Here is a 72089-nt window from a genome sequence, read left to right as displayed (position 1 = left end):
ACTAAATGACTTTGTTATAATGGATTTGTGAAACTGGTTTCCCATCAGCTTTAGTCAATGATCAATCACCAGTCAGGGATATAATCTTCTGCTGTAGCCAGAGCCCATCCTCTAACATTTACCTGCTGCCATTGCAGAGTTCATCAAAGGGATAGGAGGCAGCACTGAAGTTCCCCTCTGTCGTGCCTACATACCAGCTGCCATTGCCGAGGCTGACAGAGGGAGAAGAAGCGACTCCTCCCTTGTGCTCACTCACATCCATGTCTTGCTAAATTCACTGCCTGTCATGCAGATATGAAGGGCTTTGGACAACAGGAAGTCACGGTAGTCTAATCACAGCTAAAAGGGTCCAATTTTCAAAATCTTTCCCACCAGCAGAAAAAAAAAACATTTCCATGGACTGAGGGCTTAGACTATCAAAGGCAGGAGTTGGATTTGAGGTGGCATGGAGGAAGGCATAAGGCCCAAGGATAATTTTGGTGGATAGGCAAAGAATGGATCACAGGTGGATGGGTAAACATGACGATCACTGTGGATCTGGAAACACTGCAAGAACTGGAAATCATTTGAAAGCACAGTGTTCCTGGAAAATGTTTGTGTGTTTCTTCTGTATATGCAGCTAATTGTCTTTTATAAGCCACTTGGGAGAGCTTAGCCCTGAAAGTCAGCACAAAACTATGTCACATAAATAAATAAATTTTCTAACCTTGGTTAGAATTGAACTGACAGTTTTAAGAAGAGATGAGCCCACATTAATGCAATTAATGATCAAAGTTCTGTTTTAAGACTTCCACAATGACTTTATTTGGGAGATTTATACCTTTTCATCAAAAGCAAAAGATCATAGTCTATGGCAACTGGATGCCTGCCAATAAATACAAGCCTGTTCTAATATGTTACCCTATTCCTTTGTGGCATTGCAGGAATCTTGATCCAGTTTGGAACCGCACATACAGCCATCAACCTTCAACTCAACTGCGCAGTTTTGTACAACGATGCAGCATCTTGAGAAGAAGATTCTTCATCATAGAATCTCCCGCAGAGCTTTTAAAGGCAACTTGGCTTAGCTTGACTATTGTGTGCTAAGTGTTTTTCATTAATTTTATTACTACCCTGCTAATGAAGACAGATGTCAGATGGCAACCAGTTTATCCAGATAGTATAAGATGTTATTTGACTACCCAATTTATTAGTGATGGTGATTCATTGCCATGACAATAGAGAAAAACAGATGACTTGGAATTTATGATGAGGCAATTCTGCATCTCAGCCTTTTAATGAATCACTATTTTCCCACCCTCCCATGACCTAATTTTCAAAATGGTGTACATATATTAAATGATTTGATGAGGATGATGTCTATTAATCTTCTAATTTCCCTCCCAGTTTCTTCTAGGAAAGCATCAGTTGCTGAAGGAAGAATATCAGACGCATGTGGGACCTTGAAGTCCAGAAGGACATTCAATGAGAAGGTTGTTTATGCATGTCTAAATTTGAATTTACTTTGATGGGTTTTTTTAAAAAGGAAATAGAACTGTGGCAATCATATATTCACACTAATACTTTCTCTTAGTATATGTATAGCTCATGTTTAGGTATGGTTAGGTGCAGGGCAATCCTATACATATCTCCCACTCTGTAAGCCCAATACTTTGTTGGGCATAGCAGGGCAATGTGCCATCTGGGCTCAATTTGAGGAAGATAAATCCATTGTACTGGCACTGGGTGCTGGCTCTTGTGATCAATAACAGAAGAAAAAGGAGCAGCAGGAACAGGAAAGGGAGGAAGGAAGTTGTATGCACCAGAGCTGGAGAAGATAAAGGGGGCGGGAAATTCAGTGCTCTTCTAGTTGTTCTGCCTGTGCAAGCATTTGAGCTTTCCAGATAGACTGATCGCCCCTCTGCTTCTCCCATGTGCTGTTCTGGGGTTTTTCTTGGTCCCTCAAGAGCCATTGGGGGAGGTGTAGGGTGCACATGGCAGCAGCGGAGGGAAGAAAGCCCTATTTTGCAAGCAGAGATCTTTGTGCAGTGCTTCTACTGGTTGGAATTCACACCCTGTGTTCCTTAAAAAATTGAGATATCCTATTTCTTTGCCAGTGCCTAACTACCCACCCCAAGTTCAGCATACATTGAGTCCAGAAACCTGAATGTAAACACCACCTCTCCCAAGGTGGCCTTGAATGTCTTTCTCATCATCTCCCCCTCTGTAAAATGGGCATACAGTCAGGGCTTTTTTTTCAGCCGGAACTCACTGGAACCTCTCAGATGGGCTCCATCGCCATTATAAGAGAACAAGGGAGGTATTCCTGGTGAGTTCAGGAACCTATTTTTCTAGAAAAATAACACTGTATTTTTTTCTAGAAAAATAGCACTGTTTACAGTTATTGTGATGAAGAATCCAACCAAGTACAAACAGCCAAATTAAAACAGGCAGTGTTTACTTTACACATCATGACAATAACAAAAATACTGTAAGCCCTTCGTTTCCACAATGATACAATACTAACATACTGCTCCATTTTTTAAAAGACAAAGTTTCTGTTGCATAGATACAGGTCCCTCCTGCTTCTAAAGACCACACATATTTTTGGCATTTCTGCAGCGACCTTTTCCCTTTTAGATTAGGTGAACAAATTAAATGCTGCTTTCAAAAAAGGAGCTTGCCCCATTGATTTGTATAATAGAATCATATTTTCTGCACTATATCCATTCCCCTCTTCATGTAGCCTAACATCTAATTTAGACTCTTGACTGCCTTTCTCTATTGAATTTGAAGAGATGTCTTCATTGAACTGCCCATCCACAATGACACTAAGATCAGAGAAGTTTACAACTAATTCACATCTCATCAGAGTGCAAGAACAGTTTAATGTGCACATTCCCAAGCAAATTACATCACAGGACAGAGAACTCCATCTGCCAATATTCTGGCTGGTGTTCTAGTTTTGCTATGTATTTCATAAAGCTGCAGCTGCTTTTCACTAATTTTTATGCTCTACAAATTGATTAATAACACCAGCTATAACGTTTGTCCCATTGGGTACTCCATTATATTGCTGTTTCATACAGCAAAGTGGTCATTTGTTCTTTTCTCGCTCTTTTTTTTGTCCTTATCTCTTCATTTTAATCCATGACAGAACTTTTAGCTCTTAATTAACCATTTAACAATTTTCTTTAATAGATATTTTTGTGCAATATTATCAAGCCTTAGGGGAGTCTAAATAAATTATATTCACCAGCTCTCAGCAACCCACAAGGGGGGGATACCCCTTGCACAGTAGCCATGCTGTTTTCTTTCTGATAATATTAACCTTTTCAGGACTTTTTGCATCGTGTAATTAAACCGAGCCCAAATAATAATAATAATAATAATAATAAGTTCAATAATTCCATGCCAATTAAAAACAGCATAAGAGAGAGAACTTGAACAATCTCCCAGGATGCTGAAATTCCAGGAGTAGCCGTCTCAGCAATGTAAACATCTTGGAGCAAAACCTACAAGCCACAGTTTGGGAGGTGATGTGCAGCACAGAGACAGCTTAGCAACTTTTCAGTCAGGTTATCAAGAGCTCTGCTGGTTGGCCAGACACAGGCAGAGTTTTAAAAGAGAAGGAAGTACTGTAACTGCAATGTGATCTATGTGGGGCTACCTTTGAAGGTGACCCAGAAACTACCATTAATCCAGAATGTGGCAGCTAGACTCGTGATTGGGAGTGGCCATAAAGACCGTATCTCACCAGTCCTGAAAGATCTACATTGGCTCCCAGTATGTTTCTGAGCACAATTCAAAGTGTTGGTGCTGACTTTTAAAGTCCTAAATGTCCTCATATACCTGAAGGTATACCCCCATCTTTCAACCCTGACACTGAGGTCCAGTGCTGAGGGCCTTCTGGCGGTTCCCTCACTGTGAAAAGTGAAACTACAGGGAACCAGGCAGAGGGCCTTCTTGGTTGTCAAGGAAATAAACAACTATCTGACTTTTAGAAGACAGAAGACAGCCCTGTTTAGGGAAGTTTTTAATGTTTGATGTTTTATCGTCTTTATAATATTCTGTTGGGAGCTGCCCAGAGTGACTGGGGAAACCCAGTCAGATGGGTGGGGTATGAATGAATGAATGAATGAATAAATAAATATTTAGAAGCAACAAATGAGAAAATGGTACCATTGCCAACCCTTGGCCATTTAATACGTTATTTTGATGGTGCGCATTTTAGGGAGGGGAGGAGTGACAGCTTTCAGAAGATCTGAATGTGCTGATCACCACCAACCTTTGGTTGTCTGACAGAGCTGTTATGTTATAACTGTAACCCTGTACATATACTTATGATATGAAAATTGTGTGTGTGTGTGTGTGTATACACACACACACATGCACACCACTCTGGAAGCCTGATTGAGCTGTTAAGCTATAACAGTATCCCTGTAAATATAGTTATGAAATGAGAACTGGATACACATTTTTAAAATAATTAATTCTAACATTTAAACAACTGCCTTTATCTCCTTATCAGAAATATGTTGCCTTCATCCTAGAGCCTCTGAAGTGGCCTTTACTCAAAGCAACACTCTATAATCCCTGAGCCATGGCCTTACACTGCACCCCCACCCCCATTGCACTGAGAACACATAGGATGGCCTTTCCATTGTCACTGATAGCTGCCTGATATTATCCTGGCTCTTTTGTCCACATCACTGGTGTTCTGAACAGCCTTGGCACTCCGTATGCAGGGAATCCCCTGCAGCCTGCCTCTATCTGAAAGAAGCACATTTGCCATTCTTTGTTGCTGCAGTTCCTCCTCCAAGGATCTCACTTATCCCTCTCAGGCACATTTGCCACTTCAAATCTCTCCCCCTCTGGGACGCTGGCTTTATATTCTAACAACCTGTTTGCTTGGGCTAGAGAGGGGAGATGGGTAGAAAGGCTTCCAGACCACTTTTAAGGTGCCGTAAAAACAAAACAAAAAACTGCTGTGTGTTTGAAAATGATCTGCATGGAAGGGTTTAAAAATTGCTCCTCCACAGGGCTGTGATGAATGCTGAAATGGCCATAGCTCAGTGGCAGAGAGCACATGCTCTGTATGAAAAGGGTCTCAAATTTAGCCCGGTAGGGCTGGGAAAGGCCTTGAAGCCTGTGGAGACCCACTGCTCATCATTGTGGTCAATGCTGAGCTAGAAGGATCAATGATCTGACTTTGCAGAACAAATATTCCTTCTTCAATATTTGCTTTGTAATTACTTCGCCCAGCAGAGCCAAATTGCCAAAGCAAAGCAACACTCACCTTATTGAACATGTACAGCAGATGAATCTCTTCATGTATCGGTGAGCCACCATAAATTTATGGAAGATAAAGCTGTCAGTGACAATTAGTCACCATGATGGCTATAGTCTACTTCCCGGATCATAGACATAAAACCCTCTGAATGGTGCTTGCCAGGGAATAACAGTGGTAGAGGGCTATTGTGCTCAGGTCCTGAGTGTGGTATTTCTGTAGGCATCTGCTTGGCCTGGACTAGATTGGTTTGGCCCAGTAGAGATCTTAATTCCACTGAAAGCGTTAGAAGCTATTTCTACTTAATACCCTTAAACCCAGCAGCAGTTTGCCGTGGCAGAAGATACGATGGGTACTTTGGCACAAAAATGAGAGAAAGCTACGTTTTCCAAAAAGTCCTCTAATCTTTAGGAACATAACACGGAACCTGTTGGATTGGGTCACAGGTGCATTTACACATTGTGGCCAATCCAATGCATCATACATGAGTGCCATAGCCCTCTCCTGCTTCACATCCCCAGCAATTCTACTCATGAGACACACCATCTCTGATGCCATTGTGAGCAGGGATGCGCTTCCTCACTGGTCTTCACAGAGCTCTTATCAGATGCTGCTTCTGTGTCATTTAAAACAACAACAAGACTCCTGCTCTTAGAAACAGAGAAGTTGCCACATAACCAGCAAATTTTAGGAGGGTGATAACATAAAATACAGTGGTACCTTGGTTTACGAACTTAATCCATTCTGGAAGTCCGCTCTTAAACTGAATCCATTCTTAAACTGAGGCGCGCTTTCCCTAATGAGGCCTCCTGCTGCCGGTGCCCTTCCACCATTCGGATTCTGTTCTTAGACCGAGGTAAAGTTCTCAAACTGAGACACTATTTCCGGTTCTGCAGAGTTTGTAAACCGAATCGTTCTTAAACCGGACTGTTCTTAAACTGAGGTACCACTGTAAGGTGTCTAGAATTAGGATATTGCTTAAGCACTAACCTCATTTACTGAGACAGATCTTTTTTTTTAAAAAAATGTATTTTTATTAAAGATTTTCTTGGTCTATAAAAGTATGTGCAATCTCTCTCTCTTTTTTTGCATGTAACTTTTTTTACAGATCAATTTTGTTTGTTGCGACATTAGGAAGAAAAGGGGGGGAGAGGTGGTGGGGGAGAGGTGAGTGGGGGTGGCATCAGGTGGCAATGTTTCCATTTTACTTAATATATGTGGGGTTTTGTGTCAACGTCGCTTGTATAGGTTCTCTGCTGTTCACTTGTGTTCCTTTGGTGGTGAGAGAGGTTGGGGTTGGCCTAGGCTGTGGTTGTTCATTTGTGATTGGCTGTGGTGATCTTTGTTTTCATGTGTGAGTGGGGTGGGTGGGTGTTTTGGGTCAGGTTAGCCATATTGATTTGTATGCTGTTGGTGGATTTTTGTCATTGTCTTGTTGGGCTGTGTATGTGATGAAGGGGAGTCATACCGGGGTGAAGGCGTCTTCTTCTATTTGTCCCTGTATCAGTTTTAGTTTATTGGTTAATTTTTTTAGTAAGGCTGTTTCCCATACTATTTGATACCATTGGTCCATGCTTACTCCTGACAAGTCTCTCTATTATCTGCCTATGATGCTTCTGGCTGTTGAGAGTAGGTTTCTGGTTTCTCTTCAGATCGTATAAATCTTTCGCCTTTTTACTGAGACAGATCTGATTGGCTGGGCAGGGGTGAGAGGAGCATGATCACTCCTGTCTAGGGCTGCCAGGATGTCTAAGGCGGAATTGACGTCTGGGGGGAATTTCCAAAAGGCGGCACTTTGTCCTGGATTTTAGGCAAGCCAATCGCTCTCTGTTTTTCCTTTAAAAAAAGCTCAGTAACTTTTGAGGTGTCCTGGTTTTTATTTTTTGAAATATGGCAACCCTACTTTTACCTCACCTGAAAAATCAGCTACATGAGGCGATGTTTCTTTGTGGGGCAAAACTTTTCACAACGTGCACACCCACATTTCAGCTTAATGTGACCACACATGGAGCTCCTGTGTACACAGAAACTTATCCATTGCCTTTATTGGAATAACTGTTCCCTACATATGGCTACTTATTCACATGCAATCTCGGTGTGCACATCAGGACGCTTGCAGGTCTCTGGGTCCAGGCAAACCATCTAATATCTCTGTGTTAGTCACTGAATTCCACTAATTTATTCTCTATTCACAGAAACAGTTGCTTGTACTGATGCTATTGTTGCTGGAGATACCACCATATAAAAGAAGCTTGGTTCTGTGGACAGTTAGCTGGATTTATGACAGAGGGGGCAGACCTCTGTTCAAATCCCAGTTTCTGCGTAGCTGGCCTCAGTAAGCCTCAGTTTCCCAGAAGACATAGAAAAATAATTGGGAGCTATTTCATGTAGCGATGGTTAAAATAAGGCCACAGTGCAAGGATGTTCATAGGTGACAATACACAGTTATACATGAGTGATATTAACTGTCCACCTTAGCCTGAGAGAGCAGAGGAGTAAGGAGGAGCCCAAATGACACAGTTCAATGTGGTGAATTGAGTAGTCTGGCTTGGATGCTCACCTGTATCCCATCAGCTCTGACCGTTTGTTGGGTGCTATGTGAGCAGTTCCAGATCCAAGTGTCAGGAAGTGTGTGTGCATCTTCCCGGCAAGCAGCCAGGGTATCTGTCACACAGCACTTTCATTCATGGGAGTGAAAAGAAAATGGAAATGGTATTCTGTATAGAAAGCAATTATGGACGCAATGCAGCCATCTTTGGACACAACAACTGTAGATGGAAAAGGAACAAATTGTAACTTTTTCTCTCTCCCATCCCATCCTCACATGATGGGCCATCACTTCTCATGATGGCTGGACTAAAACTTGACCTTTATTTTCCTGAAAATAACCTCTCTCCAGTCACTTCATCGCAGCCACATGAAAATAGGGTGAATTTTCTGCTGCTTTTTGTGGAATGGGGAGAAACATGTCTGAAACATTCAAGGGGTGTGGGTTACTGCTTACCTTACTGAGGTAGTAATGAGGAATGGAGCTCTAAGGTGGCTGTGGGGTTTCCATTTCCCCCTTGCTATGGGAAGAACAACATGCCACTATAAGTGGCACTGGGCTTTTTTAAAAGTTAAAAAATGAGGGGGAGGGGATAGAAAAATGTCCAGCCACTCTATAAGAGCAGTTGAGGTAAGCAGCAACTTCCACCCCCCAAACTGGAGTGGAGGGGAGAGATTTGTCCTCTCTCAGAGTGTGGTGATGGTCGTGGTTGTGATCCTTACTTCAATGAAGGATTGAAAAATACAACTTCCAAATTTGCACTCAACTCTCCTTATAACAGAGGACACCTGCCTGTGCTTTCCACATACCCTCAGAGTTGTTCCCCTTTCCCCCAGAGCTCTAGACCACAAACTTACTTTTCAGCACTACCGTGAATGTCAGAATCTTTAAAGCAGGGTTTGAAATTTCCAGAACTGCAACATTTGACCCAAACTCCAGTTTTTCTGAATGTTGGCAGGAAGTTCAAAGCAAATGTCTACTGTCTCTTTCCAACAAAAAAGCACAAAGAAGTATAATTTCTGTTTTGATTGATATAACTTGCTGAGAGACAGGCTGCCTGCTACTGTCTGTCTGTCTCTTTTACACACACTTACATGCAGGGGGAGGGGGGGGGTTAATCCAGCATCAGATTTAACTGGAAACCCTCTCTTGCTCAATATTTTCAGATCATTTGCCAAAGGCACACACAGTCAGCTGGCTGGTCCCTGCTTAGTACTCAAATGCCAGGCCCTCTTTGTTCTGCCAGAGTTCCCCCATCTTTATATAACCTTCTTTTTACTTCCACTTTTACAAACCCTTCTTTCCGAAGTTCTTATTTTTGAAAAAGAAAGTTTGTACAGGCCAAAGTCTAATCTAGCTTCCTTTAACTACTTCTGTTCCTTTCTCCTATGAAATATTCTTTTGCCATGGTTTTGCTCTGAAGTCTGGGATACAAAGTGTGGCGAGCCAAGTATTTGTGTGGAGCAAGATTAGACTTTTGGGTGCATTCGAAAGATCAACCAAAACACTGTTGCAGCAAGAAGAAAATGTTTAGAACAACTAAATACGGCTTAATCTCAGGGCATTAAGTTTAATGAATTTGATATTGCATTGCTATGCCACACTTTATCTACTTTTAAAATGTGCAAGTTTTATATCCTCTGTATGAGGGCCAAACTGCAGCTTATGTTAAATGCAACCTTGCACCTTATGTGCAGGTTTTTAAAATGCAAAATGATGCCCCACATTGGGCAAAAGATTCCTGCATTGCAGGAGGTTGGACTAGATGACCCTCGTGTTACCTTCCAATTCTGTGATTTAACTTAATGTCTAGTCTTGCCCACCGAGTGTGAAAAGCTTCTCAGCAAGTTAGGCCTTAAAAATAAAAGTCAAATACTTTTTGTAGAGATGGTTGAATGAAGTAGGAGCCATAGTTCATACAGTTTAAGTGGTTTGAGGATCTCTGAGCAGCAACAATCTTGGAGCCACACAGAAAGGAAAACACCACTACTGACTCCTGGTTCATTGGTGATTTCAGACTGCCACTTCAGAAATGGATAGAGAATTTACCTAAAACCTTGGACATTAAGAGACAGTCTATCTTTCCCTTATAAAACAAAGGTTTGTGGTTGTTTTTTTTTGGGGGGGGGAGGACTTGTCTCTGAGAGAAGCCAATGTATTTTGATTGCTGGATAGCATGATTATTAGATATCTAATCAGCTAATATTTGAAGACCACAATATCAAGAGACCATTGTTAGGAACAAGATTTAAGTTCACCCCGAGGGTGTGGGGTGCAGCTTCACAAAAGTCTTCCTTGTGGGGAAAGCTCTTGAAAAACACCCTCCTGGCAACTCCTAGGATTGGAACCACTGCTCAACAGCTGGAGAGCAAATAATTCAATTCTGCTGGGTTCTTCTTCCTTAGCACATTCACTCTGAGGAACACACTGCTGAAGCAGACCCCTGCCGCTTTCCTGCCAAATGCCCCTGACAACCTTGGATTGCTCCAAGCCTTCAATGAAACTAAATACCTATGGAGCACCTGGTTGATTATTTTAAAAAAAGTTAAAAGTAAGTCTTTCTAGACTTTTGAAAAAGGCCCTTTAAACTTCAACAAGAACATTGCACTGGTCCCAAGTGCCCCTAGGCTTCCTGCAATTTTAAGTCATTCAAAATGTTACAGGATGCTGGCTATGACATGAGACAAATTAACTTGAGCTGGATTTTTTTCTGTATAACCAGGTTGACTGAGGCAAAGCTATCTATATCATCTCTCTCTCTCTCCATCTATCTATTAAACTTATATCTCACCCTTCCTCTCAAAGGATCCAGGGCAGCAAGGCCTTACATAGCCCTCACTAAAATCTCAACCCCTGCAAAACCACAAAAGCAAAATTCTTTTATATTTTCCTTTTCTCCACACCCTTTCTCTGTCTGTGTATGCAAATTATTTCAAGTAGTTGATGGAGTGCCATAATAACACATTTATTAGTCTTTAAGGTTCCCCAAGTCTCTGTTATTTTAACAATAGTGATGTATCATTGAGCAATCGTTTTGCACAAGCATCTGCTCACCTGCTACAGGGCCTCTTCAGCCTCGAGTGCAAGGCAAAACTGTTGTAAATTTCACTGGAGGCACACACTCTGGAAAGCATTTTCAATAGGTCAAGTGTGGCCTTTCTTCAAGCCTTTTCCCTCTCGCACCTGGTACCCATATTATACTAAGAGAATCAGCTTGAGAAAGGCTTTGTCGTAGGGATAAAGAAAGGGAGAGGAAGTCAAAAGCTCTAGATTTATGCCCCATTAAGTTTCACAAGCAACAGTGAGGTAGAGTAATACAACCTACAGCTAAAACTGATCACTTACAAATCCACTCCAATAGTTCCTGCCATGAATTCAAAAGCCTGATGCTTATCACATAAGCCTCCTCCAGACTGTCAGTATATATTTTGCCGGAGATTTAGGTTTGCGCAGTTATAGAGAGGATTAAAGTGCCCTGGTACAAGAAATCCACTTAACCCTCCCTCCCCCTTATCATTTTGCAGTTAGGAAAGTGGTGGAGAAATAGTGTGCATTTGTAGGAAATATTTGGGAGAAGAAAAGGCTCAGGGGTAAACTCTACACAAATCTGGAGTGGAGGCCCTAAGATGCTTTATATGCCTCCTTCTGGCAAGTCCTGCAGCCAAGCTGGTGACAAACGTATTGCTCTGCTTTCCTTTGGACCACATCAGGGAGGTCAGGTGGGCTGTCTTGTTGTCTGGGTAGCCCAAGCGTTCTCTTATCTCTTACTCACTCACACCTACACCTATATACCCTGCAATTGCCTATATCACACAAACAGCACAGTTAAGGCAGTAAATCTGTTTCTGGTGGCTTAGAATACATCAGGGGTGTGACATGTATGCCAGTGGGATCAGTCTGTTTCTGGTTCATATCAGTTTTGTATGTGTTCATTCATAAGTCCCTTCCACCCAATTTCCACATTTATCTGTGTGGGGTTTTTTTGTTTAAGTGCACACAAATCTACCAATTTTCTCATTACTTCAGCACATTTTCCCTCAAAGCAGGCATTCTCAAATGCATTTTCTATTACAATGTGCATTGCTAAATGCATTTATCCCAGTATGCAAATTTTCCTATGCATTTTGGTACATCTTTGGAGCCCAGAACTGCAATGCTGACATTCAGAGAGCTGCATGCTGATCCGCTCATTAGTCCAGGAGGTGAGAATCAGATCAGTTCACACTGGAATTCATGAAGGTTAAATTCCTCCAGCATCCCTGGGGGCATGTAAGCATCACATGTAGCATCTCCTAGTGCCAGTTGCATCTTATCACACTGACCAGAGTTAGCAAGGCCTATAGAAGCTTGCTCCACCCTGGCCAGAGCCTCTGCCAGCAGGCTTTGCACCCACATGTTGTGTCACAGTGTAGGAACAGCTAGGAAAGATGCAATGCAATATTTCCCCCGCCCCGATAAAACATATTAACACTGGAAATGAGGGTTTGGGGTTGGGTTTTTTTGCCTACCCTACACAGTTTACTTTGGCCACAGATGACACTGATTGCCAGTGAGTGTTTAATAAGCTAGTAGGTTAGTTTAGTCACGGCAGCCGAGCTGTGCAGGAAAATAACAGCTATAAGGAGGAATGTGGGTGAGAAGTGAAGATTTGCCAAGATGGCTGTGGGGCCCATGAGCTAATAGGACAGGCACACCTAGGGCTGTGGGGTGTGGGAGGCGCAGTGACTCAGGAAGATCTCCTGCCTGTTCTGCTGCTGCTGGGCGGTGATGATTCTAGGCAAGATTGTGCCAATTTTGTGTGAGATCTCACCCAAAAATAGATACGATCTTGTCCGAAATTGGCGCTGATGGCAGTGCTGGTTCTCTGGCACTGGTGGAGATGGCAAGGGAGGTGGGCCCGCAGGAGTGCTGCTTAGGGGGGCCTCTGTTGCTTGAAGCAGCGGCCTCACTTTGATTAGTGTCTGGGCTGGCTCTGGATCAGGCTGACCCCAAAGTTCATCGGGGGCAGTTGCATAAACAGAACCTGCCCTGTTGCTACAGTGCCAGAAGTTACAGATCTCTGTTATGTTGAACGTTAATTAAGTTGTGGCCCTGGTTAACTCGATGACAAGTTGTTTGTCTCTTTGTTCAGGGGTGTGGGTGAAAATACCCTCATGTCACCAGAAGTAAACATTAAAAGAAAAAGTAGATCAGGGTGAAATAAAAAAAAAATGAAAACAATTCTCTGCTAGGTAACTGTATTCCACGAGGCCCCAAATATCCCAAACCAGCTGTAAGCAGACTTGTTAAATCGGCTTCTATTACAGGGCAGAAACATCTGTTGGAAACCTGGTGTCACTCATAATTCACAACTTTCATACTATATTCACCAGCACTCACAATCTATTTGTGATTCCCCCCTACCCCCAAATCAAAGGGCCACAATCAATGAATGCCATTTGAGTTGCATGCCTGTCAGAACAGTCATGTCTGAAGGCCAAAAACATGACCATTAACAGACATGTTGTCTAAGCAGCTTAATGTGGTAGACACAAATGCAGGGGAAAGTGGAGAAGACGCAGGAATTGACTTCTGGCTAACTAATCCTTGAGTGAAACACAGGGCGAGCTCAAACACACTGGCATGGCATGCGCAGCACAACGTGCTTATAGCAGGAGCATAGCAACAGAAAAGGGGACTTCTTTCCTAACATGAGGTCCACACAGATGAATGGATGCAGACGGGAACAGCATCAGGAATATCTGTGAACCAAATTAAGAAGATGGTGCAACAGTTTCCAAACCATAGGTGGGCAGATAATAGAGAACAAAGTTAGCTGTGATCCTATGATTTATTATTAATATTATTCTGCAAATGGCTACCAACCTGGATGGCTTTAAAAGGAGATTAGACAAATCCATGCAACATAAGACTGTTGGTGACTAGCCATGATGGCTGTGCACTTCTTTGGCAATCACTTGTAGCCGAGTAAGATTGTCTTCCATAAACACGGTTTTAACAATGTGTCCATAAGTGACTGCGGAGGCCAATTCTGGATCCACACATCCTTCCACAGTGGGGACATAGGTTTCCTGGCGGGAGTTGATCACAGTGAGGGTTTGCCAAGCATGCTTTCTTCTTAGCACATTTCTCCCTTTTGTCCTGAGTTTGAGCTACCTCCACCTCAGAGGCAGCTTGCCTCTAAATACCAGTTGCTCGAGAGCACATGCGGGGAGTGTTGTTGTGCTCTTGTCCCACATGTGGGCTTCCCATAAGCATCTGGTGTTCCACTGTGAGAACAGGATGCTGAACTGGATAGGTCTTTGGGATGAACCAGCTGGGCTCTTCTTGTGTTCTTATGCATTGAATGCGTAGCCCTTGTGGGATTATTTAGAACCAATCCAATCTGGGTTCAAGCCTAGCCATGGGACTGAGTTGATGTTGGTCACCCTGATGGATAACCTTTGGAGAGAGCAGGACAGGGGGGAGTATCATCTTGTTCTGGATTTCTCCTTGACTTTTGATACCATTGACTGTGGTCTCCTCCTGGACTGGTTCCAGAGAATTGTGGGTATTGTATTGTCATTGTTCTAATCCTTCCTGGAGGTGCTTCTGTATCCAGCTTTGTCCCTGGAGGTCTGGGTAGCATCAGTTACTAGAAATGCCTTTTACCACTTGTGACTAGTATGAAAACTGTGACCGTTCCTACACTGGGAGAACTTGCCCATGGTAGCTCATGCACTGATTATTTCAAGGTGGCTTACTGCAGTGGGACTTCCCTTCTGCTTGATCTGGAAACTGCAGTTAGTGCAGAATGCTGCAGCATGATTGCTGGCTGACACAAGACCCTTTCAGCATCTAACCCCTCTGCTCAGAGAATGGCACTAGTTGCCAATCTGCTACTTGGCCAAGTACAAGGTGTTACTATTAGCATACCGTATAAAGCCCTTGACAGCTTTGGACCAGTGTTCTTGTGAAATCACCACTCAACCACTTCACTCTACTGAACTGGCACTGTTACATGTGCCACATAGTACTCATTCTGCACTCTTTTAGTGTAACAACACATGCGCTTTGGAACTCACTGCCTATTGGTATCAGGCAAGAAAACCACAATTGCTGTACTTTTTTTTCATTCTTTCTTCGGTGCCTGCTAAAAACACTTTTGTTCAGCCAAGCCTACCCAGACACAGAGAAGCTATCAGGTGTTTTAACCTGGTTTAACTTATGGATCATAGCCTTTATGCATCAGCAGAGGAGATAGCACACTCAGAATGCCTCCTCTTTCTCACAAAACGCCATCCTATACTACCGGCAACATAGAATATTTTTTATGTATTTATCATACTTCTATCCAGCCTCTCTATCGGCTTGTAGTGGCTCACCACTGTAATATAAAGCAGCATGGCCTTTATCTAAATAGTTCCATGTGCAGGTGTAAGTGCTTCAGTTGCATTCGGTCCAAACACAATGGTGCACATCACTTAGAATACAACTGTCCACTTACAACGCAGTTCGCATAGGATAAAATAAGGTAAGAATGTTTCATGAATGGCAATGGCTAACAACGCAATTGAACCATAGGATGCAGAACAAAATGAGTCCACGTACCCTGAGTATAGATTCAGGCTAATACAGCCATATATCCATGCTCGGATCAAACTGAAAGCAGCTATTTCAAAAATCCAATTCTCTTTCGCTCTGTTTTCTTAATATTGCACAGGGCTATTAAGCATATATTGGAAAACAGAGATAAGAGAGCCACAGAGTAATTCATGGACAGCTGAAGAAGTATATAAAACAAAATAGAGCACAAAAGTACCTGGTGCCGTTGAGACAAAGTTTCGAACACGGTGAGACATGGAGGAAAACTGCCAGGGTGGCAGTTTTTTTGTTTGGTTTCTGTTTTTAAAAACCTATTTCAATGATGATTCCCAGCAGGTTGTGATACTCTGCTGGTGTTCTCTGCAAATCATCTGGACAGCTGAGACCATGAAATTGATCCAGAGCCCAAAGAGGGTGACCCTCCGGCAAACCTTGCTGCCCTTTCAGGCCATATGTGCAGACCACGTCAAATCCTGCACTTGTTTTGCTACCGTGGAATGACAAAAATGCCCTTGTCAGATGGGTGGACATGAGGTTTTCAGGTGCTGCTGAACACATAAAAGCAAGGCGAGTTGGCTTGCACTTTTGACTGCCCGGCGAAGTCTTTTCTTTTTCAGATTTTTCATTTCATCAAATGCTTTGCGGCATGGGAAAGCAAATGAAAAAGACTGAGTTTTGCCAGGTTTGCATATTTGGCTTCTTGTTTTGTTTTTACGAAGCACACACACACACCACCACACCAGAGCATTCTGTTAGTAATCTGTAATCTAACCCATAATCCACCTCTTTCTTTCCATCATTTGGGTGTCCAAATTGTTTTGCTAATATAATACAGGTGTCTCTGGGTGCCAACATTAGATCTTCCAGTGGAAAAGTGGGTGCAAAGTTAAACCACATGTACCACTTAAAAAATAAGTGAGGTGTGATTTAGCAAGTCTTTTGTTTTCCCCCACCCCAACAGTTTGAAGGGAAAGTGTATTGAGTCAGACTCTATTGTGCGGCAGTGTGATCTGCATTAAACCCTTGGCCAGATAGATTCCTTTGTAGAAAACCTGTGGGGCAAAAGGTTATATTGAGCTCATTACTGCAGACAGCTTTTAAATCAAAATGATAATATGGCCATTCCATACGGCAATGTGTTCTGCTAATGTCTCCCAGTCTGTAAGATGTGCTAACAAGCCTAGTTAAGACAAATAACTTCTGTCTTTAAAAATGCTAAATGCACGATCAATTAGTGAAAGCTTCATCAGTCAAGCTAAATACAGGAGGCCTTACTATGAACACATTTGATCACTCTACATGTTCAGGATGAACTCTTTTTCAGCAGGCACTATGTATGTGGTGGTTATTATATTCATAGCCAACCTTCCCTCTAAGGAGCTCAAGGTGAGAAACATAGGAACCAACTCCTAGGGGCTGAGATCCCTTCAGTCCTCCCAATAAAATATTTGAGGGGGCTGCCCCCCCAAGTTGATGGTCAGTGCCATTCAAATGGTGTTTGTGTGTGCCATGTCTTTTAATTGATTTTGTGGGGTGGGGCGTACCTGCTCCCCCATATTTTATTCAAGTTGGCACCCCTGGTAGGAAACATGATACTCCTTTCCCATTCTTATCCTACAATAACCCTGTGAGGTAAGAGAGAGAGAGATCTGAGGTCACCCAGTAAACTTCATGGCAAACTGGGATTCAAAATCTGGTCTCCTGCATCCTAACCCAACACTCCAACCACCCTAGTTCTATGTGCAGGTCAGGAGCTAGGGCAATGGCATGGTAGAGGAAGACTACAAGGGGGGACAACACATTGAGTGGTTGGGCTTCCCTTTAACTACAAAAAAAATACCCTTTGGCTAAAATACAGCCTCAGCCAGAAACTCTTTCAACTTTCATACATAATAAAAGAAAAGGTCATCAGGGATGCCGTTCTCTGCAGATTTCCTTGGAAGTAACCTCTATTTAAATCAGTGGGACTTGCCACCATGTAATTGTGCATGGATCTGCAATATGAATTCCAGAATATTTTTTGCTAAGACTGACCAACACTCACTCACTCACTCACCACATAAAAAAGCAATTTCATAAAGAAGCGTATAAATAAGATTTAGCAAGGGTTGAATGTTGTGTCACTGCTTCTGACAGAGGCAATAGATATATTAGTTCTTGGTTCAACTGTGCCTCAAGGTCTCGTTCAATGTGATGCTGATCACCTAAAGCCCCCTTAAAGAGTCTGAGCCAGTGGGTTCCTCTCCCCCACCCCATATAGGTTCCTTGCCCACCCTGGTCATCTGGTGAAGTTCTATTCCATGTTCCTCCACTTGAAAGGTTAAAGGTTAAATGTCACTAGACAGGACCTTTTCTAGTATGAGGCCACTAGTAAGCTACGGTATATCTGCTCGGTTGTCAAAACACTGAAAGGCAAAGGGGGAACATTCTGGCTTACAGTGTTGCAATTCTTGTATTGTGGTAAATTCCACCAAGATTGATTATTTAACCACTGTAAAGACATGTAACATTTGTCCCTAATTTGCCATAACTGCTTCGTTTCATGTAGTTATACATATATTTGCTTATGTTTCAAAACAATGAATCACAATTTAATATTGTTCCTAGGAAACCTTGTACTACATAAGTTTATGACAAATGAATTTATGGTTTAAATTATTACAGAACCTCAGGGAACTTTCTTTCACAATCAGTGGCATTTGGGAGAGAAAGAGAGGGAGAGAGAGAAAGAGAACAAGAGATAAAGTAATGTGATCTTTATGCAAGAGCAACATGAAAAGCATATATTTCCTGGTTCTGGGCTTCTACCAGCTGAGCTTCTTGGAATCATAGAGTTGGGAGGGACCGTGAGGGTCTAGTCCAGAGGTCCCCAAACTTATTGGTCTACCACCTTCTTTTCAGAAAAAAAATAATACTTTGTGCCCTCTGGTGCTATAGTCTGCCTGCCATTGGCCAAATAGGCAGGCAAGCTGTGATCCACATCCTGGGTCAGGGTGAAGTCAGAAAGCCTAGGGAAACCCCTCACCTGCAGCATGACAACCAGATCCAGGTGAGGCATTGTCGCCATCCTGCAACAGCGCCTGACCTGCCGGTAAGCTTCATTACACAACAGATGAAACATATACAAATGGTTTTTCAAATTTTTCTCTTTTCTTTTCTTTTCTTTTCTTTTCTTTTCTTTATGATTCCATCTCCCCTTATTTTTATTCCCCAACTGCACCCAAGGCTACTACCGTTCCCCTAGATTGCTCCAGCACCCCCTAGGGGACAGCATCACCCACTGGTCTAGTCCAACCCCATGCACTGAACAAATCTTTTGCCCGATGTGGGGCTTGAACCCACAAGCCTGAGATTAAGAATCTCATGCCCTACTGACTGAGCTAGGTGACTGATTACAGCAGGCAGAGGCAAACTCGGCCCTCCAGACATTTTGGGACTACAACTCCCATCATCCCTAGCTAACAGGACCAGTGGTCAGGGATGATGGGAACTGTAGTCCCAAAACATCTGGAGGGCCGAGTTTGCCTATGCCTGGATTACAGTCTGTATTACTGCAGGTTAGTCTCAGAATACCCAGTGAAAATAGACTTAAGAAAGGTCTCAAATGGCTTGCTGACAACATTCATACACTCCTTCCCCCTTTCTTAAGGGAGAGATGAGGGGGTGCTCACTAACAAGCACGTGGCGCTGTGTGCGCTTCTGCAGCAATTTAGCTGCACCCACATTTGGTGCAAAAACTGGATGTCTTCCCTGGGATGTCTTCCCCACCCCCCCACCCCCCAATGAATGGGGTTTTGTTTCTGATCAACGTTTTTAAATGAACTGGAGTGCAGGTTGGAGTCATTCACTTTGAATCCAACAGGGCTGTTCTATGCGGTGGAATGTAGATAGCCTTTTCAAGTGACTTCAAAGAACAATCTCGCCTTTAAATTCTCCAGCTACACCCCCCTCCCCACAAGACAGAATTAGCTTATTAACTGCTTAGCAGTTCTGAATCAAAGGATCACCGCATACCCGATATCACGTTATAGAGATGTTTATGTAAATCACTGTTGAGATCAGCATGTCAGTCATGAGTGGGAGTGTGCTTGGACGATGCCATCACACAAGTGGAATATTTCTATGACTAGCTTGCGTTGGCATTGCAGCAGTTCTATAAAGCCAGTTGCTGCGTGTGACTCTGTGATCTTCCCTTTGCCCTCTTTTTGCCAGCTGGTGTGTTTCATCTGTCGCAATGACACCAATTTTGATACGGGAATATCGGTGTAGTCAACAGAGTGCTGGCATAGTGCTTTGGCCAGAAGACTGAACCATAAAGTAGAGGGATTCCTGCTGCTAGAGCGGACTTGTGGAAAAACATCACTTGAAAATGGATGAGCACTGTACCCTCCCCCACAAATCACTCATCTATCAATTGTCCAATCAAATGCTCCCTAATTTTACTGATTGGTCAAGATGTCTGCCGTGGTGCAGTTAGGTAATTTTAGAATCTGAAGGTAAATGTTTTACCGCTCCACTCCCTTTAAATTGAGGTGGGGTTCAAATTTGGCCCCAAAGATCATTTACCTCAAACCCTGCCTACTGGCCCCACCCCCGACATCATAGACGAAGTTGTAGAGCAGGCAGAGATGCAGCTACCAATGCAGAACCAGGAGGCTTAAACTGCAGCAAGGGCAAGCAGGCATCCGTGCCGTGGGCCTTGCTGGGGCATGGAGGGTGTCCCACAATGTGGTCCTTGAAATATTGCGGTCCTGAGCCATTGAAGTCTTTATAGGTCAAAACCAGAATTGGGCCCAGAAACGAACTGACAGCCAGTGCAGTCAATTATGTTGTGAATTTCTGTGTTTATTTTAGCATTGGTTAGAGCTCGGTCTCCCTGGACTTAGGATGAATTATTTTATCTCGCTCTTGCTTTTAATGTATGGAGATGATTTTAGCAGTTTGAACAGTTTTTCTCTGAACTGCTTTTGGTGGAGGCTGGTGACCATTGGGACGGATAGAGAAGAATCAGGTAGGTGAACAGCAGGTGGAGCCAGAAGCAGTAATAGTGGAGCCAGTTCATTCTAGTTTTGTCCCCATCCTACTCTCTGCCGGGTTCTCCAAAGGCAACCCTGAGGCTAAGGAAGCTGAGAGCCAGAGCCACTCCCTGGCCTGGAAGCAGGTATAAGGAAGCAGGTGTGCCCTGGCTAAGGGCAAACTGAGCTTGGTGGGACATTACCCCATTTGCCCGAATGGAGCAGCTTCTAGCAACTATTCTTATTGTAACGTGAACTGTGTTTATTCTGTTTTATGTATGTTATGGGTTTTTTTTGCAAGCTGCTTTGAATTTATTTTATAAAGAAAAGTGAGCTGTGCATTTTTAAATAAACACAAACATTTTCACCATGGTGTAATGTATGGGAAATATACAGCTAGCAGCATATTACTTACTATTTAAGTGAATTTAAGACATTACTTACTATTTAAGTGAATTTAAGACATTACTTACTATTTAAGTGAATTACTCGGGTACAGAAATAAACAAGAGATGCTGTACACTTTGGCTGCCGACACTGGCACAAATCCAGAAACTGGCTTCTGTTTCAAAAACAAACATTCAGTTTTAGTATCTATCAACAGTTCTCTGCTTAGTTTCTATAGAGAAAGTGAAGAACGGGAGGGAAATGGCTGCATTTTATGCCGCCAAACTATTGTATCAAGTTCTGCTTTATTAAAATGCTCCTCTGTTTTGCTTTCTGGATCTCCCTTTCAGAAATTTCTCACTGTAGAGGTTTAATCCATGAAGCAGAAAAATACAGACCATCTTAGGGCGAGGGAGCTGAACTCTAAACAGCTGTAGCAGTTTTAGCATATTCCGAAACATATTCATCTGGTTGCGGTATAGGCAATTCAATGTTCTTTGACAATTTAAGTCATTTTCAGTGCAACTATGCATTCCTTTTTCTGGGTCATTTGGGGTGCAGCTAATCAAGGGTTCACTGCAGAGAAAAATAGTCACTAGCAGCCTGATCTGTAAAGTGCTTTGCCAGCGCAAGTCTCTTTGAAGTGAATGAACCTTTCTGACAGCAGAGTGGTAGGGCTCGAGCTTTCAATTTGATGGCAATTGAAGAGAAAGAGGGGATGTTGGAGGGTTTCTTCACCCCCCAATCACGTCAGACCTTCCAGTTTTGACAACTATCTCCTCAGTAGCTCCAACCTATGCTTCTGTATGGCATGGGTTGCAAACCGCTGGCCCTCTTTTTAAATCCAACAAATGTTTAAGCCCTTATGTATGTAGAGTCAAAGGTCGCAGATAAGTTGACAACCATGCATGTTGACTCTCCGCCTTCTTGCCAAATCAGGAATTGTTCAGTGGCTCATAAACAACTTTGTAATGCACGCATCAGCTTTAAGTAATTTAAATAATACTAGTAATGCTGCCACACAGCTCTGGCCTGTGCATCTGCAAGCCTTATGTCTGTGTTAAAAGTGGATGGCAGAATGGCAGATGAGCATGAAAGGAAATAATTATCAGCTATCTGCATAAAATCTGCAACAAATTACCTGTAAAACTCTAACTATCCAAACAGGATGACACTTACTTTTATAGGTTCATGGCTTCCTTTCTTTAAAGTTTGCTAAGGCAAGAGTAAAGTAATTACAGCTCTCTTTTGATTGATTAAACATGACATATATGCTAATATGAAAGCAACTTCTGTCCTTTGTTATCCAAGCTTCTGGCTTAAAGCAATTTTAAAGATAACAGATACAATTTTATCAATGCCATTATTCCTAACTTAGACGCCAAGGAGGTAATTTCTTTTTCCCCCAGCAAAGAAGGTACATTTTGCCCTTTGCTTTTAAAGTTTTGGGTACAGAAGTCAGATGATATTACAGCCACAAATCCCCTAATTCTTGATACTGTTATGTATCTGGAAACATATGTAACAGCAGTGGGTTGATGTTTTCTCCTACCTAGTTCTTTGGATTGCACAAGGGCAACTGGAATGTGTAATGGTAAACAGAATTCCGGACCAAGGGGTAGGAAGGGAATATCACTTCTAAGCATAATTTCAGCAATGCCTTCCAGAGAAGATCCGTAGCTATGGGCTTCAGAAGGAAGAGATTAGGATTCGCATTAGGTATGGATCACAAAAAGGCTTATGTGCTGAACCTATATGTCACTTAGCTGAAGCTGTGAACTGATCCAGACATTGCTCAGAAAGATCAGGGTGCTAGCATTTTGGACTGCACCACTTCCAATTACAAGTGTAGGAAAAGCTCAGCCTTTTTGATTGCTTGATTCATAGCTCTATGCATGAAGAAAACTAGCAAACAAAAAACAAAAGGTTTAGAGTAACTTCTCTCTGACGTCACAGCTTGATAAAAGCAAGTAGCATTTTACCAGCAATGCTGCGTGGGTCTACTCAGAAGTAAGCCCTGTGTATTTGAATGGAGCTTACTTCCAGGTAAGAAAGCACAGTGAACTTTTAACATGTTTAAAACAAATTCAGATTTCCTTTTAAACCACTTTTATTTTTAAAAGTGAAACTTATTATATTAACTTAACCAAAAAGAGAGAGAGCACAATTTAAATCCCAAAAGTCTGATCTGTGTATTTATTTTTAAAGAATAACTGTGGAAAAGACTCCTGAGAGAGGTGGTGAACTCTCCTTCCTTGGAGGTTTTTAAGCAGAGGTTGGATGGCCATCTGTCATGGATGCTTTAGCTGAGATTCCTGCATTGGAGGGGGTTGGACTAGATGACCCTTGGGTCCCTTCCAACTCTAAGATTCTATGAGGCGGATGTAGACTGCACTTGCCAAGGGAGTTCTACTCATTGGGGAATGATACTGGGAGCTGCAAACTCTTTGGATTCCAGACTTTCAGCCTCTTTTCTTTTCTTTTCTTTTCTTCTGTTCTTCACTAACATATTGTAAAGTTTGTATCCCATCCATTAAATACCCCTTAACATTTTCAAGTGTCTCAGATCTTCCCCAAAATTAATAAATCTTCACTCTATTTTATTCTCAACATTACCTATCTTTTCATTTAATCTCAATTTCAAATGACTTACTCTCTTCAAATCTTTTAAACTCACTCAGTGCTGTAACTTTTAACTCTTTTAACGAGTCTTCTTCTTTTTTATCAACTCCTTAACCTGATCTATCTTAAAATTCCCTTCCAATCTTTTAAATCCACTCAGTATTGCATCTTTTAACCCACCTAAAAAGCTGGTTGTATATTCTCCACTGTAGCTGATGTTTCTCTCTTAATATGCCTTCAATAAAAACACTTTAAGAACAGCATCTTTCAGCCCTAAAGTCATTATAAAACTATAACCGTAAGCCACTCTTCTTTTAAGGTGCAAGTGTACATTAAGATGCTTAAAACAAAAAGTGCAAAATACAGCCGACTTATGGCACAAAATCATGCATTTTTATCAGATGGTCTTAATTGGTTTTAACGTAAGTCACTTTGGGTCGCTCTGTGTGAAAAGCACTTGACAAATATAATAAATAAATAACACATTGTGTTCAAGTTCAGTATTTAACTGAATGCATATCTGGAGCAGGCTCTGAGGCATGTTTGGCTAGTGATTCTGGATTTTGTTGGATGCGTAGGACTCTAGCTGAGTAAGACTGGTGCATGGTGGACAGTGCTGCTGGTCAGGCAGAACTAGGAAGGCAAGCATACCAGAGAGCAGGCAGAAAATCAGGAAGCACAGATGCTTGGGAAGTGCCCAGGGTGGGCGGAGCTACATTGGAACTGAATACATAGCTTCTTCTGTCTACAGCCCTGATGAGTTTGTTCCACATTACACCTGACAGCACTCCTTTACCAAGAAGAAATGAACTAATCTACAAGGCAAATAATACATGCTTTAGGTGCAATGTGATTGACTGTACGGAAGGTCCTAGTTTATGCCAGCGGGATAGTCTAACTCAGGCATGTCCAACTCCCAAGAGACTGCAATCTACTCCCACTATATATATATATATATATATATATATATATATATATATATAAAACTGGCAGTGATCTACCCATTGGATTGACTGAAGTTGTTGAGCTTTTTGGGGTGACAATCAGGATCACGCAAACAACAAGGATCAGCTAGAGACGCCCTGCGATTGACAGGTAGATCGCGATCGACTGGTTGGACATGCCTGATCTAACTGATCATCCTGTTTCTTCTGGTCCAGTGCTTTTACACTTCTCACTGCATATACGAAAACTAATAGATTAAGGAACATTTTTGCACAAATAAAAGAAAAGGAACACCTGAGCCTCTCTCACACTGTTTGCTCTACAGGTGAAGAAGGCATAACACCTACTATGTGGAATGCTCTCCCCACTGAGATCAGGAGGGCACTGTGTTGTTTTTTCACCATGAGCCTAAGACAGGGTCAGTAAACTTTTTCAGCAGGGGGCCGGTCCACTGTCCCTCAGACTTTGTGGGGGGCCGGACTATATTTTGAAAAAAAAAATGAACAAATTCCTATGCCCCACAGATTACCCAAAGATGCATTTTAAATAAAAGAACACATTCTACTCATGTAAAAACATGCTGACTGTCCGTGGGCCAGATTGATAAGGCAATTGGACCGGATCCGGCCCCCAGGTCTTAGTTTGCCTACCCATGGCCTAAGACATACCCATTCACTGTGGCTTTCTCTGATCTTTAAGACCATTACTGGTCACTGTATTGAGTTTACTGATTGTATTGGTGATGATTATTTTCATTGGATTTGTGATGCTTTTGTGTGAGCTGTTTGGGTATTTCTTTCTGTAAATGAAAAAATATATAGACATCTTTTTAAAAAGTAGGTAGAAACAGAGAAGATAAGTCGGATGTATGGGTTGTATGCAACTAAGTTTTACTCAGAGTAGACTCATTGAATTCAATAAGCAAAATGAAGGTCAATTCATTTCAATAGGTTTACTCTGAGTAAAGTTTCATTGACCACCACCCTATATGTGTAGTCAGACCAATGCAAAGCAGTTTAAACCTTATGCATAAAAATATTTTTAGGTTTCAGGACAATCTGAGCAGAAAGAACCATAGCTAGTACCTTGCCGTGACCTTTTCAACCCCTCTAAACAATTCTCCAATTTTATTGTTATTACACTGAGATTTATAGGCTGTAGTCAAGAACTGTCGTCCTTAATTCTTGTGTAAGTGATAGCTATTCAGTTCCGTAAGTTCTTTGTGTTTCTTCTTATAGGGAATTTCCTCCAAGTCTTGAACCAACATTTCATGTCTTTGCTTTAGAATCTCCCAGCTTTACTAAAGATTTAGCCTGGGCTGTTGTGACCAAAATGGAGTATGTCATTCAAGCTCTGACCTTATGGGAGCTGAATAAAGATGTATTGCGACCTCCATGGATCCGTTGAGACAGCCTTCTAAATACTTCTCAAAATAGAAACCTTCTCCCACACTCCTACTATGCAGCCGCATCATAGCTCATGCTTTCTAAATTCTTTTCAGCCAAATTTATCCTGGGAAAAATACCTCTGAGGTTTAGTGTATCCCACTAGACATATATTTGTCACCTTAGTTGTGAACATCTCTGTTTCAGTATGCAATTTACTACTGATGACATTTATTTCCTTATAGGATTTGTACTTCGGTTCTGAATCCAGTCCTACTTTTTCTTCTATTATTTCCTTACAAAGGATTTCTAAAATTCCATTATTTTTTTTACTCCAACTAAGTTTTGACTTTATTCAATCAAAAGTTTGATATGAAAATGCCTTACTTTTGTAAAATATGGATATTTGCCAAAGACCTTCCAATTGTCCAGTAGTGATAGGCTCTTAGCCAATGAGAGAGACAAAGAATCTATTACAAATGGCAGCATATTATAGTTTGACTCTACCATTTGAAACTTACACTTAGCCCTTTAGGAGTGGCAATGCGACCAATTCCTGTGTGTGTCTACAATGCTCAACTATTTCCCAAATTGAACATCATTCCCTGCTCCACCAATTATTTCCTTTTAGTCACTGATGAATACATTGAACTTCAGTCTCATCACTAGGCTAATCTGAAGCACATGATTTACCTTTTAAAATCCCCATTAATTATTCCAGAGACCCTCATCATGTTCTCTAGTATGCAACACCTCTGTACTCAAAACAGACCTAGCCTTTCTCATCTTCCCTCGTATATCTCTAATCATTTTTATCATCTGTCCCTGACTGCCCAAACTTTGTTCTGTTGTATCTCACAAATAAGCAGATAAAGACCGAAGACCATATTCCGAGGCTCCGCGTATAAGTGATGCTTTTGTTCTCTGTTCTTGACCTTGTGATCACTTCTGTACACGATAGACAGGCTTCTTCAGAATGTGGCAGAGATGCTAAGTTTGTCCCTCGATTAGACGGCAGGGTGGGTGGTATTGAGGTTGGCATCTGTCTGTCTCTGGAGACTATGGAAGAGAAAAAGAACCGGGTCTTTATGTTGATTTGTGATCACGACTTTTTGGTGTAGAAGTTGCTTTTGCGAGATGTCCATTTCTTATTTCATTGTGGATTGCTTTGTTTTACGCACACTTTCACAGAGAAATTTGATTCTATTTGCATTTAAAGGCGAGCCTCTCTATTATATGGTTTCTGAAACAAGATGTGAACCAAACCACAACCATTTGGTCAAACTTTGTACTTGTCCAGCTTTTGCAATGCAGTTCTTCAACTATATAATTTGTATACAAATGCATCTACTAAAGTGTGCATATAAATGCATATATTATTGAAAATAACATACAAAAATGCATTATGATTAGGCAAAATTGCTTTGCAAAAATGTGAATATTAGGCAAAGTCTGCATTAAAATGCTGAGAAATGTACGTAAAGACTTTTTAAGAAATTGAAATTAAAATCTTAAGACTGGAAAAATCCAGAACTGAGAGGAACCAAAATGGCATATTTGCCAGCCCTGACCACAGTTGGTTCTCCTAAGTGTATTATTTACTTTCCCTCTAATTTCACCCCTTTTACAAAAGGGGGAGGAGTTACAAAGGAATTTTTGTAAAATCTTACAATACTTTATTGCATTTTTATAATATAAACAACTCTGAATTCTCATCTGCAGTGCTGAGAGACAGAATAGGCAGCATGGTGTCAGGTCTAGATGTTAGAAATAGACTGTGAAGGCCTGGGCTCAAATGCCCCCTCAGCCAAAAAACTTACTCTGCAACCTAGGGGTTAGTCACCATAAATGCAGCTGTGATGTTTTAATTTATGCTTTAAATTTCTCTTCTTGTATATTTTTTATTTTATAAGTCACTTTAAGGCCCAGATGATGGCAATAATATAAATAAATATAAAGAAATACTGCAAATTATTCGTTTCTTTAATATATCTTTATGAAGGAGATGTTGTGCAACTTAACTAACCCAAAGATCATGTGTTCCTGAAGCTGTGCTGGTTCCCCCATATCCGTCATGCACCTCATGTATCAATTGAGTTAAAATACTGAGTCTAATTACTTGGCAGTGAGTAAAAATTGACAGCTGACAAAGTTAAAACTGAATGGAAAGGAAAGCTTCCGTTTTGAAGATTTTGCCTTTCAAAAGCTCTTTGGCAACAGTTCTCATACTTCTTCCACAGACCCCTCGAAAATTTCTGGCCATCTTGGTAGGCCATCCACACAGGCCAGCTGGCAACATGTGACCCTTTTTTGAGAGGAGGAACCCGCCCCCCCCAATAAAAATCATGAGCCGTAGATCAGGCTCCTGATAAAGGCATTTTAAACAGGTACATTTTTAGGAGAAAATTAGTAAACTGTGTGACTGCTTTGTTATAAGAACCAAGGTCCCCAAAACAGGGCTTAGATAGCCTGTCTAGGAAAAGTTTCAGATGCATAGCAAGTGCATATATTCTTGATATTATACAGCCTGAATGAAGCTTGCAGTCTACCAATGGCCCATACAGACCACAATTAGAAAACTTCTGTCTTATTGAAACTTTCTTTCTTTCTTTCTTTCTTTCTTTCTTTTCTTTCTTTCTTTCTTTCTTTCTTTCTTTCTTTCTTTCTTTCCACACAGTCTGCAGTTTTGGTAACTTGTTGCTCTTTACCTCCTGCATTCATTAAAGAGAAACCCTTTTGACACCTGAGTGTCTGACAGCACTGTCATCTTTATTACCAGATAAGAGTAATTGTCTCCCTGGCATGCAGTGAAGAGTGATGCAAATAAGTCATTTAACTCCCTTTGCAATGTCTTTATCCTTCTTAATTGTTCCCATTAATCCCTAGCAGCAGAAGCAGATGCACCAATTTTCTCCCAACTTTCCTACACAATCTGTCAAAATCATGCTTAGTATATTGGTGTTGGCAAAATTCAGGTTATTATTTGAGACATATTGTCAGGTTTTCCATGAATAGTTAACGGCAATTTGAGAGAATCACTTTACATTAATAGCTTGCATGTTCAGCGTATTCCTTGAGTACAATTGCCAGGTGCACACACTACCACAAAAATTATTTTAGCTCTCCTGCTGTATACGCTATGATAGACAAAGAATTGGCTTCAGGTCTCTATGAAGCCATGAATCTCTCTGGACGGCCTTGACCACATCAGTCCTTCAATACAGCCAGCCTTACAGAGGAGTTGTCAGGGTGAAAGCAATAAGGAAGGATTGGGCAACATTTTTCACACTGAAAAGAGAAACAATAATAGACAATATGTATTAATTTTTGAATAACAGTAACGTTGATGATGATGATGATCATCTTAATAATGGTCTTAGTTCCCATTCAAAATGCAATACTTTGCCACAGCGGCATGCAATGTTATTTTTACATTTATCATAAAAAATATAAAAATATAAACTAGAAATGTAAGTGACATACTCACAGTCATCATAACAGCAATAAGAACATTTCAAAACAATAAATCACAGCCAGTCATACTGCCTATCAGGTCTGCTCCCCAGTTAAAAAGAATCTTGAGCAAAAATATTTTTTGTTTATATTTTGTATCGGGAAAAAGTGTTCCATAGTTGTATATTGCACACATGAAGAATGACAAGAGTGCATTATCCTGCCGTTTTCCTTTGCAAATTATGAAAGTGTGCATATATTCCTCCTTCGAAAAAGCAAGTGACTCCAAGGGTTTCCATACATCCATGGATATCACTCAGTGCCTGCAATATCAAGTGGGTACCTGAACATTTCCATTTTATGTCACAAAATTTATATACCCATTTGATTGCCAAAGAACCCCTACCTGCACACACATACTTACACATCTCCCACCCAGGCAAGAAGGAAGAACGATCACCATTCAATGACACATTCCACCTGGCCAAAAGCATTTGAGGAGGATGCAGAGCAAGGCTGATAAGAGATGGGGATGGCCTGGGGGAAAAGGAGGTGTGGCCTGCAGAATCGGGCCTTGTCTGAGGAGAGTCTTGAGCAGAGGCAGATTTAGCGCAGTGTGATCAGTCCCACAACACTAATGTCGAGTCTAGGGGGAGCTTCAGGGTGTCACAACTATGACATTGGGGGGGGTGGGTTCCCAATTGGAGCCCAGGAAGTCCGTGTAACCCACCCAGGGGGTCTGTGGCAGTGGCACCATTCACATAACAAAAGGTATCATAGAATATCAACATTTTCAAGAGCAGGGGGTCCATGGCTTGGCTTTTGAAAAACAGGGCGCCTGCAGTACTTCGCTAATTGGGAACCACTGACATAGTGAATTGAACAGAATGGAGGCTGAGAGGCCGGTTGTGTGCGTGCTGAATTTTGGCTTCGCACCACTGAAATATGAAAGATTCAAGTCTTTCAAAGTATTGAAAACCGGTCAGAGGCGGCTTGAGGGCTGCAGCGAATCCCTGGGTGGGAGGTTCCTCAGGCCTGCTCCAAATGTTCTCAGAGAGTTGGAAGTTAAACAACAAGAAATGAACAAACAAAGCCCTTGCTGCTGAAAAGTCTTCAAATTATTGGCATGTAATGTGATTATCTTACAGGCAAATGATCCTTACAGTCAAACTTTCTGCCTTTGCAACAGAATTCTGGCTCCTTAAAATTGAAAAAGGTAGGGCGGGGGAGAAGACAGCACCGCCACCCTCTTCATGGGACTGGATTTCAAATGAAAAATGAGTCTTTATCTCCGAATGCGTCCAACCAATCTGCAAATTATTTAAATGAAGACAAAGCAGCCCTCTTCCCAACATCTGCAAGCAAAATGCTTAAATTCCAAGTGCAGCTTTTACTGGCATAAGAAAATAATAAGCGGAGTTCAATTTGTGTCAGCACAGCTCAGGAAAATAAGATATCATGTCTTGCTGTCTGCTTGATGTCAGCTTCTCCGATTCAAACCCTAATGCCTCATCTTAGGCTGTCCTTACTGAAGGCTGCCAAACAGCCAGGTTCAGCCAAAGTTCAGGCAGCTACTTCAGAATAGCTTCTCCCCTTCCACCAGCCCCCGCCTCATCATTATGAACCTTCTGCTTTATATTGTACGCACTTGATTATATCTATCCTTGAAACTTATATAACTCTATTAGCCTCTTCTCCTATTCTTCTTAATGCGCAGTGCATTCCTTCCTGGGCTTAAGTTGTTTTATAGCTTCCTGCATAAGGCTTTTAAACTGTTGCATACAACGAGCATTGGGCCCCATGGATAGTTGCATCTGCTCAGAGAGGTGTGAGGAAAGTGGGGGCAGAGTCCTCTTGAACCTGTCTTGGGCACTTGAATGAGCACCACGGAATTGGAATGCATGTCAAAACATCAAATGTATTCTAGTATACCAGCATCTCATTTTCTATTTTCCTCAAATATATTATATGTTGCATATCTCTTCAGCTTCCGTTTCTATCCCTCTTATTTCCTGGCTGAGGAGGCAGGCTGAATGCATACAGTGTAGGTCCATGCCATGCCTATCCATCGCTTCTGTAGGGCCATAGCTCAGTGGCAGAACATCTGCTTTTCATGAGAAGGTCCCAGTTTCAAACCCCAGCATCTCCAGGTAGGACTGGGTGAGACCCGTGTTTGAGACCCCTGCTGCCAGTCAGAGGAGACCAGGTATGGGGAACCTGTGTTGCTGAACTACAGCTCCCATCATCCCTGGTCATTGGCCATGCTTGCTGGGGCTGATGGGAGTTATGGTTCTGTAACATCTGGAGGGCCAAAGCTTCCCCACACCTTCTGCAGGTAATATTGAACCAGATGGGCCAATGGTCTGATTTGATATGACAGCTTCCTATGCGCTTGTATTCACTGTTAGGCATATGATGTTGGGCAGTATGCAACTGTAGGCAGGTCTTCCTGACTGCATGCATATTTCAAGAAGCAACCATACTCATTTTTGCATTTGCTTAGGGACACAGTAAAAATTTGCTGAACTGGAACACAACATTCAGCTGGATTACATGCCTCTCAGAATTTTGCAATACAGTTTTGGATCAAATAATGTGCCCATAATGCATATTTTATGAAAAAAGTATATTAAAATGTGCATTTTAGGGGTAAATGCAATTTATTGTAAGGATGTGTATAAAATGCATACATTTAAAATCAATTTTTTCATGCATTTTTTTTAAAATTGTCAACAAACAGGATGGAATGGACCTATGATTAAGTGTATGCAAAACTAGCATGGACTAGAAATAAGCAGATGTGTCCATCTTTAATTTTCATACAGTTCAACAAAGGAGCCTCACTCCTGCACATTAATCTCTTTGAACAGTTATATCTTGTTTGGAAGGAATGTTCAAAGAAAGGGTAAAAACATCTGAAATCGCTTCTTTCTTCAGAAAGCAGAAAACATGTATGTTTCTTTTTAAAAAGGGGGGGATTTAAAAAATAAAACAACACAAACAAACAATAGTCCAGGGTTGTCATAATCATTATGATTTCCTTATGAGGAAATAAAGTCTCCTCTCAAACAGTTACTATCTTTCCACTGACAGTTTTAGAGAGAGTAATGAAACTATTAAACAGATGTTGGCTAGTCATACACTTGGAGTCTGGTAAATGCTCCCCTGGAATGTTTCAGTCCCCTTCAAACTCAAAGAACTTAAAACTCCAATATTGTTGAGTGAAAATGTTGATCTCCCTTGGAGGCAACTCACTGACGTGGATTTGCTCGCTCAGGCTGTGAGTGCTTTCAGTTCTTCCATTTTCCTGATGGGGTTTAACTGCCATCATATTGAATTGCTTGCTGTGCAAGAGATGGGACAGGAAGCACTTTCTTCTTCTTTCTGGCATATCCAGCGCAACATCTTCTCTGGATTGAAAGTAACCAAAGCAAATTCTAAAATATCCAGAAAATCTGAGGTCTGACTAAATGGGCATTCTACTTAAGAGGAGTTATGGAGACTTTCAGCCCATCTCCAATCCAAAATGCTTAGATGTATTGTCTAACCTCATGCTACCAGGAGCGGGGGGAAGAGGTCTGCAGCCTGGTCTTGATTTCTTCCCCTTGTTAATGTATAAGAAACCTGATTATATGTCCTGATGCCATCGCACTGTGTTTGGAAAGTGCTGGATGAAAGAGCACAGGACTGGTGACACTAAATGCCCAACTTCTAGTTGAGGTTAGTTGGGCCTCTGCAACATGGAAGACAACTAACAGGGCTTCCCTGGGTGATCTCAGTGATCAAACAGGGATATGGATTTCAACGAAGTCAAGATTTCACCTCAAAGGATTTGTTTCTGATGAACTGGTGCTACTCCTTCATAGTGCCTATCACCAAAAAGTTTATTGATGATAAGTTATCAAGAAAAAATCCTTTATTGTTATCACACCAGAGCACAAGTTTGGAATGCAAATTATCAGTATTGAAATGACCTAGGCCCCAACTACCCCAAAGCCTATCCCAGTCCCTACAGGCCATCTTGGGTGTTAAGCTCAGCAAGACTCTATGGGTTGTTGTTCTGCCACCCCTAGTAGTGTGGGGAATGGCAGCCTGGAAGAGGGCTATCTGTGTGGCAGGCCCCAGAATGATGGAACTGCTTCCCCACAGATGTCATACCCTCCAACATTTCTCTAGTGAAAATAGGGACCACCTATTACATACCCTCCAATATTTCTCCAATGAAAATAGGGATGTTCTAAGGAAAAATGGAATATTCCAGGATCAAAGCAGAAACTGGGATGGCTTCTGTAAATCCAGGACTGTCCCTAGAAAATAGGGACACTTGAAGGGTCTGAGATGTGCATCTTGTACTATTCTTAGTCAGCATATACTGTATGCTGAAGTCACACCTGTTTTCTCTGGACTTTGACAATTAAAACATTTTTATTGGATTTGTTTCTTTTGTGTAATGTACAGTGCTTTTGTTTAGAAATGTTTTCCTGGTTTTTTAATATATATATAATCTTATAAACAATTGCACTTGTATTGCTATGACTATATTGTTGTAACTCACCCCAGAACGTTATAGTGAAGAGCGGGAGAGAAATCTTATAAATTAATATATAAAACTGTTTCAAGATTGTCACATATATAGATTTACTCAAACCAGTTCCCCCACCTCAGTTCTTTGGTCTGATTCATTTTTAACTTATCTGGTATCAATTACTAAGACAGATTTGCAATATTCAGTGTCTGTACAGATGAAACACTTTAATACCTTAGATGGCTCTTTCTTGCTGGCAGACAGAATGGCATGATCTGAAAAGGCTGATTTTTTTTCCTTTTTTGAAAAACTCAAAGGCGATCAAGATTAAAATTCCCAAATGTGTATTCTGGATGACTTCCAAACACATTCAGTCTTTATTCATTATTGGATATTGTCTTGATTAAAATTCCTGCTGGTTTGTTCTATGGTTAAGAAGTAATCTTGTATCTTAGCTTTTGGAATGTATCAGTATCATGTGACAGCTATGAAGTCCAAATTAATATAGAGAGATCTCTCCCACTAGCCAGCATGGAAAAAGATTTAGAACGTCCAGATTTCAGTAAAGCAGTTTATAAAATTTATCTTCAACCAGCCTTATATAACACGAGAACCACTTCAAGCTCTCAGCTGGGAAGAACATAAGGTTTATTAAAGCAAGATATCTTTCAAAACAGTTTTGGATTTAAAATGAAAACCTTTAAGTGCATGAATCAGAGATGAAATTACTTCACCCTGAAAAGAAAGCAGGGTGAGGAGAGAGGCACACATACTAAAAGTGCATTTTCATACCCATCTTTAGTTAACTAGCCAGGGCCAAAGTACAGCAGCACACAGATGGAAGCTTCTTTTAAGACCTTTGGCTGAAAATGCAGAGGCCATGTGGACCATTGGGCAATCAACCTTCTGCCTCCATGCATCTGATTTACATGAGGTTGAAGGTATGAAATGCACTATCTGCTAGGAAAGGTTTTTGTTGTTTACATTGGGGCACCTACTCTGAGATTTCCTGCTTAAGAGCCTATTTCACTGCTGGCACTGAGGATGAGGAGAAGCATCCTACTTAAGGAAGCTTATCACAACATAAAGGTAAAGGTAAAGGTAAAGGGACCCCTGACAGTTAAGTCCAGTTGCAAATGACTCTGGGGTTGCGGTGCTCATCTCGCTTTACAGGCTAAGGGAACCGGTGTTTGTCTGCAGACAGTTTTTCCGGGTCATGTGGCCAGCATGACTAAGCCGCTTCTGGTGCAACGGAACACAAAAACCAGAGCAGCGCATGGAAACGCCGTTTACCTTCCCACCAGAGTGGTACCTATTTATCTACTTGCACTTTGACGTGCTTTCGAACTGCTAGGTTGGCAGGAGCAGGGACTGAGCAACGGGAGCTCACCCCGTTGCGGGGATTCGAACTGCTGACCTTCTGATCGGCAAGTCCTAGGCTCTGTGGTTTAACCCACAGCGCCACCTGCGTCCCTCAAGCAGGGAGACTGAAGTTCAAATCACAGAATCATAGAATTGCAGGGTTGGAAGGAATCCCCGAGGATTGTCTAGTCCATGGGTAGGCAAACTAAGGCCCGGGGGCCAGATCTGGCCCAATGGCCTTCTAAATCTAGCCCGCGGACGGTCTGGGAATCAGTGTGTTTTTACATGAGTAGAATGTGTGCTTTTATTTAAAATGCATCTCTGGTTTTATTTGTGGGGCATAGGAATTTGTTCACCCCCCCAAAAAAAATAATGTCAGGCCCCCCACAAGGTCTGAGGGACAGTGGACCGGCCCCCTGCTGAAAAAGTTTGCTGACCCCTGGTCTAGTCCAACCCTCTGCAATGCAGGAATCTCAACTAGATCATACATGACAGATGACCATCTAACCTCTGCTTAATACCCTCCATAGGATAGATGAGGGTTGCATACAAGGTTGCTGCATTCCAAATTATCAAATATTCTGTATATCTATTTGTAACCTTCAGGTGCTGATTACAGACAAGTAGAAAGAGTGGGCAAGGTGGGAGAGAAATACTATTGGATGAGAGGTGGGAGCTAATAAGGCAGCAATTTCAGTTCCAGGCTGTGTTCATCACTATCAGCACCAGAGCTTTTTTTTTTCTAAAAAAAATATGTTTAGCGGTACTCTCATTTTCCTACTCATATTGAAATATTGCCCCTCAATGAGGCCAAACTTAGATTCACGAAATGTTTAGGGGTATGTGTACCCCTGCGTCCTCCCAGAAAAAAAGCACTGATTCAGCACTGCTTGCATTCTGCTGCAGGTCAATTTCTGCTAAATATTGCATTATTTGTCTCACTGCCTGTTAAGTTATGTATGTATGTATGTATGTATGTATGTATGTATGTATGTATGTATGTTACATAAATTATAATGTAAAGAGAACACTTTTAAGTGCTGTCTTTTCTTGAAATCAATGGATAGAACTTACAAGTGCATAACTTTGATTCAGTCATGTCCCAAGTCATGCTTAAAATTTTTATTTTATTTTGCCTTTTGGGTTGTGAGTTCAGGCCAGAGAAATACATCCATGTAGCCAAACATATCAGCTAGGAATATTTAGTTTTTGAGATTATTATGATCTAAATGCAAAATTGAAAAAGCAAAGTGTTAAGAATCTACTAAAATTCTGAAGCATATGATAAAGTGATATCAGTTTTCCTCACATGTATATATAACTTCTTCCCATCTTTCCCATGTTATAAGGTTGAACCTTCCATTTTTAGCACTGTAGACCAGATATTTAGCACTTAAAATGAGGAACATATTTTTAACATTCGAGTAGTGCTAGATTTGTATCTCCTATTGGATATGACATTAAGCTGCACTCAGTAAACAACTTGGGCATATATGAGTTAGTCATATGCTTACTTTTAATCTCACTGAAATCAACAGGATGAGAAATTTGCTTAGCTTTGCTTTGATCACCCCTTTGCAAGTGATTTATACTGTAAAAGCAATAGCAGGATCTGGATGTTATTTTTTGTCATCTTAAATAATCCAACTAAGGAGACACATATATAATATGTGTTGTAAGCTGCCCAGAGTGGTTGCAGTGAGGTATTATTATTATTATTATTATTATTATTATTATTATTATTATTATTATTCCCCTGAAAAACAACAGTGCAAACTGGCAAAATTCACTCCATACCGGCTGTCATAGGGGGCCAATACTATTCCTTTCTACAGGTGTATTCCAGGGATACAATAAAATTACAATCCTTTCTGTATTTATCTTTTTTGCGATAAGTGCATGGAAATACAGGCACACCGTTTCACTTTTAATAGATCCAAACAAGTAAGCTTAAATGGGACACATTCAGTCTTCCTTTAGTCTTCCATAAGCAGAACTGCAGGCTGATCAGACCAAGGGCCTTTTCACACTTTCCATTTATGGTGGTATAATTGCTGTTTGATTTTAAAGAAAAGAAGTTTTAAAGAACAAATTTGTAGCTCATTGTCTGCACCTTGGGTCACATGCTGCTGTTATTAGAGGGTGAATGTGGGCTTTTCCTTTCCACACTGATGGCAGGTTGTGCCTGAATTTTTTTTTTAAAAAAAATCAATTGCTTTCATACCCTCATTTTCCTCCAGCCAGTAAATGTCAGAGTTACGAGCATGCATGTGGGGTAGCCCCTTTGTGGCACACACACACACACACACACACACACACACACACACACACGCCTAGTACTCCAGAATTCTAATCTTGTGGAAGTATAGGAGATTAGAAGAGTAAGCGCATGTCTACCTAAAGGATGGAGAATTTGGTTATTGTGATGAAATTTTAACTGCAGCTAAAGATTACTGGCATGAGCATTCCTTTGACTCATTGTCGCTATCTGTCATATATCTCCGCAGAACTGAAATTGCAAACTTGTGGCTCACACTGGTCAGAGGGAAGTGGCAAAAAAACAGACATCTCCTAAACCACAGCCGCCAACCTCACACCTTATCCACAGGGAAAAGTGAGGATTCCTGTACACATGCCACACAAACAAAAATGTGGAGGATGCATTCCATCTTTCACCAAAAAAGACTGCAATAGAAGAGAAGGCATCTTAAAAAAAAAGCATGCTATACCAGAATACTAGCTGTATAATGAGGATATCATGTGGCAGCAGGCCAGAAAAAGTTGAACCCCCCCCCAGCCAATATGCTGCTATAAATGGTAAGTGTGGAAATGCCCCCAGTCTCCCATACAATTAATGATGGTCCAGGTGGACCAGTGGTGATCCAGAATGCAAGTCAATAAAGGTAAGATCCTGATGGGACTCAGAGCAGCACTAACTTCTCCCTATCCTCAAAGGATGCTATTTGTATTATATTAGTACCATATTCTGTAAATGATGTCTAATTTTAAGCCTTGTGTATGTGATCCTGTTTAGTGGGAGACCTCAAAATCTACCATTTCCACTATATGGAACTACGAGTTTCCACCACTCTTCTTTCAAGCAGATTCTTCTTTTCATAAGGAAGGACCCCTTTCTGAATCTGGTTCTATAGTTCTTCATTAGATACTGCTAGTGATAGTCTCTGTGAAGTGGAAGAGAACATAAAATGCTTTCAGATGATCCATATTTTGGAGTCTCTGCAAGTCTGAATTATTTATTTAATGTATAGACTCAGAGTATTGGTTACCAAGTTTGCTTCTGCATACATGAAATTATGTTTTTTCCCCTGAATAAATCTTTTTGTCATGTTAGTTTTGCAGTTCCTGGTTTGCAATAAAATTCTTTAAACTAACAGTTTGTCATTTGTGGAACCTTGCCTAGGGACAGGCCTGCTACACTTCATAGTTGCACAGAGAAAGATAAGCTGGAAAGCTTCCAGATGTTTGTGGACCCTAAGTTTAGTGAAGGAGGTGATTTGGTGGCTGCCATTGGGTGCAGACCGCAGACTGAAACCTAGTTGGCTTAGGCTCATCTTGTAGCAGTTCTGGGAGTGCTAGATATAGGCTTGTTCAGAATAAACCCTATTCCATGACACTGTCCAATGCAGAATCTCAATATATGTGCATAAGTAACACAGGTGGCGCTGTGGGTTAAACCACAGAGCCTAGGACTTGCCGATCAGAAGGTTGGCAGTTCGAATCCCCGCAATGGGGTGAACTCCCGTTGCTCGGTCCCTGCTCCTGCCAACCTAGCAGTTCGAAAGCACGTCAAAGTGCAAGTAGATAAATAGGTACCGCTCCGGCGGGAAGGTAAACAGTGTTTCCGTGCACTGCTCTGGTACGCCAGAAGCGGCTTAGTCATGCTGACCACATGACCCAGAAGTTGTACACCAGCTCCCTTGGCCAATAAAGCGAGATGAGTGCTGCAACCCCAGAGTCGTTCGAGACTTGACCTAACGGTCAGGGGTACCTTTACCTTTTAACATCCATAGAAGAATAACAAATTATTGGTTGGTGTGCAACTTGGGCAACACAGTGACCAACTCCAACCCTTAAGTCAAATTGCACATGACTGATTTTTGATGCCATCTCTCAAATAAATGCACTTATTAAAACACTGCTGGATTTATTCCTGACCCAAAATACATGTGGCTAGGGGACGTGTGCACATGTGTCTGACATATTTTGCGCATGAAATTTATGTTGCTCCCATAGCCTTAAGATGGAACACATGTGCTTTGCATATGGTTTGTATAAATGTTATGAAATGCTCCAAAGAGGTTTAAAATAGACTTGGGAGGAAAGTAGCAGACAAATTGCAAGTTTAGGATTGCTTGCTGATCACTTAATTGTAACAGTAGCAAACATTGCTAGAAAATTAGTTCATTACAGCATTGAATTCTTGAGAGATGTTCTGAAGGCAAATGGGATTTTTATTCTGCTTGACTTTTTAAACAAAATATATTTCTTTATTCCCTGTACTGATGCTTCCTTTTCCTGAAGAGGTAAGAGAAACTGTGATTATTATCATGCAGCTGATACAGGCTTAGATCCAGACTTAAAGTAGTCCCATTGATTTCAGTGGGTCTTTCCTCCAAGCAGTACTATGTCTGGTCCAATATACTACAGTGGTACCTCGGGTTGACGCAATGACACAACATTGATGGCAGAAAATGAGGAGGAATTAAAGAACCTTTTATTGAGGGTGAAAGAGGAGAGCGCAAAATATGGTTTGAAGCTCAACATCAAAAAAACGAAGATCATGGCCACTGATCCCATCACCTCCTGGCAAATAGAAGGGGAAGAAATGGAGGCAGTGAGAGATTTTACTTTCTTGGGCTCCATGATCACTGCAGATTGTGACAGCAGTCACAAAATTAAAAGACGCCTGCTCCTTGGGAGAAAAGCAATGACAAACCTAGACAGCATCTTAAAAAGTAGAGACATCACCTTGCCAACAAAGGTCCGTATAGTAAAAGCTATGGTTTTCCTAGTAGTGATGTATGGAAGTGAGAGCTGGACCATAAAGAAGGCTGATCACCGAAGAATTGATGCTTTTGAATTATGGTGCTGGAGGAGACTCTTGAGAGTCCCATGGACTGCAAGAAGATCAAACGTATCCATTCTGAAGGAAATCAGCCCTGAGTGCTCGCTGGAAGGACAGATCCTGAAGCTGAGACTCCAATACTTTGGCCACCTCATGAGAAGAGAAGACTCCCTGGAAAAGACCCTGATGTTGGGAAAGATGGAGGGCACAAGGAAAAGGGGACGACAGAGGACGAGATGGTTGGATAGTGTTCTCAAGGCTACCAGCATGAGTTTGACCAAACTGTGGGAGGCAGTGGAAGACAGAAGTGCCTGGAGTGCTCTGGTCTATGGGGTCACGAAGAGTCAGACACGACTAAACGACTAAACAACAACAACAACAAAAGAATGTCCTCATTGGGCTTTATTGGGAGATTCCCTTTCCCCCTTTAGGGTTCTCTTTTATAAAGATATTTTGTACTTCTGCAAATGTTGGCATTTCCTCAAGCCTATTCTTACACTTCCCTCAGGTATGTGGATGGTGCTGTTTTGCGTATATGTGTAAAAGCATTCATACTTGAAAATCAGAATGTATGCATAACAAAAAACTAGCATTCTTTAAAAAAACAATTATAACGCATACAGCACCCTTTCTCATTCAGTATACTTTTGTATCCTTGTTCTTTATTGGGACTGATCCTGTTTGTGATTCCACTTACCTTCCAGCTATGCCTTTCTTTGGGATACTACAAGCAGTAAGGAGATCAAGTAGGGCATTCCACTTCCTCTTTTGTGTTTTTCTTTTTCAGTGGCCACTCAACATTCCCTGCTTACTGAGCATGCTCAGTTCTGATTAAGCTGCTTTGGGGTGTGTGCTATTTGTTTATAAATCTTTATTGTATCTGTGCAAAACTTGGGGTTCTCCCCAGCATGCTGAAATCTCCTTGTTTCTCAGTGGCTTCCCATTTTGGTTCTAATTCTGTTGGCGTTCTCTAATAGAGGGATAGACACTAGCAGAAGCGGGTACTTTCTGGACCTCCTTATCCTGTTCCCTATAATCCTTGCCTTTTATAATTCCCCCCTCTTCTATTCAAGACTGTGGCAGAGAGTTTAAAGCTGATCTGCGCCATACATTTAAAGTAGTGCTAGACCACTTTAAACAGTCACAACTTCTCCCAAAGTATAACAGTAGTTTATTAAGGGTACTGAGCGCGGTTCCTCTGAGCTATTCCCCTCACAGAATTCACAGAATTCCCTGGGAAGAGAGATTGATGGTTAAACCACTCAGAGTATGGTAGTCAATGAGGGGGGCGGGGCTCTCCAAACAACTCTCCCTTTCTGTATAGTTGATGCCGCAGCCCAGTGGTGGGGGTTTAGGCACTGATAATTGCAGCCACCTCCACCCTCAATAAGGGTGGTGGGTGATTTCCCCTGCAGCCCAAGCAGCAGCAGCAGCAGCAGCCTGCAAATAGCTGTTCCTGTGCTACACAGAAAAGGAAGTGCTGCCATTCTCAACACAGCAGCCAGTCAGCTCTAGAGTCAAGTGGACTGAAGGTTACACCAGTTGGAGTCTTCAACAGGGGCAACCGGTGGCAGGCAGTTCCTGCTTTCAGGACCTGAGAAGCCTCCAGAAGTCCCTTTATCTGCAGCTGTGACTCATCTTTGGCCCTGCTGGGCACACGAAGAAATAAACTATAGCTTGCTTGCTTGCTTGCTCGCTCACTCTTACACCCCAAACTGCACCCCTTCTCAGGGCGTTCAGTTTTTCAAACTATTTGGCTGCAAGTGCAAACATGCATTTGAAAGAGGCAAATAATATAGAGCAGTTGGCCATGCAAACAAAGGGGACTCAACAAGCAATATGTATTGAAAAGTACAGGCACGCAATGACGTCTGTCTCTCCCCCTGCCTCACAGCCTGGTAGTTGCCTTTTCGGAGTGCTACCTCTCAGCCCACTCTGTGCATCTGAATGGAGAGCTGCAACATAAACTATTTCTGCTGGTGCCATATGCAGAGATCAATCTTCCTCATGTTCCCAAGGAATCACAGGTAATCCAAGAACTTAGCAGAAAATAAGCAGAGGAATACCTTATAAATACTCCTTGCTCCATTCTAATTTAATTAGCCTTCAATTGTTTCAAGAAAATCCACAGAATCTGCATTTATTTAAGGTAAGCCTGCAGTTCTATTTGTAACCTCCCAACTGACAGGGGATCTATGCCCCTTGACTCCAGCCAAACAACATCCCCTTTTATTTAATTCCCCAGATTGCTGAACTTAGTGCTTCATTTTTCTTTAATGCTTCTCCCTGGTCTCCTGCCCCCTCAACTCCTGAGGTAACTCTATCTGGTGCTATGTTCCTAACCAGCCAAATCTTTTATGGATGGCTTAATTATTTTCTTTTCTCAAAAGAAAATCCAATATGATCTTTGATACATGGGAGAAAATAAAATGAATTGTTTGGGAAGATGCATTTGAAAGTGCAGGGGTGGGGTTTGGGAATAAGAATTTATGTAAGATCTCACGTTGCTGTCAGGCTTTTCTCCCCTCCCCTAGAATTTGTGTATGAGATTAAAAGAAATCCTTAAAACGGCTTTGATAGCTTCATACTTGGGCTGAGGGGAAGCAGATGCATTCTGCCCACAAGAAACAGTTCTAGACGTTTACCCTTGCAGGAAGAAAATGAAAGTTTGAGCAAAACATTTTGATACACTTACAGCACTGAGCAAGTCTCTTCTCCTTTTCTCTCTCTCTCCCCTTCTCATGGCGTTAGCATTCTTTGATTCAATTTATCTGTGCTAAAGCTTGACTAATATTTGCCAGATGCTTTTTGTAAAAAACAACAACAAAAAACAACAATTTAGCCCCAACCTTGCAGTACTAAAACTGGTAGCATTTTTAATTTTTTTTGGGGGGGGTCTCAAATGCTTCTTTTTAAAAAGGTTGTTGTTGTTTAGTTGTTTAGTCGTGTCCGACTCTTCGTGACCCCATGGACCAGAGCACGCCAGGCACTCCTGTCTTCCACTGCCTCCCGCAGTTTGGTCAGGCTCATGTTTGTAGCTTCGAGAACCAAAAAAAAAAAAAGTGATCCCCATGAAGTGATCCCCTTCATGGATCACTGCCTTGCCGTGGCGAAGGGGCTTGAATAACTCAGAGAAGCTATGAGCTATGCCGTGCAGGGCCACCCAAGATGGACAGGTCATAGTGGAGAGTTTTGACCAAACGTGATCCACCTGGAGCAGGAACCGGCAAGCCACTCCAGTATCCCTGCCAAGAAAACTCCATGGACAAAGGCAACAGGCATATAAAAAAGGTTATAGGATAGCTACAGAGTAAAAAGCATATGAATGGTCTCCTTGGGGATGATTTCATGACTAAGATATTGGGTTGGATCCATCATATGTTTAAAGCCCTATTATACCACTTTAACAGCCATGGGGAATGCTGGGAACTGTAGTTTGTTAAGAGTGCTAGGAATTGTCTCCATGACATACCACTTTCCTGCCTCTTTTCTCTGCCCCCATTGCATCTGTTGAAAGCTCTTTGATGGGTTTGGAAACTCCTGAATAGAGTGCCATGCAGCCTGGAGGTGGAAATCAGAAAAAAAACAGGTGGAGGCCACTGGTGAGAGGTGATTCCATCTCCCATTGAAGAACACCCCTTGCCCTATGCCATTCCACCTCTTCAGGAGGATCCTCAACATTCTGGAGAGGATTTTCAGATCTGGAGGGAACTGCAGTGGGGAGGGAAAATTCAGCTGCACAAGCGACCTTCATTTCATGCAACTCTGGATCTGACCTATTATTTGTTTATTGTTATTGTGACATTTTTTGTGCTACATTTCCTTCAAATATTCCAGGGTCGTCTACCTGGATCCCCTTCCATTTTACACTCATAACAAGCCTGTGAGGTAGGTTAGGTTGAAAGAAAGCGACTGGCCCAAGGTCACCCAGCACATTTCATGCTACTCTGTCAATATGACTACTGTTTATAAGCTTTAGGTCTATGTCGGTGCCTCAGTCCCCATTCCATACAACCTAGTGAAATTCAGTGTTGCTAGTCTGTTTTCCCAGACTTTCAACCTGAAGTCTTTTCTTCTTCTTCTTCATTTGCTGCACTGTTTTTCTTAATCTCCCATGATAAAAGCAACAAAGCGAATATACTGTTTCAGGTCAGTTCTGGCAAATATGAAACTGAAGAAAATGAGGAACATTTTTTTTATATATAAAAAAATCTGTTTTGTAAAAGCCAGACTTATGTAATGAAACCAAATGTATAGACTGGAATTTTAAAAGAAATCCTAGCATGAAGATAAAAGGACATGAAAGATAGTAAATGCTGAAATGATACACCACATAATGGTACACTGTCAAGAAAGAAAGATAACATGATAGCTTACAGAGTCATCTTAAAGCCTATAGAGGTACTTGACCCATAGTTTGCAAGGAAACAATCTTTTTGTTTCATCTGGCTCATATTAAAAATAGGAAAAACACAAACCTTTATTTTTTTCCACTCTCACACATATGGTTTAAAATCCATGCAATTTTTAACTGTCTAAAATTCTTTTAAAGCAACCTAAGACAGAAAGAATTATGAAATCACTTTTCCATTTCATTTAATGAAAAACTGCACCACCACTGTTGGTCTATGTGCTATCAATTTTAAAGCGAGCTGGGTTTCAATTGGTCCTGAGTGCAATCCATCATAAAATGGCACCCAATATGGATTAGCCAACTAGCTTACTGCTGATAAAAATGGAAAGTTCTTAGAACAACCATCTATATATAAAAATGCATAGGCTCTCAGCATAATTTCAATTATCTTCCAACTATACTTTTCTACATTTTTGACTCTGAAGATGTGCAAGCCATTCTAATGCACTCTAAAGGACAATACCCATGTCCATTTGTTGCTCAAATTCATTTTCTCCCCCATCCAGGGGTGGTCAACATGGTGCCCTCCAGATGTTTTGGATTAGAGCTTTTATCAGCCCCAGCCAGCATCAGGGGAGAGCACCACATAGCATTGTTATCTGCCTGATGCAACCCCATCTAATGAATTATAGGATATCCCCGTTCACATTATCACAGCCACCTGCTAGTTGCTCAGATTCATTTTCTGGTAGCCGGCCCTGAGGAGTGGGGACACAGGATACCAGTGCTCCCCTTGCCCCCTTGCTTTCCTCTTCAAACCATGCCTCTCCTTCCTTTTGGCATCACCCCTTTAAAGAAAAAAAAAAAAGCTTGACCACTATGGTAACCTCCATTGTCAAAGAAATGCAATACGATTGGAAGCACATGCCCACCCTGAAACTTTTGCAAGCGTGAACAGTATTGAAAGTCTAAGTGCCCTCATATCATCATGAACACAAATCATCACACATACTCAATAAAAAGGAGATCTGGAGGGGCTGTGGAAGTGGGTTGCTGGAAACATCTCTCCCCTCCTTAGGCTCAGATGACTCCTCTGCATAACTATGGCGGGCCTCCCATCTCCATTCTGCTCCACGGTGCACAAGTCCTCTCTCTCTCTCTCTCTCTCTCTCTCTCACACACACACACACACACCCCTGTGCACCTCTGTTTATAATGCAATCACTTCAAGTGTCAAGGAGGCTCCTTCAAGTACTGGGACAATACTACTGGATGCACTACTGCCTAGAATCAGTGACGGACTTTGAGGTCTCAAATTTCAGTGCTGTGCAATGCTAAAATTTGGTGCCCCTAGCTCTTGTGGTCCATTCTACCACACCAATCATGCTACCCTAAAACTTCAGCCACAGGGTTCTCTGCAGTCCTCACTAAGAACGGGTGAGCTCACTCCATCAGAAATGGTACTTTGCTTGTCAAGTTCTGCTCCTGATTCTGGACTCCTCTCTGCCACAGTCTCTGCCAGCTGACTAAGCCCTGTTACCTCTTCAACTTCTGACACCTCCTCTTCCCAGTCTTCTCCTCCCTCTTCTCCTTGTGACCACTCGTCATTGTCCCACTACCACTCCCCAGGCTCTGAGCCTTCTTTCCTTGGTGGATCCCTAGCTGGTTCCTCTGTGTCCAACCAGTCCATGACATCACATATGCAGCAAAGGAGGATCACCAAAAAAGAGGACAAGTGAGAACACGGATATGCATAAAATTTGCAGATGCTAATTTATATGTTAAGACAATTTAGACACAGTGGGCAGAATGCAACTTTGTGGGGGCAGACATATGCTTGCATAATGGGATCCCACCTTCTTCTCCTGCCTGCAGCGCTCATGTGCCCCCCAACATCTAGATTATGATGGTGAATGGAGGACTTCACAGGGGAGGAGAGAAACATGAGGCCCTGTCGCCCAAGGGGAAGTCTATTCCACTCATGCACAGACAGCATAGGATGCAACCCAAAATTGCTGTAATTTAAGCAGAAATATATCTGACAGTGGGAACAAATGGCCAATGTTGCTTGCTATCTGTTTGCTATCGACTGGCAATTTCAAGGTTCCTGCCTGCCCTTCTTATGGTTCTCCATCTTTTAACTGAACTTCGGACCAGGCAGCTCCTCCAATAGAGAACTCCTTGAAATGGAGACCCGTCCTCTGGCAGCCTTTCAAATAGAAAATGGTCCTCTGTAAAGTTGGACCCAGGAACACTCTAATTTACACGTGTGACTCAACCTGCCATCGCATTCTGAAGCAGGGGAGTCCCAGGTGGGCAGTACTGCATGATTCTGCTGATCCTGTAGTTTGACCCTGGAAGCAGGGATGGGAGAATACTGTCAATTTCTGTGTCTCTCAGCTTCTTATGTTTTGAGTCTTAATTTTCGTTCTCCACATTTCCACATCATTTTGTGATTTTTTTAAAAAAAGAGGTCCTCATGAAATTTCACCAGCACTTTCACACAAATTTCTTCTAAGATACACGTTCTATGAGGATTTGCCCTATACAGTGGTACCTCGGATTACATACGTTTCAGGTTACATATGCTTCAGACTCCGCTAACCCAGAAATAGTACCTCGGGTTAAGAACTTTGCTTCAGGATGAGAACAGAAATCGTGCTCCGGCGGCATGGCGGCAGCAGGAGGCCCCATTAGCTAAAGTGGTGCTTCAGGTTAAGAACAGTTTCAGGTTAAGAATGGACCTCCGGAACGAATTAAGTACTTAACCTGAGGTACCACTGTATACACATTTTAGCAAAACCATTTCCCTAATATAATGCATTTGTGTGTGTGTTATTTTCACTAATATATGCACAATTTACCCAATTATATGCATTTTTTTTTTACACAATACATGGCTGGATTCACAATACGTTGCAAAATTCAGAGAAGTGTGAATTTCAAAGTGTGGCTGCTTCTCAGGCTTGTTTAGGACAGCCTGAATTAGGCAGAAATGCCTAAAGTGAGCTGAATCGAATTCAAACCCCATCCCTACCTTGAAGGCACACTTCCAAGACTAAAAGATAACTGATGTTGGTCATCAGTAGTGATCTCTTGGCTTGTTACGACTGCTAATGTCATATGAGGGCCCACCTTCTTTGTTAAGTCTAGGACACCAGACAGAAGAACAAAATGAGGACTGAAGCAACCCCAGCTCACAACAATCACAATCTTGATTTGCTACAAACTGAAGTCAAGCACTGCATTTTTAACATACACATCTCTATAGCATTAGAGGCCCAATGTAGAACTTTAGAGAGATGCATTTCAGGTTGTAGAAGTTGTCTTTGACTAAGCAACTGGAGATGTAACTGGAAAAGGGCCTCTGGGAAGAGTCCAAAAGCTCTCTCAAGGGTGTTGAGAGCCTCTATCTCCCATCACTGACGCACAGAGATAAGGACACTCAGCACCTCCGAGGAGATATACAAAGTACTCCACTCCACCCACCAACTATAGCACAATCCACTTAATCAGGACCCAGATGGATGGCCTGCTCTTTAAATGGGCTGATAGCCAGGGAATAGATTTAGTGCATCCTATTTCAATGGAGAAAGAATGGGTAATTGCTCACTTAATTGTGAAATATGTGTTTGGCTGGCAAGTCTGATGGCTGTGGGTTTATATTCACAATAGCTTACAGGTGTGATTCAGTATTTATTTGCATATATTTCTTGCTGCTTGTCTTTTTGTACGCCTCCACTTCTTTCTTTCTTTCTTTCTTTCTTTCTTTCTTTCCCCACTTCAATGCAGCTCTGGATTAAAAAAAAACAACAGAAAAAACCACACAGCACATTGTTCATTGTTCAAGCAATTCAGGAAATAAAAGTAATTGTCTCGCAACACAATATATTCCTTGGAGCCTAATCAGAATGAAGAATGTGTTGGCACATTTCTCTTCCCAGCAGGGTCCGCACCAATTAAGAGGATTGCATATAAATCCTTTTAGTAAAGTACAATGGGAGGTAGAAATGCTTATAAAATATGGATTTCCCCCAAAATATCCCTTAAGTAATATCCAATATCAGATTGGAAGACCTTGTCTTCTCTCCTCTTTTATGAGTCATTTTCCTAAGCTGTTGCTCAGCATTATTTTATTTTTTACATTTTGAATGCTTAAAAGAATGATGTGTTTTCTTTTTCCTGCATCCAAATGAATAAAAAATAATTTAAAAAATGAACCACAAAAAGATACAGTCCTTCACATTGATACATGCAAACTCTACAGCTATGGGACCACGCTGCCACTGGATTCCCAACATTACACTTTCATGGGTCCTCTTCTCTGAGTGACAGCAATTGAGATTTGTTTGTCTACGGGGTATATGAAGAGGATACATCTATAGCCGAGTCTGTCTTCTTCCTTAGTCCCTCAGGGACTTCAGTGTCTGTATCTGGTTTCATTTACAACACTAGCTTGCTTTTAGGTGGCAAGAGGAAGATTTTGTGCATGGCTGACCTACAGCATCTTCAATTAAAACACCAGGAAGCTGGGGAAAGAATGGCAGGAATCAGGGCTTGGTTTCCATGCATCAAGGTGAAAAGAAGCAGACTTCCCTGCCACACCTCAACCCGATACAAACCCATATGTGGTCTAGGGGAGAGCTGGATTTTCAAGGGACTTGATGTTTCCATCAAAAGTTTGGCTTTCAATAAGACAGAGGGTTGCATTCGACCAAGTTTTCCCATGCAACATAGCACCATAGATTTGTAGAGTTTGAAGGGACCATGAGGCTCATCTAGTCCAACCCCCTGCAATGCAGGAATGTGCAGGGGGCCCAAACGGGGATTGAATCCACACCCTTGTTGTTATCAGCACCACACAACTGAGCTGACTCCAGCCTGGTCAACAGAACTTCCACCACCTTCCATCTCTCCCTTCTGCACTGGATTTTTTTTTGTTTCTTGGATTTCTGTCCCACCTTTTTCTCAATGGAGATGATGATGATTTGCACTCATTGTTTATGAAAATGAACATTACAACATGATACTTATATTTTAATGTTTTAATGGAGTTATTTTGCTGTGTGTTTTAATTGCGAATGCCGATATTTAATGTTGGTGTCATCTTTTCTTAATATACTTGTAAACTGCTTAGAAACCTGTTTTGGCACTAAGCAGAGTGGGTTGTATTCCATGTATCGCTAAGGAGAATGTTCTGCCCGTTAAGTCATTTCTGCTTGCCTGACAGAACAATCTCTCCTCTATCACCTCCCTTCCTGTGCCCTGTTCTGGGGGTTTTCTTGATCTTCTGCAACAGATTTGGGAAGGGTGGGGGGGCATGCAGGGGGAAAGTCCCATTGTGATAGCAGGAATCCTCGGGTTGGCTTCCACTAGTGGAACATCAGCTGTTTGCAACCTCATATAAACAAACAACCATGATATAATAATAAAATAGTAAGTTAAACTCATTGTGCCTTCATGATGAAGACATTTCCACTGATATCTGCTAATGTGTAGCCTAAGTAAAAAACAGAAAGCCAGGAGGTGCAGAATGAAAGGTTTTCACAGCTGTGTCCATCACAGGCATAAACAAGGAGAGTGGACTATGCCCTGTTAGAAATCTCCTGGAAGAAGAAGAAATCCCTCCTCCATCAGCTCCATCCTAATGAAGTAGGAGCAAGTGGGAGAGGAGAAGAAGGAATGGGATGGGACCAAGCAGAAAACACCCAATGCCTGCTTTTGTTGAAGTGCTCCCATGGAGAGCCATGGGAAGTCTAAAAGTCTTGCTTCTGTTGTGTAATCATGGCTTTAAAGGGGTGGAAGGTTGCAGTCTAAAATATCTGGGGCACTCTTTTGTTTGCCTTTCCTCTGTTGGGATGAAAGCTTGGTTTGTATATTTATTAACCGAGGAAATCACATTTAATAGCTTTATTTTCAGCCTGTTTTGAGTTAAGATGCAGCAAATGTTCCTTATGATTCATGCTCAAATTTGAGAAAGGAGTCGCAGGTACTTGTCGGTGATGTATAGCATTGATTCTTTGGTGAGTGGATCATTGTTTCTAGCACTAAGTGAGCATATCTTGTTCTTTCCATTTTTAAAAAATAAAAATAAAAAAGCCAATGAAATATTCTCCTGATGACCTCTCCTTTTAGTTGACAAGCGGTAGCCTTCATTAATCTGCTGCACGCGATAAAGTCAACCATTCAGCTGTCTGTCTGTAAACCCGACTCCTTTAATTGACAAAGCCCCTGCCATCAAAGTATTTGGTTTGCTTTTTTATTATCATGCTTAAAGCCTAAATAAAATTCAATCTTCTGCAGCAATATTGAGATATTACATCCAGATGAAGAGTGGGTGTCATAGAAGAACAGGCTGCTAGCAATATTCTCTAGGCATTTTGCCATCAACCTTGGTTAAAGTTGTAAACCTTGGGGTTTTTTTAAAACACACACACCCATACACAACTGAAACTAGTTTTTGTGTGCCCTTCTGACATTAAAAAGGACCAGGGGATACTTCACCAAGTTGTTGTTGTTGTTTGCCTTTTTCTCCCTAAATATGGTTATTGGCATAGAAGAGAGAATGTTTATTGCAGTCTTCATTTCCTTATACAGAATTTGTTTTGTCTTCAGTCACTGCAGTGCCTTGTATAATGCATGTCAGAGACTGGGGGATGAGAGAGGAAAATATTCGGGGCGGCACTCAGATCTAGTTCCAGAATACCAAGGAAGTATGTAGTCAAAGGTGGAAACTTCATATTTCTTTCCTGTTAATTTTGTCAAGATGAGAGTGCACTATCTGGTTGTTGTTTTTTTAAGTGTCAGCAATGTGTGGAAGAGGATTCTATTGTGCAACAGCAAAATGTTTTCCCTGACTGTGCTTAATTATTGAAATAAGAAACATGGGGGGGCTGTATTCAAAACAAGCACCAGTCTTTGCACCCAGCTGACAGCACAGAGCTCTTCAATGGAAGAAGCTGGAAAGGCATGTCTGTTGCATGAATGTGGTTAGGAAAGAGAAAGAGAAAATACCTTAAGAGAACAGCGCAAAGTGCTTTGCCCAGATTAAAGAGAGAAAGAGGGAGAGAGTGATGGCCAGCAACTTTTTCCTAGGGAAATTCTGTGACATCCTGAACCAATCAAGGAAAACATGAACAGTAGAAATGGCAGTGCGTTGTGCCAGGAAACTAACAGAAAATCCAGCAAGGATGGGCTTGAATGTCTTCATTTTTTGGTGAAAACCACTTAAGCCTTCATAAATGTTGTGGAGTTAAGATTTATGGGACTGCAGTACAAAGTACTCACAGTGCTTAAATCCATATTGAAGGTTCACAACATATGCTAACGTAGCTTTAGATTCATTTCCATAGGCCTGAATGCACTATAGATGTATATAGGCAGTCACAACATTCCTGTTGTCGGTTTATGCGGGAAACTCTAGAGTTAGTATATGACAAGGTGAACAACCTCCCCACCACCCACCCCCAGTCCAAGGTCACCCAGTGAGCTTCATGGCTGAGTTGGGATTTGAACCCTGCTTTTCCCTATCTAGGTCCAGCACTCTAACCTCTACACCATACTGAATTCTCAGTCCTATGAAGGTCAGCTCAGAATTAAGTTGCACTGAGTTTAATGGGGTTACTCTCAAAAAGTATGCAAAGGATTTTTTTTTTTAAATGGAACAATTATAACCAGTTATTGGTTAGAATGTTGGAGCAGGACCCAGGACCAAAACCCTGCTCATCACTGGATGACCTTGGGTCAGTCACTGCCTCTCAGCCCAGCCTACCTCACAGGATTGTTGTGAGGAGAAAATGGGGAGGAGAGCCATATTTGCCACTCTGAGCTCACTGAGTGTGCATGCTGAACAAGTTACTAGAAGTGATATGCTGGTAAAAGGATGTGTAGAAAGGATGAGGAAAGGCTGTGAATACAGCTCTTGAGAATTTGAGTAATGGAAAGAGGCCCTAAAGCTCAGGAGTAAAGCAGATGTTCTGAATGCAGAAGGTCCTGGGTTCAAATCCCTGTCATATCCAGTTAGAACATGATGGGAAAATCTTTGTGCTCAAGACTTGTGAGTGCCAGGGTAGAATATAGACCATGTTATAAGACAGCTTTCTAGTTCCCAATTCAGGGCAATCTTAAAAAAACCCCAGATAAAGTAAAATTGGGGAAATATTTTATATCTCTTTCTTTTGGTCTGCCTCTGGTTGCCCAAATGATGTGCAAGCTCAGCTGTTTCTGAGCTCTTTCCCAAGTCATCCTACATTTTTTGTTTCCTACCACACTGTGTTCCTTTTGCTATGTAGATGTCTTCATCTTGCCTCTCTGCTCTCCATTTTAGATGTCATTGAACCTGATGATGTTTGTCATGTTTGTCTGTAAGTGTCGTGAAAGAGCCTTCCTGCCTTCCAGGGGATGGCTTCTGTCTTCATAATTATTCCCCCCATCCCACCCTCCTGCATTGTAGGGACAAAGATCTACTGTTGCATGAAACTTGCCACGCCGTCTTTTGCAAGAGCAGCTCGTGCGCCAGCATATTTTCCTTCCATGAGTTGAAAAGAAAGTGGTAAGGGAGGGTGGATTGGAAAGAAAAGATGTAAAAATGTTGCCATAAGAAAGATGGATGAGATTATGGCTTTAAGCAGATGTCAATATTGATTCAGAGAGGGGGAAAGCTGGCATAATTCATTTGAAGGCAGTAGAGCTACACTGATTTCAGTCCTGTTGACTACATTTAAAAAATTAACCTGACTCAACTGACTTTGCAATAATTGCACAACAATTGAGTAAAAGAGAAGCTTTTTTTGGTCTTTTCCCACACTCTAGTGTAAGAGAGACGCGGGTGGCGCTGTGGGTTAAACCACAGTGCCTAGGACTTGCTGATCAAAAGATCGGCGGTTTGAATCCCTGTGATGGGGTGAGCTCCCATTGCTTGGTCCCAGCTCCTGCCAACCTAGCAGTTCGAAAGCACATCAAAGTGCAAGTAGATAAATAGGTACCACTCCAGCGGGAAGGTAAACGGTGTTTCTGTGCGCTGCTTTGGTTCGCCAGAAGCGGCTTAGTCATGCTGGCCACATGACCCGGAAGCTGTATGCCGGCTCCCTCGGCCAATAAAGCGAGATGAGAGCGCAACCCCAGAGTCGTCTGCGACTGGACCTAACGGTCAGGGGTACCTTTACCTTTTAACATCCATAGAAGAATAACAAATTAATAAAGAAAAATAACGACTGGACCTAATGGTCAGGGGTCCCTTTACCTTTACCTAGTGTAAGATAGTGAAGTCATACTTGTCTGTCTTGTTTCTTTGAAATCTAATAATAGCCTTCTTAATGTGTTACTCGTGTGCAGAAGGGTGAGTGTTGAAAGGGGGTTCTGGATCATGCATTTAGCCCCATCCCCCAAAGCCCTGCTGCTGTTGCTCCTTTCGCCACCATTACTGTCATTGTGTTCGGCCTAATATATACATCACAGAACCCCCTTTAGGCAAAAGGTTATCAATCACAGAGGGAGCCTCCACTTAAACAGAAAAGCTCCCCACTACATAAATTGTGCTGGGCATGATGAAGACGATGGGGGGGGGAGCAACATGACTTGGGAGGTGGGGCTGAATGTACCATCTAGAGCCCTCTTTTGAGAAGCTTGCCTTCTACATACAAGTAATGCACAAAGAGGACTATTATAAGAGTGCAGTTCCAAACATGTCTACTTGTGCATAAGTCTCATGGAATTCAACAGAGCTCCCTCCTCAGTAAAAAGGGTATGAGATTTCAGCTTTAATATCCAGTTCGCAAAACAGGCAGGATGCTACCTAGCATTATTATTGTTTTCCGAGTTTGCAGAGAATTTTGTGTCAAATGGTATTCACACAGCAGAAGTTTGCAGCGGCATAATTTAATGGTGCTTTTTGAAGAACATGGTTGGTGGGCGCAAGTCACTTAGTCACATAAGAAGAACCTGCCAGAAGAGGCCAATCTGCTTTGCACACTTGCCAACCAAATGCTTGTGGAAAAAGCACAAGCCTCACCTGACTCTCCCCTCCTGTAGTTTCCAGCAACTGGTATTCAGAACCATTACGACCTCTGGCCATGGAAAAAGAGCAGAGCCATCATGACTAGTAGCCACCAATATCCTAACCATCCATCACTGCCTCCTCTGGGAGTGAGTTCCATAGTTTAACTATGCACTGTGTGAAGAAATACTTCCTTTTACCTATCCTGAATCCATCCAACATTCAGCTTCTTCGGACAGCTACATGTTTTGGGGTTATGAGAGAGGGGGAAAACCTTTTCTCTATACGCTTTCTCCATGTCATTCATTTTGGTGACCTTCAATCATGACACCTCTTGATCATCTTTTCTCTAAAATAAAAAGACCCAAATGAAAAAAGGAAGAAGTGTATCATGTTTTGCATAGAATACACACACTCACAAATGAGAGAAAATATATACATAAAAAAAAAACTTGGAGAGCACTTTAATTCAAAAGCATGGTATGTTTCTGATTTCTGAAACTTTGAAAGCATAGTATGCTTCTGATTTCTGAATCTTTGGATATTCTTCAGATGAATCTGATCTATCCAGCTGGGAAAGGAAGAGATTGTGGCCAGCTCTCCTGAATGTTTTAGATGTTTTTGTTCATGTTACATAAGTAAGCTGTTGTAAGTCAAAATCCCAGATCCCAAGATCTTCCATTGTTAAGACCCAAATCTGAACCCCTTCTACAAACTACTTCCGCATTAACAACCCCCTCTCCTTTCTACCAAGATTAACCTTATTTCTAGATGGATTTTAAATACCATGCAAAACACACACACACAGCTGCAGTGCATCTTGACATACTGGCTGTGGACAAATAAGAACAAGGGACATCAAAACCAGACATCCAATGTATCAAGTGTAATCAATCCTCTGGGACCAATCGGCTAGCTCCTTCCTCTTCTAACCTCAACCCCACACTAGGCCAAATAGTAAAAGCAGATGTCCTTTTTTAGAAGGTGGGGAGGGAATCGGAATTCCCACACCCATACGATTGTAGCAATATTTGGGGAACGTAGACCTGGGAAACATCCAACACGAGCTGCACAAAGCCCTCCAAGAATAATCCGGAGTGAAGGATTTCACTCAGAGTGAGAAGAGAGGAGCTGCTATAATGTGGAAGAAATTCAAATGCCATTGGAGAGCAAAGTGATATCTCAAATTGCTGTGATTTATCCAGCACCACTCACCTGACCCCACTCCTTTCAAATACCAAACTGACAAGCCAAGCTGTAATACTTAATAAGAGAAAGCCCTCTCACCTTCCATTCTACCATTTTCCCGTAGAAACCTTCAACCACTTAATCCTTGGCGCTTATGAGTTGTGCCTCTGAAATATATATTTCAGCAATTGCAGCAATTGTGCTCTATGTGCTGAGATGAAGCACTCCTGTCCCCTTACATTTGCTTACTATTTGGGGCATTTAGGCACTTTGAGATGGGGCAATCCCTCGCAAATGACTTGTTCAAGCCTGTATTTTCTCTGTGTGTGATTGGCACACGAGGGTCAGCACATTCATAAGTATACATCTTATGCTTTTCATAGTTATAGCGCTGTTTCCTATCCACCCCAGTGGGCATCCTTTGATGGAATTATTTCATGCTGTGTGTTCATCATTCTACCCTCCATTACCTTTTCCCATTCTGGGCAAGTGCACAGATATTTCTGTACCTGTGCACACATGCCCCTTTAGTAATTCTCTCCCTACAGGAAATGCAGAAGAGCAAACACGACCAGTCCCAAATTATCATATCTTACAATGGACACATTGGAGGTGTGTCCTTTTCTTTCTTTCTTTTTGAAAGGTGGGCAGCATCCATTTCCATTTGGTGGTTTGTTTGTTTTTTTACATATATAAAAAATACAGAAGTTTTGCACAAGACTGATATTTAGCTGTACTGAACTTCTGATAAAAACCTGATGTATCTTCTGTGATTACAGTCTTCAGGGTAATCCCCCACATGTTTAAAGATTAGGTCCTTTGAACTGGGCTGCTGAAATTCCAGAATGCCTTCTGCACACTTGTTAGGGTCACTAGAAACAAAAAAGGTTAGGTTGTACTCAGGGGAAGAGCAGGGCAATAGCCACAGAGGCCACTCACTGAAACGGTCCCACCACACACATGAGAGACTTCCCCCAAAACTGGTTTCACACTGGTTTTGGGAGCCAGCATGGTGTAGTGGTTAAGAGCGGTGGACTCGTAATTTGGTGAACCGGGTTCGCGTCTCCACTCCTCCAGATGCAGCTGCTGGGTGACCTTGGGCTAGTCACACTTCTGTGAAGTCTCTCAGCCTCACTCACCTCACAGAGTGTTTGTTGTGGGGAGGAAGGGAAAGGAGAATGTTAGCTGCTTTGAGACTCCTGAAGGGGAGTGAAAGGCAGGATATCAAGTCCAAACTCTTCTTCTTCTTCTAACTGTGAGTGAGGTTATATACCAGGTGACTTTTACTTAACAGATCCTCCACAGTAAGAAGAAATCAGAATTATTATTATTATTTTAAAAGTATGGGCTGGCATATGGATGGCATGAAAGGTTGCTTGCGTGAGCGGCACTGATTCCACAGTAAATCTTCACCGTGAATCATATTGTGAGGTTCACAGGTGGTCAAGCACTGACTAGACTCTTGGTCTGTGTAGCTTCAAGAAGGTGGCCACATCATGTGCTTTCAGGGACCTTTCTCAAACGTGAGGCAAGGAGGGAGCTTTAGTTTAACATCTGAGCTTAAGCTCTCTGTGGGTATGCAATGTCATTCTTCTCTATGCGTGAGGAAAAGTATGACTCTTGTGGTGGCAAGTACCACCTTTCAGCACACACAGGGTCCATGGAAGCAACCAAGTGTTTGCACATAGGCATGATTCTCATGAGATGTACACTCAGAATGCAAACTCTGGTAGAGATGCTCTACTGAATTTATAAATGTTAGGTGCATCCTCCCACCATGATCACAGTCCTTCCACCTTGACCCTATGAATACAGAGGAACAGCATGTTACATACTCAAATGTAATAGTCAGTTGGCTTTCCCCTACCAAGCAGGAACACCTTCAGGATGCAATTCCAGCTCTGGATGGCTGAGGAGTAATGGGATACTGTGCATGGTGGGTGTGGAATACCTTCTGGATTTTTGGTTCTAGGCTAGCCTGCACTCTTAGGTTCTAAATGCCATTAGGACAAGAATGTTGTAGATTTGGAAAACCGAGGCCATTTCAATGCAAGAGTGACCATATCCCTAAAAATTGTTATTCAGATGATAGTTTTAAGCTGCCACGCCTGTGAAATGGAAAGGTGGTGCTGAGTCCAGTTTCTAGTTCAGATGTTCCCTGCTACAAATTGGACGTTCAGATCTTTCCTCATTTCTGCTTTGAGTAATATCCAACATTAGTCATATTCAGAGGAGCCCCATTAGCTGGAATTGTTTTTATATATCTTTTATTGTTAATGACTTCAATTTTTTAGGAGAAGCTATTTATGAATGCACTCATTAAGTAAGCTACAAGCTGGTGGGTTGCGGTGGGCCTGCTTTGAATATGAATAGCAAGGAATTGGACCCTTTGTAAACAGAGTGTGGACAAAACCCTTTGTATGTCAGTCACTTCCAAATACCATTGCCACTTTCAAAACACATAGTAACAGCAGGCTCCTAAGAGTCCTTCCCCTTTGGAAGGCATTTGTTTCTCAGAAGTCTTCACTTTTGTTTCAGTGTTGACACAATTTGCAAGTACAGTATCCAGAATGCAACAATTTGTATCTTGGAGAATGGGTTCATGGAAATATTGGGTGATATCCAACTAATGTGTCCTGTCAGTGCAAGGATTTCTGCTTGTGCAGCAGAACTTGCACAGATCTTCTCCAGAGGGTGCATTGGAGGGCAGGAGCAGGTGTGTGTGTGGGGGGGAGTCCTGTTGTGGAAGCAGAAATCTTTGCATGGACAGGAAAGGTTACTCAGTGCTACTTTGGATACCTTGTCTCAGATAGCACTCATTGCTATTGTGATTTTTTGTGTAGAATCAGTTGCTCAAATGTCAGGGCACTTATTGGGTATTGTCTGTGATATGAACAGTGGCAAGTGATACCTGCCTGAATAATTTTGTGAACCTTAAAAAGAAAAGAAAAGATATTTGAGGGTCATTGAATGCAGCACAACTCCTGCAAGGAGGAAATAGTTAACTCGTATAAAAATTAATAAGTAAATAAGTAGACAATTGTATCAAACCCTTACTCAGCAAGGTCCTGCCATTTTAATTGGAGTATATAGCTAAGCAAATGGAAAGAAAGAAAGAGATGGGGGAACAGAAGCAGGAGGAGGAAAGAAGATCAATTGTATGTATGGATGAGATATCAGTTTATGCCATACACAATGAAGAGGATGTCAAGTGGGGGTCAAGTGGAAGCAAACTTGAACCATTACATACCACATTATCCTTCTTCTCCATTAGATCTGTTTATCAAGAAAGAAACAACTTGAAACTGAAAAGCTGAACTAAATAAGCACATGGAAGGTTATATTCAACAGATCTCCTCTGAATCTAGAGGGAAAGCCAGCTCCATTCTCTATGGATACATTTCTCTGCACACATAGCTGGGAGTCGCTTCCTTTGATCATAGTGAAGCTTTTTCTCTTTCTCTTTTCTTTTCAACTAAAAATAATAATATTATCCACAAATTTAACAAAAAGAAAGTGGGTGAAATAGGTAAAGGTAAAGGACCCCTGAACGGTTAACTCCAGTCAAAGGCGACTATGGGGTTGCGGCGCTCATCTTGCTTTCTGGCTGAGGGAGCCAGTATTTGTCCACAGACAGCTTTCCAGGTCATGTGGCCAGCATGACTAAACCACTTCTGGTGCAACAGGTCACCGGGACAGAAGCCAGAGTGCATGGAAATGCCATTTACCTGGGATTGTGTATGACTGCCCTGATAGCATCATGACCACATATCATCAATGCACCATAAAAAAGGATACCAGCACCTTGAAATTCCTTTGAACATTAAAGGTCTCATCCAGTGCATTCTCCTCTGCAACACAAAAATAATATGTACAAAGCAAACTCTGTTGTTAAGTCTGGAGAGCAGGACACCCTGATAGAAATATTTGGACCATTCTATCTATCTGGTTTTTTTTAATATATATATAATGCTGTTGCCTGTCACAGTTGCAGCCAGTAAACCATTCTACACATCAGGCCTGACTTCTCTTGGAAGGAAAGGGAGCTGTTTTCCCCATTCACACATAGTTTCTCTCTTTCTCTCTCTCTGGGGGTATCTGACGACATAGCCTTAGTCCTCAGACAAGGAATATTGTACGCTAGCTGGGTTGGGAAAGCCCTCTGCATGCTACAGTGGACATGTTTATGTAGTATAGGTTAAGGAAAAGCAGAGAACTTCATTCCTGTCTGATGCTCAGAATATAAATCTGTCATGACGGCCTTCAGAAGATATTTTGGCTAGGGAGTAATGAAGTGAAGTAAATGCTCAGAGTAAACTGATATGAGACATGACTGGGGAATTAGGAAAGTACAGAGATTAAGAAGGCATTTCAGCCTGAATTTTTAATGGTGCAAATATATATATATATATATATTAAAAAATCCACCCTCTGTGTATGGCTTGTTGTAATCCAGCTCCGCAAAAATCAGCAAGCTTTTTGTCAATTGCCATTCTCTTCAGTGTGCACAATGGCTGGGTTGTGCCAACAGTGAGGGGAGTGATTTGGCAGGTTCTAACTCCTTTGCCTTCTTTAGCAATTGCCACTCTAAATATTGATTAAGCAAGAATGCTGCCACAGAAGTCACCAATGTGCTTCTCACCCTCTACTTTCTGGATTGGGAACAGAAGGAAATCTAGTGGCAGCAAGAAAATACATGAAAAAGAAAACAAAAACAAATTAAAACTATGGGCAGGACCCAACATATGTCACATTAACACAACAACCACAGGAAAGGCCAACATTTAAAATAACCTCAGCTTCTTCTGTCACGTTTTCCACATATGCTTCTGATGCTTTTCTGAACTAGCTTCCAAGGTAAGACACATATAAATATTATAGCCTCTTCACTGCATACTGTCATGATAAAGTAGTTTCAACAGCCTTTGATGGGGACAGAATTTGACTGGAGAGGATTATTACAATTTCTAACATCGACTCTCCCCCTCCCTTCCCTGCAAGTAACTCAGGGTGATATGCATGCTGGTCACCTCATTTCAGCCTTGCAGTAGTCCTGGGATATACCGTATTTTTTGCCCCATAGGGCGAACCAGCCCATAGGGCACACCTAGTTTTTTGGGGGGAAATAAAGAAAAAAAATTATTTCCCCCCCCAGGTGCGGAGCTGGGGCGGGGGAAGCCCGAGCTTCCCCCGACCCCAGCCCCCAGAACAGGCTGCTCTCCGCAAGCTGTGGGAGGGCTCAGTGCGCCCCAGGCTTTGGGATGCAGGCAGCTCTCCGCAAGCTGTGGGAGCCTGGCAGGAACTCCCGCGGGCTCCCAAGGCTTGCGGATAGCTTCCTGAAGCCTGGAGAGCGAGAGGGATCGGTGCGCACTGACCCCTCTCGCTCTCCAGGCTTCAGCGAAAGCCTGCATTCGCCCCATAGGACGCACACACATTTCCCCTTCATTTTTGGAGGGGAAAAAGTGCGTCCTATAGGGCGAAAAATATGGTAAGTTAAGTGGAGATATGATGGTTGCATAAACATTGCCCAGTGAACCATTACACAATACATCCCCTTGGAGTATCTGTAACGTTTAGGATGGGGCTTGGATAAATCAATGCACTTGATTACCCACACAGACTTAAATGAAGACTCAAGTGCAACATTAGTGTTGATTGAGATCACAGCTCTGAGAGTTTATTATATTTATATTCTGGCAACATAGGGTGGTATTCACCTAAATATTTGCATTAATGCAATGATTAGCACCAGCACAACTAGACTTCTCCCTCCCCCTCCCCCCTCCCCCCTGCACATGCCCCACACTCCCCCAGATCTACTATGGAGAGTTGGGGAAACCCACAGAACAGATTTAGGGTGTGTGCCGGGGGAAGCAAGGGAGAGAAGCACAAGAAGAAATCATTGCCCTGACAGAACATTCTCCTTCATGCTACATTAAATAGAAATCAAGGAGGATCTATGGAGCTGTAGCACCGGAGTTCTGAACCCAGTACTGTGAGCTCCATAAAAGGAGGGGTTCGTGGTTTAGTGGTAGAACACGTCTTCCAAATGTATGAGGGTTCTTCCTTCCCGGTGTGAAAGAGGAAATGCCTCTAACAGAGATCTAGTGTCACAATCTGTTGATCTAAACCAGGGCTTCCCAAACTTGGGTCTCCAGTTGTTTTTGGATTACAACTTCCATCATCCTGAGCTAGCAGGACCAGTGGTCAGGGGTGATGGGAATTGTAGTCCAAAACTAGCTGGAGATCCAAGTTTGGAAAACTCTGATCTAAACCAGTACCAACTAATCTAAACCTCTAAACCAGTGTATGTATGTATGTGTTATATATATATATATATATATATATATATATATATATATATATATAACTATTTTTCTAATCAGATTGGTGTGTGAGAGGAAAAGAGCTACCCATCAATCATAGTTCTAAAAAGTAAATGATAGACCAGTGATTATCTGTGAACAAGCCAAACCAAACAACTACTTTCTTAACATTTTCTTTTCTTATCTTACTCTGCTGTTGATTATCAAAACAAGAGCTAACACGTTGTTGGCCTCCTTTCAAATATCTGGCTACTGTTTGGGATAAATTATTACCAAAGCTACTCCAGTGAACATATAGTGGGACAAGTGAGTGCTTTAAAAGTTTCTTTGTGGTCAAAGTGAAAGGGGATTGGGGGACAAGTGCTGCCCTTCAGAGTTAGAATCAGATAAGTGTGGCAGAGAAAAACACCCACCCAAATCCACAGATGAACAAGCCAGGCACCGTATGTTTAAATGCAGCAGCAGCTCGTCTTTCATGAGAAAAGTCTCTAATCAGCAGCTTTGATTAAAAGGGACTCTGCCAAGATTGAAATTATAGATGTGCACATGAGTAATGATACATTAGGTCAGAGGTTCCCCAACTGGGGCTTGATTGACCTGCTAGAGAAAGGGTGCGATAAGTCTATGGTGTGCAGGGGTGCGGGCAGAATTCCTTAATCGGAGCACACACACAGAAAAGAAGAAGAAGGAGATCTACTTCCACCGAGAATTAAAGGCCTTTCCCTGGATATCCACATGCTTAACTAATCCGTCGCAAATGCAGCACCAGGGAGATGCAACAGGGTGAAAGATGGGAAAGGAAGCAAGAAGTGATTTTCCTTCTTCCGATCTTTCTTTCCCTTCCCTGAAGGCAGAGGTGTGTGAATAAGAAAAAAAGAGCCTGGGTGCTATGCAACTAAGTTTTTCTCAGAGTTCAGTTTTCCCCCACTGAAATTGAAGGACCAAATTTAGACATGTTCACTGGTTTCAGTGGCTTACTCTGAATAAAAATTGGCTGTGAACACACATTTTATTCTAGCATCCGTGGAGACTTGGGGTTTCCTCCCCACCCCCAATGCGGACCACATGCAATCTAGATCTATTGCAGTTTTTTTTGCCCCTGAGAAATTGGTTTCATTCCAAAAATAAAAATCTTGTTGCAGGCTGATTCTACATCATCCTGCAGTACTCCTATTTGAAAACAGGCATCGACAGTCCTGGTAATTGGGGGATGTATCCACACCTGCCCAATGACATTATGGATGGGCACGCACCAAAATCGCAACACCACTTCCTTGTTTGTTCACCTGGAGCAGGGGCAGGAAGGAAAAGGAAGGAAAACCTAATCCAGGGGAGGATTTTTACATTTGCATCATGTAAGCACACCCAGTAGCCTCTGGATAGAAAGCAGGGTGACCATGTGCCTGCAAATTTAGCTGATTTTGCCAAAAGGTTCTAGTCATATTTAGATTCCTCATAAGTGTCAATGAGGAACACAGGACTTCATTTTCAATGGAGCTGTTTAGAAGCTAAATAACAAGTCAAAGTAAACAGAGTGCAGAGAGACTCAATATTGGGTTATTCACTGTCTCGTAGACTGTCTTGGAGTCCTGGTCTTTGCCCTTTTGAGGCTGGGTGGTGCCTGAGTAAATGCTTTCTCACTCTTTTTCCTGGTTCTCCACATCTTCTCATCATCTCTTTACAAGGGATTTTGTTTGGGGAGGTGCATAGTGTGTAGATGGTTTGGGGTGCTTCCCCCCTCCTTTGGTACTCTTTGCTGTTGAGTTTCTAGTTGAGAATTCTTGGGAAGATTTTTGGTTTGAGAATGAACAATTTGGCACAATTCTTCAGGCTCGGCCCAGTCTGCAAAATCCAGTTTTTGCTTTCTGCAGCTGCTGCCAAACAAAGCACATGTCCTGTTTTCAAGGCTTTGCACAAAACCCACCACAGGGGTGGGAACTTGTGACTCCCCCCCCCCCCCCATGATGCTGGACTTCAATTCCCATCATCTCTGACTATTGGCCATGTTGGCTGTGGCTGATTGGAGCTGGGGTCCAACAACCACTAGAAGACCTGGTGTGTGTCTGTAGTTTCATTTCTAGCCAGTTTAGGGGTTGGAATAAGGAGATAAATCAATCACACATTGGACTGGGATAAAGGAAATAGTAAAACAGCAAGACTGCATAAGACAACTCTCTGAGGAAGAGCTATGTGTAGGTACTTGTCTCCCATCGAAGCCTGCAGCTCAGCAGGTTTGAAACACACCACAAAAGCAAAGAGTGGTGGAAATGCGACTTTCTCAAGGCAGAAATTCACACAGGAAAGGAGCCAAAGCATGGGCTACTCTGGGTGAAACATGACAGTCAGAGGGTATGAGTTGCCTGCTTAACAACAAAGAAGGTAGGATCACACTAACAGAGTTGAACAGGCGGCAAACTCCTGTGAGTTTGTGGCTTCTCCCATAATAATCACATTGTTACTTGCTCTTTTCATGTTGAAGTATGATTACAGATAGCAAAAGTACACCTCCTTGTCCTATGGATCTGCTCACCATATGTATGGTCTGCTCTATAGTGATTCTGCTGGGTTTCCAGATTTAAATAATATTTCACTGCTACTTAATGTGCTCCAGCCCAAACCAGCCAAGGAAATTGAGCTGTAAATCATGGCTATTGACACATTGTGAAGAAAGAAAGAGAGCGATTTTGCAGGGCTGCAAAATAAACAGTATGGTTGTTGTTGCTGTTGTTTTTTAAAAATTGGAACATTGAATCAAGGTCTTCTTGCGATTAACAACACAAAAACCCTTCACATTTTTTTTAAAAAAAACAGCAGAGATTGCAGCCTTGTCTCAACAACTTGTGAGCTCAGAACTCGTATCTTTATGTATTTATTTATTTATTTTATTTGATTTGATTTATATACCACCCTTTATCAAAAGTTCCCATGGTGGTGGTGGTGATGCCAAGGAGTGTTCAGTTTCACCTTCTCTTCCTAAACTGCTTTGCTGGCATGGGAGGAAGAAGTGCCACTAGAAAACAAGCTGTGCTTGAGGAAACCTGCTACACCCCCCTGGAAACCCATCCATGCCCTCCTCTCTCGATGAACTTTGTAAGGGGATGCTATTTCAAGGCAGCCTTCAATGTCTTTGTGATATCACCATCCAATACACTGATTCCATTCCTCTTCTCACAGCCATTTGGACAACTGTATTTCTAGCACACAACTTTGTGGACCAGGCGGAGGCTGGGATGGTATGTGGCCAGCACTAGGATGGGAGGAAGTGGGTGATACAATGCTGCCTTTGAACAGAAGTTGCTCTCCGGTCAGTTGTTGTGGATTTGAAGCAAAATACATTTTTAAAAGGACAGAAAGAAGTCAACTAGGGAAAACAGAGAGCACAAAGACAGTGGGAGAGATTCCTGCTTTTCCTTATCTGAGAAGAGGGCTGGGTGTGAATGTTGTAAACTTGACCTTCAAGTTGGGTCTAGCAATGGACCAGGAGCCTGTGGGGTTGGCAAAGAATTAGTTCAGGTTGGTAAGCTACAATACCCATCAACTGCAGTCAACATGGGCCAATGGTCAAGGCTGATCAGACTTATAATCCAACAGCATCTAGAGAGCCAAAGGGTCCCCAACCCTGCAGCAGTGTAATATTCTTATACTCTTATAGCACTCTTATAGCACTCGGTTCCAATTAGCAATCTAGCATCGGTATGGAGAAGTGCCATAGCTCAGTGGTAGTGCATCTGTTTTGCATGCCGAGGCTCTCAGGTTCAACCCTCCAGCAACTGCAGTTCTGGTTGAAATCTTGGAGAACTGCTGTCAAATTGTGTAGTTGAAACTGAGCTGAATGAGCCAGTGGTCTGGCTCAATATAAGGCAGCTTCCTATTTATTAGCTCCAGTTTCAAAATGGTCTTCAGAAGCAGTCCTGCATAGAATGCATTGCAGTAGTCTGACCAGAGTCTCACACTTGTAGGCTGCACTTCCCACGCACCCTTTCCTTAAGTTGACAACCATCTCCATAAATCACTGTGCTAATTCCTAAATGATATCAATGAAATAAGAATCCCTAACTTTGTGTTGAATTATGGCCAAAGTCTAACCCAGCTGTGTTACAGATGTTGTGACTTCAGCAACTATGAATGCCCTAGATTACTTTGGAGTTGACAAGGGGCTGGCCAGTTACAAATTAACAACTCATTATCACCAGTAGCTACTTAGTGCTAATTTAAAGCTTTCAGGATGAATTGCCTGCTTAGCTTTAGACACCGCATGAATGTTCACAGGTCTGAACAGCTGATTAGGGCTAAACAGCTTTTCTCTATCAGTGAAGAGATCACCCTTTTTGAATCCTATTTCTTAGCTCAGTAACATGGATTAGATACACCATTCAGCAGCTTAAGGTATGTTCTTGAGATCACTTAGAGCGGTTTGGTTAACTTGTTAACATAATTTAAATAGCTTTCTGTTGGTACAATTGGAGCAAATAACACCATGACTTGGCTTCCATGCAGTCTGTGGAAAATCACACTTCCCCTCCAGTGATTGTTTAAGAAAGTAATCCCAGGTTTTTTTTTAGCATCTTCCATCCCCCACTGCTAAAGCTCATCTTATTTAGTACACAAGTCTTCAATCTTTCACCTTCTTATATGGAGTTTCCTTCTTTAATTTTTACTATATATGCATGTCTTTCTTCAACTTTATCTTCCCAGCCCCTAGTAAATTTATTCTCTCTCTCAAGCACCCCTTCCATCACTCAGATAGATAGATAGATAGATAATCTATCTATCATCTATCTATCTATCTATCTATCATCTATCTATCATCTATCTATCTATCTATCTATCTATCTATCTATCTATCTATCTATCATCATCTATCTATCTATCTATCTCTATCATCTATCTACCTATCTAGTGTGTGGCTGCATAAAAGCCATACATTTACACCCCCCCCCCCCCAGAATCCTGGGTACTGAAGTTTACCCACACAAAGCTACAGCACCCTTAACTTAACTACATTTCCCATAATTCTTGTGGTGATGCTTAAAATGTATAGGCTAGCATGCAGCTAAGTTTTTCTCAATGAATACACTTATTGAAATTAATGGACCTCAGTCATGTTCATTAATTTTAATGGGCCTTCTCTGAGTAAAACATAGCTATATACCACCCATGGTGTCTATGCAACCTAATGCTGTGTATATTAGGGAAAAAGAGGGAGAATGCCAGCTGTGTTAAACAAAATATAGTTGTGATGAATACGGCTGTTGAATCGTATTTAATTGTTTAAATGGTACATTTTAATTATGACTTACGATTATTGTTAAAATTGATTGCATTCAATTTCTTTGCTTGTAATTTGCTTTTACGTGGAATGATATCCAACACCTTCTATACTTGAATAAATTTTCAAGTGTCCATTGAATATTCACCATTACCTGGTATATGTAAACCTTTGCAAATATTGGGGAGAACTATTGCAAGCAAAATGATTGATCCCAGTAAATGCTTACAGGTGCAGGTGTGCATAGTTAGAAACTGTTTTGAGTGCTATCCTCAGCTGATGAGAAACACTAAGTAGGGTAGTCTAAATATTCCGGCTCTTCCTTGTGATTAATATGTGAATGTTTCAAGAAAAGACATACAAAAGGAGAAAAGGAAATACATAAACAGAACAATGAACATAGCAGCAAGTCCATGAAAAGCATGGACAAGACAGGGCACAAAAGGTCAAAAACTGGACAAGGAAAAGATTAATATTTGCTCCATGTCCTTCTGTTGTCTGAATCACCTGGAGCAGGCAGACCTGGACTTCGTTACAGGTAAATAATTACAGTTGTATCTGCCATAAATATTCCCTTGAAGGGCCTACTGCAAAAAATTGAGATTGTATCTCCAAGCAACTGTCAGATGGCAAGAATAAATTTCAAGGGCTTGAAATACTGATGTGCATTTTCTCTCATAGATATCTCTTGGTCTAGACTTTGAGGCTGCATCTTGACAGAACACATAGGAAGGCTGAGAAATTAGCAGCTCAGGACCCCCAAAAAATTACATAGTGTTGGCACTTGTGGTTTGTGTCTTCTTTACCCATAGGCTTGGCAAAACAGGAAGTCATCGCTCCCGAGGAGAACAGGAATATTAACAGGACATATCCTTTTGCATTTAAAATACTAGAGACAATAAATCTCACACCAAAATGGCAAAAATCTAAGGAGGTCACTGAGTAATGGCAGGCATAATATCAGTGCTTTTCAGTGCTATAATAAATCTGACACTGCTCTTTTAACTTGAGTTGCTTCTGTGCAGGCTGCAGATCAAAAGTTTCTCTTTCTCTACTCTGTCCCCAAAAGAAAGATAAAGAGTGTGTGTGTGTTGGTTGGTGTGTACATACAGACGGGGGAGGAATACATACACCGTACAATCCAACTGTTTTTCATTTTCTATATTCTATATTTCTATATTCATTTTCTATATTCATTGGAATTGGCAACAATAGTCTCTGACTATAAAATTAAATACTTCTGGTATGGATGATCTTCTCATTCTCCTGCACCCTATCTAAAAATGTGTCCAACATATATTATAGCTTTTGAACCTCTGTCTTTTCTTTTCTATGAGGAATTGGGGTACAATTTATGTGAGGGAGAAGGAAGGAAAAATATATATACAGGCAGATGTAGATCACTTGTCTGGATGAAGCTACAAAGACTGAAACTGGATTTATATGGCGCGCTCTCTCTCTCTCTCTCTCTCTCTCTCTCTCTCTCATCAACGGAAGAGGTCATTTCCTGTTTTTTAGACTGTGGTCCAAGTATCAGAAATGTATATAAACTGGCCTTGCCTTTACATGACCAAATACTGTACACACCATACATTTTAAGCATGGTTTTTTAAAGCATGGTTTGGGGGAAACCATGACTGTTTAAAGTATCATAATGCTTTAAATGTATGGTGTGAATGTGGCTGTGGCTCTACTCTCAGGAAGTCAAATTCTATCACGTTTTGCCATCTCGGTGTACCCACACAGTTGTGAGTAGCTAGGATATTAGATGCAAAACCCAAAGAAATATGTAACATTAAATTGTAGAATCTATCTGTCATTTAAACATTTTGAAAACAATGTTATTTTCCTTCATAGAAAAACTTTGGGCATTTTTTAAAAAGCAAAACTTAATTGAAATCTGTCAGAGGCCAGACAAATTGCTACCATGGGGCAGCAGTTGATCATCCCTGATGCAGGTTATAGGTTTTTTTAAAAAAAATGGATGCAATGGGCTAGGCAGCAGCATTTCAGATTAATATTTAGGAATTATGGGTGGGGGGGCATGCAATGAATTAGCAACATGATTCTGTGACACTAAGGAGCTATTGGGGGTAAATGGAAATACAATATTTCTCACCTTAGTGGGAAAGACAGGGGTCAGCAAAATTTTTCAGCAGGGAGCCGGACCACTGTCCCTCAGACCTTGTGGGGGGCTGGACTAGATTTTGAAAAAAAATATGAACAAATTCCTATGCCCCACAAATAACCCAGAGATGCATTTTTTAAAAAAGCATACATTCTACTCATGTAAAAACACCAGGCAGGCCCCACAAATAACCCAGAGATGCATTTTAAACAAAAGGACACATTCTACTCATGTAAAAACACGCTGATTTCCAGACCGTCCACGGGCCAGATTTAGAAGATGATTGGGCCAGATCCGGCCCCCGGGCCTTAGTTTGCCTACCCATGGGGAAAGACATGTGAGGTGACATAGACAGTTTTGATGGGCATTTTCAGTGCCCCTGTGCTCCCTTCTTATAGTTCTAGATAGCCCTTCATATAGAAGACTACTTCAAAGAAAAGGCCGTCTTCTGACAGCTGTTCAAGTAGAGGACAGTCCTCTGTAAAACAGGACACATGGGAAACTTAGCAATTTCTACAGGGGAAGAAACCATGAAGTGTGAAATGCGATTGGCTTAGCATAGTTTATTCACATTTCATTTTGTGGTTATACCAGGGGTGTGGGTGTGTGGGTGGGTGTGCATGCACACACGTTTGTATATAACTTATACATTTTCCTGTGCATTGGTGGAACTGTGTCATATATAATCCATGGCCTGTAGTTGTGTGTATTTCAAAAAAATTTTCTCTGTGTTTTGCTCCTCTCTTCCAGTTTGGTTCTTGAAATATTATCCCCACCTTTAAAAGAGAGAGACGCAGAGAGGCAAAGAGAGTCATATGTGGCACTTAAATAAGTAAAGTTTATTTTATTTTTTTAAAATTTATTTTAAATTATTGAAAACTGTGGATACAAAAAACAAAACCCCAAGCAGCTTACACACACACACACACACACACACACACACACACACAGAGAGAGAGAGAGAGAGAGAGAGAGAGAGAGAGAGAGACGAATTGTTTATACACTATTTAATTGTGCATAATCTTTATTATAAGATTTATAGTTATTGTTTAGCATTTCAGCATCTGCAGTGGCTTTTATTATATTTGTTAAATTGTGTTCCTGACAAAGATTGTGTGTTGGAATTCACTGGACACAAATTCCACTTTTGAACACTAGTTTGAGGCTTTGACTTCTTTTTATGGGTGGGGGACATTCTGACATTTTGGTGCTTCCTCTTCTTTATTCCTCCCCACATATAACCAGCTCTAGAGAAAGTTCTGGAATTTCCTCCCATCCCAATAATAGAGTGAATGTGTGTGTTTGTATTGTAGCATTGCATGTGTTTTGAGTTTTAAATTTGTTTTAATTCCACAACTTTCATTTTTTTGGGGGGGAGCATTATTTTAAGAGAGCTTTAAGGAATGTATGTCTGTAGATAAATGGATTTCAGTCCTGGTGTGTCTGTGCGTGTGGGGAGGTCTCTGTCAGAAACACTATCTGATATGGTCATATTAACACTGACAGGCTTGTAGATGTCAATAGGTTAGCAAGTCATATGTCTCAACTCTGCCTGAGGGTGGCATGTTAGGCCTGTGGACCTACAGTGAGTTACTAAAAAGCCCCATTTAAAGCCACATGTATTTTGACAACATAAAGGCACATGACTGTGTTTTTCTGCCTTCAGTTTTGGAGGAAGAAGTCATTCATTTGGTATAATTTTAAGTAAACACAAAGAACTATTTCTGCTTGACAAATAAATGACCTAGAAGCATTTGCACGACTTCAGCTGGAATTATATTCCTGTTAATACTTTATCACAGAATTAACAATAGGTCTGCAACTAATATAGAGGTGAACAATACTTTTCGTATTTTTATAAGCAGCAGGGTCACAAATGCCTCATATATTTCAGACCCTGTTGAGCAGCTTACTATTCATCCTTTGCATACGAAAAAGAGACTTTACGAGGTAGACTTCAGCAAGTTAATGGAAAATGGCTTCTCACAACACAGTGAAGGTGTTGGCTGACATGGGGTCTGATTGAAAGATAAAGATAATGAGTGGAATCCAGTGACTTCCTTGAGCTTACTATCCTCCTGCTACATGCCCCCAAATCTGCTCTGGGGGTCTCCCAAATCTACAAAGCAGAGTTAGGCAGTGCCGGGGGTGCACAAAATTTATTAGCAATATTAGCTTGCTAATCCATACATATACCACTTTGTTCTTCCATACACTGATATGCATTAGTGTGAAAGTCCACACCGCCATGCCAGTCAGTGATAAATTAGAGTGTATGGGGAAAAAAACCAATATGAGTCTATAGTTGGCAGATATTACTTCTATACTGGTCAATTCCCAGTTTGTGGCATTCCCAGTTTATGCTGCAGCAGTGATTGTACTTGTCTAGTTCCTTGCTTTTGAATTATGGTGCTGGAGGAAACTCTTGAGAGTCCCATGGACTGCAAGAAGATCAAACCTATCCATTCTGAAGGAAATCAGCCCTGAGTGCTCACTGGAAGGACAGACTGTGAAGCTGAGGCTCCAATACTTTGGCCACCTCATGAGAAGAGAAGACTCCCTGGAAAAGACCCTGATGTTGGGAAAGATGGAGGGCACAAGGAGAAGGGGACGACAGAGGACGAGATGGTTGGACAGTGTTCGCGAAGC

Source organism: Podarcis filfolensis (assembly GCF_964270895.1).
Source record: "Podarcis filfolensis genome assembly, chromosome: 1".
Lineage (NCBI taxonomy): Eukaryota > Metazoa > Chordata > Lepidosauria > Squamata > Lacertidae > Podarcis > Podarcis filfolensis.
The sequence above is the reverse complement of the archived record's forward strand: the minus strand, read 5'-3'. Positions refer to the sequence as shown.